Consider the following 72,089-nt stretch of genomic DNA (forward strand, 5'->3'; position numbering starts at 1 on the left):
AAAATAGCATTACCCGCTGTCCAGGACAGATAAAAAAAAGATTTGAGGTATACCGAACGTCAGAGGGTGAATGCTTGACGTCATCGTCGGAGGTGGATTGCCCGACGATGTAAGCGCTTAAGTGATCTAGGAAGATCACAAGTCTAACTTTCTTCTGTGTGTTTAGTTTTTTTTTTCTCTTCTCTCATGTTTAACCTTTCTGTTGACGCTGCAACCTTATTGAATAACAGTACTGCAGAGAAAAGTTAATTATTTTTTGATTCTCCCTATAGTGTGGGGAGTGATGATATTTTTACACTTCTTGTATTCCTATTGTTACCGTGGGTGGAGGGTCACTATACCAGTGTTTTATAGGTAAATGAGACCCGTCTGGCGTTGACAATGGGGAATAGTCTCTGTAAAAGAATGTTTTGTGCCTGCTTATGAGGCTGCTGTGTTCCTAATGTGCCAAGTGGGAGACTGGAACTGCTCTTTAGGGACACAGGGCTTTATAGGGAAGTTTGGATTCAATAGTAAACTAACTGTAAAAGTGTCAGGATTTGATGGATAAATTTAAATTGTTAGGACCCAAAGATAAAAAAAAGATATGGGTTGATAATAGGAGTTTAAATAACCAGCAAAAAATCTCTCTTCACACCTCATGGTCTGTGTTTGTAAAATTTGTGTTGTAGCCTGCTTGCCTATCAGTGACAGATTGGGAGCTGGCAGAGAAGCAGGAAACTTTAGAAAAGCTTAAAGAGATACTTGGTTTAATTGTCTTATGGCTTCACTCTGTAAGGCAGCCAACACCTTGCTAGCCAATGTATTAAGCAGATAAATATGTAAAATACCAGGTGACATTGCACTATATGGCCCATGGGGATTGGACCGGAGCTGGCGTCTTGGATTACAGCACTGTCTCAGGTACCACTGGACAACATTGTCTGGGAGACTGTGCTACATCTGGGTCGTCTGCTCGGGGACAACCCTCAGTCGGACTCATAGGAGCCAAACAGTTGGAGCTGCAACTTCAGGTAAAGGTAATCCAACAGCCATATCACTGATGGGTCTAGCAAAAGAGAATTAGACCAGACACAAGTGTGATCTAAATGTTTAACAAATATTTGAGAAGCAGAAAAATAGCTAAGTATGACTGAGTAAAAAAATAAATAAATAAGTGCGAGAAATCATCACAGGGAGATTAAAGCCTGTAGTTTTTCCTCACCCCTCCCCTCGTGTGAATCTCCTGTATTACAGGAGGGAGTGAATTGCTCCTCCATTTCAAATTCCTGTGTGAGAGATTGTGTCTGTAAAAAAAAGTTAACTCTTGACCAGCTATGACAATACAGAAGGGTTATGAAAGTAAATATTTCTTGGATATGTTACTTTTAGAACTCCCAGATTTTCAACTGCAAAGTGTTAATGATGCAATGCTGTTTATATTTAGGTACATTTATAAAATTAAAAGGCTAAGTTCTGAATTAGAATATGTGTTTGGGTTAAATAAAAAAAAAAATGTTTTGGGACCAGAGAATAAGGGGAATAATACAAAAGGGGATTCATGTTTTATTCAATTCTGCTAAAATATCGGGGTCTGAGAAAAATATATATATATATTAAATATATATGTCAAATAATGTAAATTCCACTAGGAAACATTTTATGTCTGCATACTTGGTGGACTTATGGACTGATATTTGAATAAATGAAAGAATATTGTTTTTAACAACTCCAAAGTAAGGAAGGCTTTCTTTGGTAGTTTGATCTGTGATCCTGCACTCATTTATGTTAGATAAAGAGTATCTATTTTCCCCAGCCCCAATTCAAGTGCAGATATGACACCCCCCCCCCCTCCTCCTTCTACACAACTGAATAATGAGGCGAGTTCCTTTTTATGGGGTGGGTGTCTAGTGATTGCATGAATGGGTACAAAATTTAACCTTTAGAGGTATTTTAGAGTTTAGAACATTAAATTAAGGTATGAAATAATATAGACTACACAGTGTCCATTGCTTAGACAAAGAAACAATATTGGAAAACAAAAGGTTGCACAAATATAGATAACATTTACATGTCACCTGATTGAAAACCGGTATTGCCAAAATCCTTATTTAGGTATGCAGCAGTATTGACACATGGAGTAACACATGTGTCAAACGGGGGGGTGACTGAGATGTTTAATAAGGTATTTACAGCCCATGGCTTCACTAACTACTAAAAAAAACTTTTTGCTCTCAATGGATTATATGTGCAAGATACAATGCTTAGGGAGGCATAAGACCACGGAAAGGGAAGTTCCCCACACCGCAATATCCATTCCAACACATTTGCATGGATTTTATTGAATTGGACAAATGTGAAAGGAAGAAATATTGTTTGCTAATCACAGACACCCTGACCAAATGGGTGGAGAATTCCCGACAGGAAGTGCAGATGCACAGACAGTGATAATGGACCCTATTTTGTAAATAAAACTATACAACATTTGACAGAAGTGATGGGAATTCAAGTGAAATACCATTGTGCCTATCATTCCCAATCAGCTGGATTGGTGGAAAGACATAATGGCATTCTAAAAAGCAAACTGAGGAAAGCTATGGAAGAAACAGGTAAAAATTGGATGTACTGCCTACTAGTAGCTGTGACCAGTATGCATATCACACCCACAAAAGAAGGTTTAAGCCCATTTGAGATAATAAATGGAAGGCCATATAAGATACCCTTACAACTAAATGAAACACCTACTGAGGAGTCTGAGCACACACTAGCAGAACACATGTCTAGGCTGTTAAGGCAAAGACGTACTAATGATTTTTGTTCTGTCCTAGAAGGTCCAATTCGAGAAGATGAAAAGGTGCATGTGGGAGATTGGGTCTTACCAAAAAGTAATAAGAAAAAGCAGTGGTACTCCCCAAGGTAGGATGGCCCTTTCAAAGTCCTCCTAACTACCCCTACTGCGATAAGGATTGCAGAGTGGTCTACCTGGATTCACCAGTCCCATTGCAAAGAGGTTTTACAGGTAGAGTAGGGCCAGTTGGCTACAAGAGGTTCAGAAAGTCCGGCTACAAAGGGAGGTCCTGCACAAGGTGGGACTTGTCTCAAACCGGTGAAGTCTCCCCTACCCTATCCGCTGGAACTCTGTAGCTGGTTAGGATGAAAGGGACAGTAATTATCCTTGGGTTACTGGTGACTCTAAGAGAGGCGTCCATAAGAGGGCGGAGACGTTATGGAAGAGTAGAGGAACCTTTGGATTGGGAAAGAACAGGAAAGGCATTGAATCTAACCTTTATAGAGGGATTAACTAGCACCATACTGGTAGACTTCTGTCAGATTGCAGATTGTGGGGATACAACTGGGGCTAGAGGACTTCTATGGGCAGATAAATACATTTGCTGGCTCTGGGATGGGGCAGGATGTCAAGCATGGGATCAAGCCCTGTGGACCTCAGCACATCAAGATTGGGGGTATAATCTACCAGGGCCTAAAAAGAGTGGAATAAAGGAAAGATTCAATTACAGAAGCGGCCAACTCCCCCTACACACATAGTAAGAACTGTAAACAATTATTGATAACATTAAAGGAGTCGAGGAAGGAAGATCAGTGGTTGTACTCTATGGGAGCATGGGTGTCAGAAACTGACCCCTCAGGCAAATTTTTCCTCAAGGTATTACCACCTAATAAAACCTGACAACAGGAAAATGTAGATTATGGGAGTGTAGATGTGGTGCTATTTCCCTTCAAATTAAAAAATATATATATGTAAAATATTAGGGGAGGTATGCCTCAAATAAAATGAACTGTGATACATCCTCTGTCTGTTGGTCTCAAAATGTGTTTGAAAAAAATAAAAATATATATAAGTGCCAAACATCTAAACAAATGCAACTACTTTATGTATTAAACCTCTGATGCAGTAAACCACTTTTGTGTTGCACCCCCTGGGGGCAAGAATTAAAAGACCTTTGTGGACATTGAAGCTCAACTTAATGACATACAGACCGAAAGTGTATAACACTGGGACTATCCTCGAAATGTGTTGAGATAAAATAGTCACACAAGAAGAGGGAATGTTAGAAAAGTTTTAAATGTTTATTGTGTGACTATTGGAAAAACTATTAGAAAAACAATAACCCTGAGACTTTTCTTAAGATGACTTCTGAGCACATTGTTGTATTAACTTGCTGTATCGTTTGCTTTAACTAACTCCATAGTAGTTGTAGGATGATTAGGCTTAACCATATATGGTAGAACAAGAATGTACAGGAAACACTAATTGGCAAATAAAGTACCATTTTGTACCAGGCACGCTATGCGTGTTTCCTCAGCCAATAGAAACGTTCTCTCTATATTATTGTAGGTATTAGCAGGGGGGATGTTCATCTCTTTGTATGATTCTTACTGCATCTTTTGACTTGTAAGCATCATCCATTTGTGTGACACATCTGAAATAAATTGTCTGCTTTTCAATACACCTGGAGTTCGACTGATCACAAGAGGAGAGTAATCCTAACACCAGGCCTAGTGGATGGAAAGGAGGTGGTGTTGGAATCCTCCTATCCCCACAAAGCACTTTTCAGGTTCTTCATCCACCCCCTCTCTGTCCCTCTCCTCATTTGAAGCTCACTGTATTCATCTATTTTCTCCAGTTTCATTGAAACATGCTGTGTTCTATCGCCTCCCTGGACCGGTATCAAACTTCCTTGATGACTTCCCTGCCTGGCTACCCTACTTTCTCTCTTTTGAAATTCCAACAATCATTCTTGGTGACTTCAACATCCCTGTTAATCTTAACACTCCTACTAATTCTAAGCTGCCTAGCCTAAACTCCTCTTTTCACCTAAAACAATGGACAAGCGCTTCTACTCACTCTGTGGGCAACTGCCTTGACCTCATATTCTCCTATCTATGCACTCCACACAACCTCTCCAATATTAATTTTCCTCTCTCTGATCACCACCTTATTAGTTTCCCCCTCTTCTTGTCTGCCTCATCCTTGCCTTCCAACTACCAAACTATTACCCGTAGAAACCTTCGCCATCTTAACCCGTCTCTTCTTTTTTTCTGCTACAGAATGTCTCTACGACAAATTCTCATCCTGCCCCAACTTGGCCACTTCTGTTTACAACAGTTCACTCTCATCCACCCTGGATACCTTCGCCCCCCTCACTATGCACAGAATCAGGCCCCGACTGCTACAACCCTGGCAGACAGACAATACCAGAAGCCTCAAAAAATGTAGCCCTGCTCTTGAGCGTCTGTGGCGTAAAACTAAGTCACAGCAAGATTTTAGCCAATATAAATCTACCCTCCAAAAATACCATTCCGGCCTGCACACTGCCAAACAGACCTACTTTATTACGCTCATTAACACCCTCTCACGCAGTCCCCGTCAACTCTTTTCTACCTTTACCACTCTACGTTGTCCTCCATTACCCCCCACCCACTAACTTACTCACTGCCCAGAAGATTGCTAATCACTTCAAAAATAAGATTGAGACAATTCATCTCGAGAGCTCCGCTCTACAGATATCTCCCACACTTTACACTCCTTGTCCTCCTGCACAATCAATACTTCCCTCTTTTAACCCAGCTACTATAGAGGAAGTCACTAAACTTTTTTCTAATGCCCACCTAACCTCTAGCCCCCTGGACCCTGTTTCTTCTCAAATACTACGGTCACCATCTGACTCAATCCTACACTCCTTAACTCATATCTTCAACCTCTCACTCTCTACTGGCATCTTCCCCAACCCTCTAAAATATACACTAGTCACTCCCATACCAAAAAAGGCCTCAGACCCCACCAATCTTAACAACCTAAGACCAATCTCTTTACTCCCTTTTGCCTCCAAACTCCTTGAATGTTTAGACTACAACAGACTGCACGACCTCCTCATTGAGAATAACCTTCTTGATCCCCTTCAGTCTGGATTTCGCCCACAGCACTCCACAGAAACTGCCCTCCTAAAACTCACAAACAACTTACTAACAGCCAAAACCAATGGTCATTATTCTGTACTCTTACTCTTGGACCTTTCCGCTGCCTTTGATACAGTTGACCACCCACTCCTCCTCAAAAAACTCAATTTGCTTGGTCTCCATGGCTGCACTCTCCATTGGTTCGAATCTTGCCTATCTAATCCCACCTTCAGTGTCACTTACAGCTCCACTTCCTCTTCTCCAACTCCTCTTACCGTTGGGGTCCCCCAAGGTTCTGTCCTGCCCGTTTTATCCCCACACACCAAGGTGGTCATTGCAGTCAACTTGTTTAGTTTAGGTTTGACCCAAAAATACATATGTTGTCCTATTTACTATACCTGCGTTGTGTGTTTTTTCTATTCAGAAAAGCTCCACACATTCTTTTGTCCCTCTCTGCATACTTTGTTGTGGATTCAAGGGTAGGAGGCATTTTGTTCATGCAAAATTTGAGGCTTATAACTCAAACCTCAGCAACACAGGTAAGGTTCTTTGATTGAGTTTTTATTTTTTGATTGATTTTTGTTTATGCAATTTTTCTATGTAGATTTTTGTTGTTTTTGCTTTATTATTTTTGAATATCTGTGCTTTCACACCTATGTCCTTAAATTGTATAATTTCAATACTCTATGATAGTAATTGCACAATTAGATGCTGTATGCCAAACGAACATGACATAAATGCAATATATATCTTGAACATGAGTATTTATTGTGATTCTTTATTTGCAGTTGATCAGAAGCCACATTTTATCTCCTGAGGAAGCTCCAGTGAGCGAAACATATCGAGAAAGTGGTATTAACCCCTGTATCACATCTCTATTGGAACTACTGTATATGTTAATATGAAATTGTCTCATGTCTTTTTTAAGGATTTATAAATAAAATATATTTTTTTATCAATATTATAAAAATATTTATTTCTTATTGAACACCTAAGAAATCCCAAAGCCTATGACCTCTAGTCCCTTATTCTGTTTGTTGTCACCTAACATGTACTTATGGATGTAGAGTTAGATGGTGCCTGGGGAACAAAGAAACTGCCTGCATGAAATGAGTGCTGGTTAGCGCTTGTAGCAGGACTGGTAGCAGAGCTGTACTGCAACAGATTACACTGTATTAGACTTGGTCATAGCATATTGGACTGCAATGGACAGGTCTGTAGCTGATTGGACAGTTGTGGACTGAACAGTAGCAAACTGGACTGTGGAAGACTGGACTATGCCAGACTGGAGTGCAGCAGACTGGACTGTAGTAGACTGGACTGTAGCACAGTGGACAGTAATTGACTGTACAGTGTCCGACTGGACTGTAGCAGGGTGGACAGTACTAGTAGGTAGTAAATAATATCTGGGCTGACTGTAGCAGGACTGATTGTGTCAAACTGACTGGCAACAGACTGGTAAGGAATTGAGTGATAGAGGACTGAATGTTATCAACAGAGTAGCAAGGAGATGTATATTCCTCCCTCCTGAGACGTCATGTGTTTTTGTCACATAACCCCAGCCAGAACAACCCAGGCAATACCAGGAAGTGTCCATGACCTCCAGAGAAAGAAGAGGTGGTGTGCCAGAACTGAGAAGGCAACTGACTGTGGCAATCAATCAATAAGTGATTTGCTGGACAGGTTCAGGCATTGCATGTAAGATATATATACTTTGAGTACTGTAAACAACGGGTTGCTTTTAGATCAGTTTAAAAGTAGTCACATTAAATACAATGACAGATAATTAAGAAATATCCCCACTATTAGGCAACACCTGTGTCAGTAATTATAACTATCCAGGATAAAAAAAATGGCCACTGTGCTATCATTAAAGACTTTTTACATGGCAGATAATTTTCTATGCATATGCAAGTATGCTTACAAAGCCAACCATTTACAAGTGGATTGTCAGCCAAGAAGAATTGTTTTAAGCCTAATCTGCTGGTAACTAACTTATTGACAGTGTGTATGGCCAAATAAAGACAAAGACTGCTAAGAAAAAGTTTTGGTTGGGTCAAGCTACAGAATCTGGCTGTATATTTACGGCCTAAACAACAATCAGAAAGAAAGCATTGATAAAAAAAATATATGCAGTGGTGAATGTGTTGTAATACCTAGTTTTATTACATTCTTACAATAAGAAATTATTTTTCATTTAGCAATACATTGTACAAATACACCTAATACACCTAATACACAAATACAGCTTGAAGAAATCAGCTGATAGTATTGCATGCTCACTTTATTTGAGATACTTCACCACTAATATAGCTTTTATAAGAAGAAGTAAATGTAATTGCTTCTCACAAGTTCAGCCTGGTCTCAGAAGTGTGATATGTTCAAAAATCAGGCACCTTTCAATAGACTAAATAATTACCTGATTACTAGGCTTGCTATATGACAAGACCCTGCAAAATCACTTATACACTTAAACAACATGAAAACAGTGTGAAAATAGGAACAGACAGGCTGACTTTCAAACTTCATGCTTACTGTATGGCTTATGGCTTTAAAAACTAACCAGGTAAGCTGTCAAAAGAAACACCTAGTAATGAAACTCTCTTATGTTAGAGTGCTGCTGCTGTAAAATGCTATTCGGTTCAGTAATGAAATACAGGCTTTGAATGTTTTTTTTTTTTTCACAAGTGTACTTCTTGGTACACTTATATCACATACGGCATATATGAGCATATCATCACTACTGGTGCTTACACATGGTTACACATCTATGATCCAGGAATAGAAATGAAGCCTATTATAATTTCAATAACAGTAGGTGTTTACAATGCTGTGTTCCTAAACCTTAGTGAGACTAGGTATCTGTCCCTAGAATACATATAATAAACCAACAAGCTGGGGAAAATTTGTAGGATTATGTGATACCAGACAAAAAAGAGAGCAAAAAAAAAGAATATAACGATATATCTGACCATAAAGTACAACCTGAAAATTTCAATATATTGTTGGATATGGGATTAAAAAGAAACCCTTAAGTGGGGGCATTATGACAAATATTGTAAAGAGCTTTGACTAAAAACAATATGAAGTGCCACAAAATGCTAGCTTTAAGACACAATGTATGATATAGACAGACAACACAGACTCAAAGAACCCCAACGTGTTTCAACTATATACATCTTCTTCAGAGTAATCATCAATTACAGACTTATGAGGATCTCTGCAAAATATACATTAATCAATATTTATAGTATACACATACAACTATAATGTTAGAAAAACATGTTTAGTGATACAAATATATAAACTCACGTTGAAGTCATATGCAAACACATGAAAATATTCAAAGTAAGAGTATACTGGATGTCTCTGAGTCACTCAGAGACATCCAGCATACTCTTACTCTGTATATTTAGTTTTTCTAACATTATGGTTGTATGTGTATACTATATATATAGGCCTGGCTCGCAGTCTCCATTTTAATTAATCCCAAAGGTGTTCTATCAGGTTCAGATCAGGACTTTGCAGGCCAATCAAGTTCCTCCACCCCAAACTCACTCATCAATGTCTTTATGAACCTTGCTCTGTGCACTGGTGCGCAGTCATGTTGGAACATAAAGGGGCCATCCCTAAACTGTTCCCACAAAGTTGGGAGCATGAAATGTCTTTGTATGGGGGGGCAGGAGGCGGAGCCTAGCAGAGCAGACATGCATTGTTAGAGCTCCACACCGCTGAGGAGAGAAGAGAAGGACAAAGCGGAGCCTGCAGGCTCAAAAGGTATCCATTTGAACCTTTTTGCCCCAGGGAACAAACTGTGAAAGTTTGGGCAGGAAATATGGTACTGGAAGGAAACCGTGGCAGAAATAAAAATCACCTCACAAAGAGCTCACAGGCACTCACTGCAGCTGAAGCAGCTCCAGTCACCTCACAAGATACAGCATCAGGGCGCTCTCACAGACAGAAAATGTCACAGCAAGACTCTCCACTTGAGTCAGATACAGAACAAATCCTCTCACAAACTTCTCCACAAGCCTCCTCGGTATCCCCAGTAATATTATTACAATTTGAAAAGATGCTTCATAAGGCTTTAAAACAAACTTCAGACCAAATAACAAAAAGCCTAACCAAAGAAATAAGAGAGCTGGGAAACCGCACCGCAGCCTTAGAAATAAAAATGGATGAAATTGAAATTACAACCCAAGAAAATATAACAGAATTGGAACAATTAAAAAAAGAGAATTTAATACTTCAAACTAAGCTCGAAGATTACGAAAATAGAGCCAGACGTTCAAACTTGCGCATAAGGGGAATACCTGAAACTGTGACAGACCTGCAATCTACTATTACTGCTCTATTACAAGAACTAAAGCCAGATATCCCTATTGAACGTTTAGAACTGGACAGAGTACACAGAGCCCTCACAGCCAAAAAGAAAGATGGACCCCCACGTGATATAATCACAAAATTTCATTATTACAGAATGAAAGAACAAATACTAATTGCTGCAAGAGAAAAAAAGAAACTTAATTTTTAAGGACACAATTATCAAATTTTTGCTGACCTATCCCAACTTACTATTACTAAAAGACGATCCATGAAACCCCAACTAATGGAACTGCAACGCCACAACATTATGTATCAATGGGGCTTCCCCTTTTCAGTCAGATTTAACTACCAAGGTACAATTTACAGAAGCAGATCAGTAGATTAACTACAACAAACCCTTTTAAAATTAAATCTGACAGAACCCACAAGCAGCAACACTCCCACATGCAGAAGAATGGCGTCATCTTCACCTTCAGGCAGCACCCAGAAAATTTCAGAACAAAATGGGAATCATCATTCTCACAAAAGAGGCCGTTATGCCACATCATCCATGGACCAAGAAGATTCAATGGACTGACATCCTAATTCCTGATATCTCTTCATTTATTATACTAAGAGATGGTTCTCTATAAAAAACCTATATTTATAACTGAATGTAACTGCATTCTGATAGTCACACACTGTGTGGGATCATGTTACATTCCAGTTATATTTCTTATTGCTTCTGATTCATATAGCCTTAAAATATATAAGTGAAATAAGGAAATTCTTGTTCAGTTATATATTATCAGGTAATAACAATAGATTTATTACTTTTTAGGACAAATATGTTCAATAATCCAGAAGTAATGGAAGCTTTTTCTTTCTTTTCTTAAAACAAATATATTATTACCTAACTAGTTCCTAGAATTATGTTTTTGTTTATTCTAATCTGAAGCAATACAACCTCAATTTTATGAGTTAACATATCTAAACAGTTGCATATGAATAAAATATGTAATTGTTTACTCTAAAAGGGTTAAAATCCCAAAATAATTCAAACTATCTTCATCAATACCAAAGTTATTAACAGTACCTTTCTAACTGAATTATTTAGCCTAGGGCAAGACTAACCATATACAACCACCCTGGAATAAATAAGTTCAACAAAAACTATGTTCTGCACTCCAATTAATGAAACATCATTTTGATGTCTTTTGACATAGCACTTCTCTCCTGTAAGCGGAAGATCCGTGTACCCCCATTAGCCCTCCTCATTCTCCCAACCAAATTATGTGGGAGTGTGACGAAGGCACTTATTCCCCTGAGAGAGATATTTATTCTCTTTCACGGGTAAATTGTGATTACTTGCAAAAAATAATTTATACAATGTATCATCTAATCTCATATGTTTTTTGTTTACTCTTTACTCCAGAATTCACTGGTTTCTTTTCTATCTATTCATCTCTTCAGTCCACACAGGTTGATCTGCGCAGTCAGCTCTGCATAACAAAAAGTAAGTCAAAACTATTTGATCTATTGCCATGGCACCACTGAATATACTTTCCCTGAATGTTCAGGGAATAAATGTCCCTCAAAAAAGGACCAAAGCCTTCCGTACTTTCCATAACAAGAAGGCTCACATAGTATGCCTCCAAGAAACACACTTCACCAAAGATTCTACTCCAAAATATATTTCTCCTTTTTATCAACAAATTTACACGGCTTCTGCCTGTACCAAGCAAAGGGGAACTCTAATTGCATTTCACCGATCCACACCATTCACCTTATCATCAGAAATTAAAGACCCAGAAGGTAGATACCTGATACTCATGGGTTATATAATGGATACAGCAATCACGGTGATTTCCTACTACGCTCCTAACAAACAACCTACACCATTCCTCTCACATATATTACAAGTGATTAATACACACAAAATAAGAACAGTGATAATGTGTGGGGATTCGAACCAGGTCCTCCTCCCATTTCTAGATAAATCACCTTTTACACCATCCAAAATAACCTCTAGATTACCTTTTTCTCAACTTCTTTCCAAATACAATCTGGTAGATTCATGGAGAGAAAGTAACCCAATGAAAAAGAAATTCACTTATTTCTCGCACCCTCATCAAACCTTCACCAGAATAGATCATATTTTTCTAACAATAGGAATGATACCAGAAATTATTGCATCAGATATAATTCCGATTCCGTGGTCTGACCATAATGCAGTATACACTACTATAGCCTCAGCCATACCAAAAGCGCATGACCCAACGTGGTACTTACCGGACATAATGCTCAAGCACCCACTACATCAGATGGCCATTGAACAAGCTTTAAAGGAATACATATCAATTAATAATACAACAGACATCTCCCCAATAACACTGTGGGAAGCTCATAAGCCTGTCTTGCGTGGTACAATACAAAGACAAATGGCACTATTTAAACGGGAACGCAAAAATCTAGCAAAAAAACTAGAACTCAATTTTAACGCAGCCTACATATCATTTCAAGATAATCCATCTCAGAGTACAAAATCTCATCTGGAAAAATCTAGATTGGAATACGATCTATTTCTCACTGAGTCAGTTGATAAATCCCTCAAACGCTCCAAACACAATTTCTACATGAATACAAACAAACCAGGTACATATTTGGCTCGGGCATTAAATTCAACTAACAAATCTTTCAAACCAATACGTTTAAAATTATCAAAAAATGTTTACACTTGTAATCCAGTTAAAATAGTCCATAAATTTCACTCACATCTCGCAACTTTATACAAGACAAACAATGAATTTAATCCTACAGAAGTTGAATCCTTCTTCTCAAAAATAACCTTACCTGAGTTATCTCAGAATCAAAAAAGCAGTTTGGATGAGCCTATAACTATAGATGAAGTTGCTAACGCCATAAACGACCTAAAACTTAACAAAAGACCAGGCCCAGATGGCTACTCGGCTTTATACTATAAAACATTCTCAGAAATACTCTCTCCCATTCTCACTGAAACTTTTAACAAACTTCTAGATGGACATTCTTTTCGGCAAGAAACACTAATGGCAATTGTTTGTATGATCCCAAAACCCCTTTCTGATGATACTTCCTGTGTGAATTATCGGCCTATCTCTCTGTTAAACCTCGATATTAAATTATTAGCAAAAATAATAGCAAAACGCCTCAATAGCATTATAGGAAAATTAATACATAGAGATCAAGTAGGCTTCATGCCAAATAGACAGGCAGGCGATAATATACGCAGGGCAGTGTTATTGGCACATATTGCTAAAAAACGGAAAATCCCTTTATGTTTTCTATCTCTCGATATTAAGAGGGCATTTGACACAGTATCCTGGCAATATATGCAATATTCATTACAAAAATGGGGTTTTGGACCCCACTTTTTAACAGGGATCAAAGCATTATATAATAAACCCAAAGCCTATATAAAATATGCTGGATACAAATCTGAAGCCTTTAATATCGAAAGAGGTACCCGACAGGGTTGCCCATTATCTCCCTTATTATTTGCCCTTATACTTGAACCCATGGCCCAATACATCAGAACAAACCAAACTATAACTGGCATTGAAGTAGGAGGTATTACACACAAATTATGTATATTTGCAGACGATATATTACTTTTTATATCATCACCACAGGTCTCTGGTCCTAACTTAATACCAGCTCTTGATGGATTTGCAGCCCTATCCGGCCTTATGATTAATCCTAAGAAATGCCTAGTGCTTAATATTTCACTCACAAACATGGAATTGATCCCGGCTAGGGCTGCACTCCCATTCACATGGGCAGAAAAATCAATCCCATATCTTGGAATTCATTTAACAGCATCTCATTCTGACTTATTCTCAACCAATTATCCTCCTGTATTAAGACAGATCACAAATCTAATAAAACAATGGTTGCAACTTCCTTTATCCTGGATAGGGAAGATTAATGCAATCAAAATGACTATTCTACCCAAATTGCTTTATCTATTCAGAGTCCTCCCTATTCCAATTCCTTCCTATTTTTTGAGAATAGTACAAAAAAGAGCAACTTCATTTATATGGGGCTCTTCTAAACCACGTATACCTATACACACACTACATCTTCCCAAAAATAAAGGAGGCCTGGGATACCCTAATTTTACTAACTACTACAGAGCAGCACATTTGGCCAGTCTGTCCAAATACCATGCAAAACAGGAAATCCCATTATGGGTATTTATAGAGGCTTCAGAAAATGACCCTCTATTAATATCAAATTTATTATGGCTTGATCCTAAAGACCGCTTTAAAATTCATAATCCCATAACTAAACACTTCTTATCTCTCTGGGATAAACTAAAAACCAAATATCAGTTACAATCTCCACACAATCCTCTCCTTTCTTTTATCAGAAATCTGGCCTTTTATCCGGCATGGATCTACCCAAATTCTTTTAAAGCTTGGACAACATCAGGCAGTCAGACACTAAATGACTTCATAGCATCTAAATCATTCCTTTCATTCCCATCGCTTAGAGAAAAATATGATCTACCAAACTCTGAGATTTTTAGATATCTCCAAATCAAAAATTTCTATACACCATTCCTAAAGGGGGATACACCATTATCCCAATTATCCATTTTTGAATCAATCTGTACAAAAGATCCATTTGCTAAAGGTACAATTTCATCACTTTATAATCAATTATATGGAGTAGCAAATCTTAATAGACCCTCTTACGTTCAGAGGTGGGAGGAGGACCTGGGACGAACTTTAGAAGACACGGACTGGTCTAATATATGGCTCACATCTAAGTCATCTTCACCCAACATCTTAGCACTGGAGACAAATTATAAAGTCCTAACTCGCTGGTACCTTGTACCCGCTAGAGTGGCAAAATATTCACCTAATACCTCAACTCTTTGTTTTCGAGGATGCCCAGAAATAGGCACATATTTACACATATGGTGGACGTGCCCAGTAATCCAAACCTTCTGGAAGGAAGTCTTCGTGATTGCATCTAAAATATTTAAAAAAATAATACAACCAGATCCATATTTAACTTTACTTAATCTAAAACCGGAATGCTTAACACTCTCTCAATTCAAACTTATGATCCAACTAATAACGGCTGCAAAACAAACAGTGGCCAAGGCATGGAAATCTCCTACATTGGTACTAGCAGAAACAATTCACAGAATGAATAATACAATGTCCCATGCTAAGATGGTAGCCATCGATCAAAATCAAATTCCAAAATTTGAAAAACTTTGGCATCCTTGGATAAAACAACAGTTCCTGTCAAATTTCAATGACTCTGTCCTGTTGCCATGGTAACAGATTAAATGACTTACAGAGACACCCATTCTAAGGCTTCAAAGAGAACTAAAAAGAATAATAAACTGACGAGCGGGACAACCTTGTGGACCATACCTCTACCTTTCAACCCTTTTTCTTCTTTCTCTTTCCTTTTCTCCACCTTACGATTAAAGCTCATTATCCAAATTTATTTGACCTATATACACTCTACTTGTAAACAATATGTATAGTAGGTATAAATCATTTAAATACCTACAAAAGTGACTAAGGAAATGATATATATCTTTAATTTAGGTTTACGTGAACCCAATGTTTAATATTTGAAATTTCATGATATTTACCTATATAAACCCTACTGTAAAACAATGAGCTTACTTTATAGATCCTTGTAAACTTACTTTATGTATCTTTATGTATCTTTATAACATTGTATACTCAATAAACTTCTTTTGACAAGGAAATGTCTTTGTATGCTGACACCTTAAGCATTCCCTTCACTGGAGCTAAGGGGCCAAGCCCAACCCCTGAAAAACAACCCCGCACCATAATCCCCCCTCCACCAAATGATTTGGAGGGGTGGCCCAATACTTTTGGCAATATAGTGTGGATGAGGGAGTTTGGGATGGAGGAACTTGACAGGCCTGCATGATGCAACAGTGTATTTAATAGGATAAAGGATAAAGATGTAGTTATGAAAAGCTCTAAACCAGTGTTCCCAATCTTTTCTAATCCCACACCCTCTAAGAAATGTTTGATTATTATTTGTGGATGAAGTCTAAATTTTAATTTTTGGACCTCAAACTGAACCATATATAATACTACAGAAGAATAAATTGAAGATTTGAGAAAAGAATAAAGTGAACTTTAAAAAAAAAAAAAAGGTTTTAATGCAAATATTAGTTGAGCAATTTGATTCTTATTTGTTCAGAGAAATTCTTAAACATAAAATTCATGTAAACAAAGAATTCAATAACTCCTGCTTCGCGTTTATGAGTTTGTTGAACTTTCTTGCTAACTGTGAAAGAGTCTGCCTCGGGATTCAGGTGATTCCCAGATTTTGTCTTAAAGGGTAACTCCACTTTTGTAACTGAACGCTATTAAAAATGACCTTTCCTTTTCAATCTGCAGCCAATGTAATTTTCTGAGAATACATTGTAAAATGGCTACCTGGAGGTATTTTGTACGCAGAGTGTGTACTGACCACTCCTCAGAAACATAATTTCCTGCTTGTGTGATTGGCTCACAAATTTTCCCAGCAGTCTGCCTAAGATACAAGTCAGAGCTCAGGCATCCCTTGCAACAAAAATGTAATTCTGTGAGAGATACTTTCAATAGGAACACGTCTAAAAGCCTGTACACACGATACGAAAATTGTATGAAAAAATTTGTACGACTAGCTTTCTGACAATTTTCAGATCATTAGTACGGTGCTTTCGAGAGCAGATTTCTCTTTTTCGTCAGACAAAATCTGGATGTGCAGACTATAAAATTTTTCGCGGATGTTAATTCAATGTCCGATTTTCGTTTCATTAGTACGGTTTTCGTATGAAAAAAATCGTAAGAGCAAGACTACGCATGCTCAGAAACGAAAGAATACATACAAACCTATTCAACACTTTACATTATCTCTGACTTGTAGTGTGGAAATTAGTGATGTGTTGCTTTTGGTAGTAATATTAAGAAACACTACAGCTACCTCAAGTCAGGGTCATAAGGGAAGAGGAATGAATTGGCACCGCTGACCTTATTTAATTTATTTAATTTGTTGTATCGAGGGCTCAAATATCATGTATTAAGCTGATGTATACTATGACAAGTTAAGCACTTCTTTGAGGTATATATGTCCAACCATTTATTTTTATCTTTATTTTTATTTTTAGAGAATGACATTTTATATTTGTAATATATAGTGTTTTTAAATAAGATGGATTATCTGCATTTTTTATGAGTGAAAAGCGCAGTATCTAACAAGCCATTGTCTCCATATAGCTGTATATTCAGGCATTTGCAGTGTTAATAGGTTTTATGTGCATGTTGTCTTTCTAATACAATGCAATATGTATGTATGGTGCGAGCGGGGACACAGGGAGCGCACAAGCGCAGTTTTGCCAACAACGCTCGTATTACGAGCGGAGGGTATAAAGGAAAGCCAATCCCATGAGTAAGTCCTTCGTAACGAAACATGTCTGGGTGTGGCTATACGGCAATCGAAAATGCATGACATAGGACGCTGTGACAGGGAGCGCCATACGAGGAAGTGGGGAAGTGGCTCCAGGAGATTCCAGGGAACGGGTGAGAGTGTCACCAGGGATCGATCCGCCGTGACCACCATACGTTTATTTTATCGATTGGAGTGTTTTGTGGTGATGACCATGGTTGCTGCGCCTCTTTGCTTGATTTAATTTGAGAAATGTGAGTTCAATGGTGGAGAAGAGTGTTGTTTTAATAAATTTTTATTGCGTTACTGCACTATTGGATCGCTTTTCTTTTTTCATGTGGAGAGAGCTTTGCTTACATACTCTGGATATTTAACGGGGAATATTGGAGGTTACCATCTTGCCCCCTTCTGTGTGGGAAAAAGCCTTAAAGCCGAGCACAAGAGTGTAAGGCAAGAGGAGCTGGTGAGTTTATCACAAGTGGAATCACAAGTCACAGAGGTGTGGTGGAAGATTGAACTATTGAAGATCTGCACTATATTACATTATGGATTACCACTAACACCACTATGTTTCACTGAATATTGGACTTTATATGTTTGCAGAAAATTTATGTCTTTATAGGTCTTTGTTAAAACATTTTTTTGGTTTACACAGAGATTTTATACTCATTTAGTGAATATTGATTTTGGACACAGGTCACATTGTGTTAATACAGTTTGCTGTAAATTATTAGTCACATATAATTTTTACACGTATTTTTAGTTTAATTGATTTAGCGCTGCTATTTGATTTCACTATTGGTTGGGGCTAGTGTATAGTGAATCATTTATTGTTTTGCACTGTTTTGAATATTTTAAGCGGCTGCTCAAAGTGAGGCTCTGACTCCATGAGCGCAGCGTTTGGCACATAGGAAGGGGCGGATATCCTGTGTACCATATTATTGACATATTCTAGATTACATTCTAACGCTTGCAGCCATGGAGGTTTTCAATTTTCTTACTAACAGACAAATTAATCCAGATAGCATTTTTTCAGCTAATCATGAAATGATTGATCGCAATGAGGATGTATCCGGCATGCTTAAAAGTCTAGAAAGTCTACTTGAAAAACAAATTAAGACTTGGTGGGATGTGTTTACCTTTACACATTATCAAAAGGAAAAATTGATTTTTAGAAGTCTGAGGTGGGATGTTCCTCCCCAGGATGGTCTTGAGGACCAGTGTTTTATGAATGAATGGTTGGAATTTTTTAATAGAGTGGGGAGCGAGTTACAAGATTTGGTTCTTACTAGAAAACAAGTGAAATTAGGGAAACTTAATGAACAGATTAGTGCTATTCGTAGCAAGTTGGAACCGATGAATGAGTCAAACCAGATTAAAGAGTTTAACAATAATATAAAGAGGAAACTTAAAAAGGTTGATCGAGACACACAAAGGAAAAAGGTCAGGAAGTACAATAGGGATGCGGCTGATTTTAAGAACAATAAAATCTATGCATGGCAGACCCCTACTTCAGGTACCAACGAGACCCTTGTACAAACTAAAGGAAAAAGTAAAATAAACAATGACCCTAAAAGTGACCAAAGCAAAAAAGTTGGTATAAACAGAAGTGAAGATAGAAATGAACAGGGTGCGGAGGGACATACGACTAATTATCCGCCATCACAATATAGAGGGAACCAACATAATGAGTATTACTGTTCACCTAAACCGTCTCAATCGGTAAGGGGTGGCCAGCACTATAATTACAATCAGGGAGAATGGGGTGGCCCCCATATGGGTAGAAATAATTATGTAGGAGGACAGCACCCACAACAGAATCATGATACATACCATCAGTACCCGCCATTTAATTATGGTGATGGGAGGAGCCCCATCCCAGTACACAACAGGTATCTCCCTTTAGATGGGGACTATAATGGACCCCAATATCAACAGCAAGCACCCCCACCTTTTTTAGGCCAATGAGGGAGGAGGGGGAGGGAAGGGGGGACACCGAGAGGAAAGAGCCATCCGATAAACAACAGAGGAGGGATGAACGGTCCGCAACAATACGGAAACAAGGGAATGGGGTCATTCCCAAGAGGCGAAGGGGCTGTCAAGCAGGACGATGGCAACAACCCAAAAAAAAGAATGAGGGACATGTAAACACTGGTATTTACAACCTGAGTGAAGTGACATTGAATGCGAAAGAGTTGAACATATTGAATCTGGGCCTTAAATGTGCACCCAAGAAAGTACTGAACAAATTTGAAGTATTCATTGACACACACAAATTTATCAGGACCCTTAATATCAAGAAATATTTTTTAAGTCATCCAGTAGTTTCCGTCAATAATGCCATGATATCTTCAGAAAAGGTTGATAGTGGCTTGAGGAACAAATCGGTATTTAATCCCCAAAACTCCAATAATCATTATGTGGAGGTTTTCAAAAATCTGGTGTTGAAATATTTAGATGCGATAAATGTGAAAGAGGAGGTGAATCCAAAGTATATCAATGAGGGAATCAGATCATTAGAAAAACGCAATAATATCATTGTACGCCCAGCTGACAAAGTAGGAGGGGTGGTTATTTTGGATAAATCATTTTATCATAGGCAACTCTCAAACATGCTGAGCGACCGTTCTACATATGAGAGGCTAACGACTGACCCTACAAAAAAATATAAAGAGCAATTAAATTCACTTGTTGAATGGGGATATGCCACTAATGCCCTGAATCTTAGGGAAAAGAGGTACCTGGTCCCTAGTGCCTGCAGGATTCCAGTGATATACACACTTCCTAAAATCCACAAGGATGCCAAACTACCCCCAGCACGCCCGATTGTTAACAGGATAGGTTCTGTTACGGCAAAGTTGGATGAGTACCTAGATAAGTTTCTCCAGCCGAGTGTGAAAACTACTAGGGCATAATTGAGAGACACTATCGACCTTCTCCAATGATTGGGGGAGGTTTATCTGAATCCCACTGCTGAAATCTATTTGGTCACGGCAGACGTGTCCTCATTGTATACGATCATTCAGCATGAAGATGCATCTTTATCGCTGAATTGGGCCCTGAGTAAGAGGAAGGACATTCCTGACATGCAGGAGAGTTTTTTGGGGGCAGGCCCTAAGCTTCTGCATGTCGCACAATTATTTTTGGTGGAATGGTCACTTCTTCTCCCAGCAGGTTGGCGTGGCTATGGGAGCTAAATATGCCCCTAGCCTTGCCAACCTGTTTATGGCTGAGTGGGAGGATAGATATGTTTTTAGTGAACCCTTCCCTCAACTTAAATTTTACCGCAGGTTCATAGACGACCTCCTGTTTATCTGGGAGGGGTCTAGGGAATCTGTGGATGAGTTTTTACGGTATCTGAATACTAACAATAACAATATTAAATTAGAGGCCCAGATCAGTGATACATGCGTCAATTTTTTGAACGTAAAAATTGAAAGGAGGGATCACTCTCTGACAACGTGTGTGTACTTCAAACCGACTGATCAGAATAGTTTTTTGTCCATTAGGAGTGGACACCACCCTGTTTGGATAAAGAATATTCCGAAGGGACAACTGCTGAGGGTCCGTCGGAATTGCACTGAACAAGAGAAGTATTACACACAGGCAAACTTGTTGAAGGAGAGATTCCTACAGAAGGGATATTCTGAAAAGTCAGTGGATGAAGCCATAGAGCGGGTGGCTAATATTCCAAGGGAGGATTGTTTAAAGAACAAAGAAAGGACCACTTCTAACGATAAACACCAGTGGGGGTTTATATCGAACTACCATTGCCAGTATAGAGAGATTGAGAGGATATTTAAAAAATATTGGTATATTCTCTGCAGGGATCGGCATTTGGGTGAGATGCTACCGTAATATCCCAAGTTCATCTATAGAAGTGCCCCTAGTTTTGGAGACAAAGTGGTGAGAAAAATTCTTGATCCACCAGGTCCCCCTCAATAAAAATAGATTTAAATGGTTTCTACCCATGCAGAAAGTGCGTGTGTTGTAGAACAGTGAGAATTAGGAATAGGAGCATGAAGAGCATCACTAATCAAGAAAATGAAACATTTGAAATAAAGGAGTTCATTACATGTAACTCATCATTTGTGGTGTATTTGATGTGGTGCCCATGCGGCCTATTTTATGTAGGACGCACGAAACGACTACTGAGGGTGCGCATCTCTGAACATCTAACTAATATAAAAAATGGCTTCAAATATCACAGCGTGTCCCTCCACTTTAAAGAAAAACACAATCAGGACCCGTGTCTTCTCCAGTTTTGTGGGATAGACATAGTATATCCATCTTGGAGGGGCTCAAATAGGATAAGAGATCTATCCCAACGAGAAACTCGATGGATTTATCTTATGAAATGTCTTTTTCCCGGGGGTTTAAATATAGAACTGGACCTCAACTGCTTTATTAATAATTATTGATGGAGTGGTTGAGGTCCACTTCACCTTCACCCCATCCCTTAAAGGTCGAGAGTCAATCTTTAACACCAACGCAATTATGAGAGTAGGAGTCTATGACCTATGGGGTTGTGAGTGATAAATTGGGGTGACCGCTGGTGTATGGCAATTTATTATCTTTGAGTATTCAAGGAAGTTTGATTGGAGAAGGTAACGGGAGAAGGATGTGACCACGGGTAAGGGGATTAGCTACATCGTGGGTGAGATGGCATCGACCCCGTGCCTCTAAAGATGAAGTGGAGCCCTATTTTGAGATAAAGGGGTCCATGTATATATGAACAATATAGGCCTGTAGTGTGGAAATCAGTGATGTGTTGCTTTTGGTAGTAATATTAAGAGACACTACAGCTACCTCAAGTCAGGGTCATAAGGGAAGAGGAATGAATTGGCACCGCTGACCTTATTTAATTTATTTAATTTGTTGTATTGAGGGCTCAAATATCATGTATTAAGCTGATGTATACTATGACAAGTTAAGCACTTCTTTGAGGTGTATATGTCCAACCATTTATTTTTATCTTTATTTTTATTTTTAGAGAATGACATTTTATATTTGTAATATATAATGTTTTTAAATAGGATGGATTATCTGCGTTTTTTATGAGTGAAAAGCGCAGTATCTAACAAGCCATTGTCTCCATATAGCTGTATATTCAGGCATTTGCAGTGTTAATAGGTTTTATGTGCATGTTGTCTTTCTAATACAATGCAATATGTATGTATGGTGCGAGCAGGGACACAGGGAGCGCGCAAGCGCAGTTTCACCAGCAAAGCTCGTATTACGAGCGGAGGGTATAAAGGAAAGATTGCCAGACCGTATAGCCAATCCCATGAGTAAGTCCTTCATGACGAAACATGTGGGGGCATGGCTATACGGCAACCAAAAGTGCATGACGTAGGACGCTGTGACAGGGAGCGCCATATGAGGAAGTGGGGAAGCGGCTCCAGGAGATTCCAGGGAACGGGTGAGAGTGTCACCAGGGATCGTGCTGCCTGGGTCCACCGTGACCACCATACGTTTATTTTATCGATTGGAGTGTTTTGTGGTGATGACCATGGTTGCTGCGCCTCTTTGCTTGATTTAATTTGAGAAATGTGAGTTCAATGGTGGAGGAGAGTGCACTATTGGATCGCTTTTCTTTTTTTCACGTGGAGAGAGCTTTGCTTACATACTCTGGATATTTAACGGGGAATATTGGAGGTTACCATCTTGCCCCCTTCTGTGTGGGAAAAAGCCTTAAAGCCGAGCACGAGAGTGTAAGGCAAGAGGAGCTGGTGAGTTTATTCCCCTAAGGGGCGTGGAATCACAAGTCACAGAGGTGTGGTGGAAGATTGAACTATTGAAGATCTGCACTATATTACGTTATGGATTACCACTAACACCACTACGTTTCACTGAATATTGGACTTTATATGTTTGCAGAAAATGTATGTCTTTATAGGTCTTTGTTAAAACATTTTTTTGGTTTACACAGAGATTTCATACTCATTTAATGAATATTGATTTTGGACACAGGTCACATTGTGTTAATACAGTTTGGTGTAATTTATTAGTCACATATAATTTTTACACGCATTTTTAGGTTAATTGATTTAGTGCTGCTATTTGATTTCACTATTGGTTGGGGCTAGTGTATAGTGAATCATTTATTGTTTTGCACGACTTTGTATTCTGTCATACGAAAATTTTCACATTGTGAGTAACTTCTTCACTTTCAACATGAGATTAGTATACCACAAAAAATAGCCATTTGGTCATCCAAAAATCTAAGCATGTATACAAGGCTTAAAGGGATGCAGGCCCAGCAGATTTTCTCATTAGTGTTGTGCAGCTCCACACCTGATAGTTAATTATAAAACCACTCCCATTAGACCTACTCATAAGAGAGGCACAGAGAAACACACATGGATTTCTTGAGAATAAAAAAAGGTAGGAATCTGCATCAACGTTTGTTATAATTCTTGCAATGTACATAGATTACCCAGAGGGGAATGTTTTTTATCCCGATAAAAGTGGAGTTAAGCTTTAACTGACAAAATAGAACTGAGTATCGATTTTTACAAGTACAGTATGTTGTTGCAAATGAAATGAGGACAATGGAGTGCTTTTTCACCAAGTCTTGGGAACATATCCAGTGATGTAAACCAAAACTCATCTGAAGTCTTGCTTTCAAATTACAATTTAAAAGCTCAATTCATCAGCAAATAAATACGATCTTCCTTCAGTCCTTCATCATCTGACATTTTCTCCACAAATTGCAGGAATATGGACTCATGATCCATTTTCTACATTTTTCTAAAATCTTCAGGCCGCTAGCAGCAAATTATCCATCACATTAAACAAGTGAAGCAATATACGTTTATGAATTTATGAGTGAAATACAACGAATATGTCAGATGTTGTGTTATAGTGATATACTGTAAAGGCAATAATCTGACAATCAGTTAATTCATTTACTTATATATTCATTCTGTCATACGCTCCTTTTGATTAAATAAACAATGAGGCTACCATCTACACAACCACCTACTATCACTACTCAAGGCATACTGGAAGCTCTGATGACTTGTGACTCATCACTAAAGCCAGCCATAGATGATTCTTTTCATCTTTTCATGTGGATGGGGGAATCCTCCCTCTGTGCTATTGTATTCTGTCGGCAGGGTGCCTTCCCTGTCGGCAGAATACAATGATCAATGTTGCCAGCTATAGCTGGCAGAACTGATTGTTCAGGAAAAACCCAACAGGCTATTGTACACGAGTGAGCTGGTAGATTGGATTGTTGGATTGTTGTGTACAACCAGCTAGCTCATACATGGATGGAAATAAAACTGGTCCCTGCTGAACTGGTCATTTTAAAATCATAGTAACATACAGTATCTATAGTCGAAAACAACTCAAATGGAGATCTGTGTGAAATATATGTGTTTCAATTGATAAATACAGATTTATCTTAAAAGTTCAACTTCAGGTAAAACAGCTTGTAGAATGGCCTGCAGCACAAGACAAAATAAAACTTTAAGTAACTTCTTTAAAAGGTGTTGGAATGTTGAAAAAGCACAGAAAACTATAAGAAACTTTCAAAGAATGTTAAAGAAATAATAAATACACTATATTGTTAAAAGTATTGGGACACCTGCCTTTACACGCACATGAACTTTAATTGCATCCCGGTCTTATGCCCCGTACACACGATCGGACATTGATCAGACATTCCGACAACAAAATCCTAGGATTTTTTCTGACGGATGTTGGCTCAAACTTGTTTTGCGTACACACGGTCGCACAAAGTTGTCGGAATTTCCGATCGCCAAGAACGCGGTGACATACACCACGTACGACGAGACTAGAAAAGGCCAGTTCAGAACCAAGCGCGGCACCCTTTGGGCTCCTTTTGCTAATCTCATGTTAGTAAAAGCTTGGTGAGAGACAATTTGCGCTTTTTCAGATTCGTGGTTTTCAGATTGTTTTCTGCTGTTCAGTTTGTGCTTGTGGGTTTGTATCTGCTCTTCAGTGCATGCAGCAAGTGACGTGTGACTCTTGTCATTCTGTTCTTGTTCGTTCGTTACTGTTTTTCAGGTCACTCTTCACAGGCCTTGCTGTTCTTCAGTGCGTTCTGTTACTTCGTTCTGAGCAGCCGACCATTTTCTAGCCATGTTGCGTATACGTACTCCTTGTAGAGTTCGTGCTGTGCGGGGGCTTGGTGTTGGGGTCCTGACCTTGACACAAGTCCAGTCAATGAACAGGGTGGGGAGGAGTTCAAGGACCAAGAATTGGTTGCTTCAGCGTGACCAGTTCTGTCATATGCCTTTGCTCCGTGAGATCCGTGAGAATAATCCTGATGATTTCAGGAACTTTCTCCGGATGACGGACCCCGTATTTCACCGTTTGTTGGCTTTGCTGACCCCCTATATCAGCAGGCAGGATACCTGCATAAGACAAGCCATCACTCCGGAACAGAGGCTTGTCGCCACCCTGCGGTACTTGGCGACGGGGAGAAGTCTGCAGGACTTGAAGTTCTCGACAGGCATCTCCCCCCAGGCTCTGGGGATCATTATCCCAGAGACCTGTTCTGCCATCATACAGGTCCTGCAGAAGGAGTATATTAAGGTAAGATTTTTATCCTTTAATATCACATTTTATTGTATTTAATGTTTGATAATATATTGTATTTCTTTCCTCGTTCCCTAATTACCATGATTGTAATATGCTGTGAATGACCCCTTTGTCCTCATGCATGTTTGATATTTTTGTAATTATTTTTGTTGTCCTTCATACATATGTGCCTTCACTTACCTCCCCAGCATGGTCTCCTGGCCCTATATTTACCTCATGTAGTCACTTAACAATGTATTTTATCAGCTCCATAGTAGTGCTTTACCCCAAACACCCCTAAAATGTTTTGAAATATGATTTGTGCTTTAAATTTAGGCAGAGTGCCAGAGGCTTTTTTTGGGGGGTCCCCAAATCATTTGGAACCCTCCCTTCCCCCAACTGCTAAGTCAGCTGATACCAATTCTCTATCTATCCTCAATCATCTATCTGCTGACTTTGCCAAACCCATACACACTATACCCATCTCTTTTGTGGTCAGATGTATGGATGAATTCACCAAAGCATGTAGTGCAAGGGCCTGCCTGTATACTTTCAAATGGTAATGTTTAAAGTTTTTGTATCCTATTATTATCTTGATAGGTAATAACAGAATGTCCAAATGTGCTCAAATGTGTACAGTGTGTATTTATATCTTTGTATTATGACACTTCTTACCTGTCCAATTGTGTAACTAAGGAGGGGCTGTTCAAAGTAATACCCATTATTTAGGCATTCATCTCTCAATGAAGTGAAGAGGGTTACCTGTCCAAGAGTCCCCCCCTATAATGTTAGAAATGGCCCATGGGGGGGGGATCTGATAGGTATACCTTATACTTTGGTGTTTAAAAATTACCTCTAATAAATGGTATCTTGATGTTGGCCAACAATGTTTGTGTCTAATCTGCTTTCCCTGTTTATGTGCACAAAGACTAATTTTTTTTTTCTTTTACTCCACAGTTTCCTTCCACGCCACAGGAATGGCAGATTGTGGCCTCCCACTTTGCCCAGCGGTGGAACTTTCCTAACTGCGGAGGGGCAATTGATGGGAAACACATCCACATCATCCCACCACCCAACTTGGGGTCATAGTATTATAATTATAAGGGGTTCAATAGTATTGTGATGTTGGCAGTGGTGTCGGCTACTTATGAATTTCTGTATGTGGACGCGGGGAAGAATGGTCGGATGTCCGATGGTGAAGTCATCGCCCAGATGGAGTTCTACAGGCGTCTCCAGAATGGCAGCTTGGACTTGCCACCTCCAGAAGACAATGTGTAAACCTTTTTCAAATTAAAAAAAAAAATTAAGCAAATCTTTGGTGACATTTACTGCTTGTGTTTGTTTTAGCTGGCCCTGACAGAAATGTGTTGAGTCCTGAAAATGGCGTGATTGTGTAACCTTACAAAGCACTGTTGGGTGTTATTTACTAAAGGCAAAGACACTTTGCACTACAAGTGCACTTGAAACTGCACTCGTAGTGCAAAGTGGATTTGCCCATAGGAAATAACACCCATTGTCACAGAAAACACCAATTAGAGCACCACAAAAGTGTTGCAGCGTTGAGACAATAATCCACACATTCTTGATTATCAATCTTTTTAATACCTGCACAATCACATGTGCATTTAGAAAAGGTTTTTAAAACAAACCAACATGTTTGTTGTATAACAATTTTTGGGGTCACATTAGAAAAAGTAGAAATGTCCATTTAAGATAAAACAGGCATGTTTAAAACCAACAAGAAAGACACAAATCTTGAACTTCCAAAGTTCACATTTTGTAGAACTTGAAGGCAATATCAGACATGAGTATTTAGGAACTGTGTTTGATATTGCGTTCAGATGGGGTGAAGTCACCCCCGGAAAAGCCAAATTTTGAAGATGCACACAAATAGTCGAATGTCAACATGTGCTACCTGCCATCATGGGGGATCAAGGGACGTGTTTTGGGGGTGCAACCCCTTCCTCTCAGCTACTTTATTATTGAGGAAGGGGTTGCACCCCCAAAACGCGTCCATTGATCTCCCGTGATGGCAGATAGCACATGTTGACACACTGTGTGCCTCTTCAAAATTTGGCTTTTCTACAATTTGACACAAAAAGTTTAAAAATTGTAGCACACCAAAAAACAAAGGGATTTGGAGGGGTTTTAAACTCTCCCCAAAACATCAATGATGTTCTTATTTTTTTGAATAACATCATTGATGTTTTTCTTGATGTTTTCCAAGTCCCTATTACACCCCATGATCTCCCCGATCAGGATCTGTGCACTTTCCGAGGTGAAAAGATCTGGATCCACAAAATCGCGATCACCTAAAAAGATAGAAACCAAAAAAAAAAAAACATGTATTATAAATATGCCTGCATTCATCTCTTACCTGAGCCTGTGGTCGCAGACACTCACCTGTTGTGGTGCCAATTTCCACCACGTCTTCCTGCTCTGCGTTGCTTGGGTGGATTTCCCCTTCTTCCAGAGGTGGGGGGTCTCTGGTCTCCTCGGATGAGGGGTGTCCTCCGAGTCTTTTCTCCCCTATGTTAAAAAAAAATGGTATACTTAGCACACAGATATTTGATGGCAGAACTATAAATATGAAACATTGCTTGGAAGTAGGGATGAGCCGAACACCCCCCTGTTCGGTTCACACCAGAACATGCGAACAGGAAAAAAGTTAGTTCGAACACACGAACACCGTTAAAGTCTATGGGACACGAACATGAATAATCAAAAGTGCTAATTTTAAAGGCTTATATGCAAGTTATTGTCATAAAAAGTGTTTGGGGACCTGGGTCCTGCCCCAGGGGACATGGATCAATGCAAAAAAAAGTTTTAAAAACGGCCGTTTTTTTCAGGAGCAGTGATTTTAATAATGCTTAAAGTCAAACAATAAAAGTGTAATATCCCTTTAAATTTTGTACCTGGGGGGTGTCTATAGTATGCCTGTAAAGGGGCGCATGTTTCCTGTGTTTAGAACAGTCTGACAGCAAAATGACATTTTGAAGAAAAAAACTAATTTAAAACTACCCGCGGCTATTGCATTGCCGACAATACACATAGAAGTTCATTGATAAAAACGGCATGGGAATTCCCCAAAGGGGAACCCAGAACCAAAATTAAAAAAAAAAATGACGTGGGAGTCCCCCTAAATTCCATACCAGACCCTTCAGACTTCCCTGTGGCATTCCCCGTGACGTCACAGGGAAGTCCTGTCAAGTCACCGTGCGTCAGAGGGGGGCGGGGTCACCGGGTGGCCCCGCCCCCCTTTATTTAAGAACTGTCAGACGAGGAGCGCCGTCACACAGCGGGAGCCTCCCTCCATGCCAGCATGGGTGCGGAGCGGCCCGGAGAAGAAAATGAAGAAGAGAAGAAAAGAAGAAGAGAAGAAGAGAAGAAGATGAAGAAGAAGAGAAGAGCGGGAGCCTCCCCCCATGCCATGGGTGCGGAGCGGCCGAGGAGAAGAAGATAGAAGACGCCGCGGAGGAGATGCTGGACGAGAACGCCGGAGGAAGAACCAGAAGAGCCAGAAGAACCAGAAGAACCAGAAGATGAAGGAAGATAGAAGAAAGAAGAAGTATTTAAATAAAGGAATTGTCAAAAACTGTCTCTTGTCATTTTTAACATCTTTGACAGTTTTTTAGTGAAATGGTAGGGGTACTTTTGTACCCCCTTACCATTTCACACAGGGGGGGGCCGGGATCTGGGGGTCCCCTTGTTAAAGGGGGCTTCCAGATTCCGATAAGCCCCCCGCCCGCAGACCCCCACAACCACCGGCCAGGGTTGTGGGGATGAGGCCCTTGTCCTCATCAACATGGGGACAAGGTGTTTTGGGGGGCTACCCCAAAGCACCCTCCCAATGTTGAGGGCATGTGGCCTGGTACGGTTCAGGGGGGGGGGCCGCACTCTCGTCCCCCCCTCTTTTCCTGCGGCCTGCCAGGTTGCGTGCTCGGATAAGGGTCTGGTATGGATTTTTGGGGGACCCCACGCCGTTTTTTTTTTTTTTTTTGGCGCGGGGTTCCCCTTAAAATCCATACCAGACCTGAAGGGTCTGGTATGGAATTTAGGGGGAACCCCACGTCATTTTTTTTTTTTAATTTTGGCCGGGGTTCCCCTTAATATCCATATCAGACCTGAAGGGCCTGGTATGGAATTTAGGGGGACTCCCACGTCATTTTTTTTTTTTAATTTTGGTTCGGGGTTCCCCTTTGGGGAATTCCCATGCCGTTTTTATCAATGAACTTCTATGTGTATTGTCGGCAATGCAATAGCCGCGGGTAGTTTTAAATGAGTTTTTTCCTTCAAAATGTCATTTTGCTGTCAGACTGTTCTAATCACAGGAAACATGCGCCCCTTTACAGGCATACTATAGACACCCCCCAGGTACGAAATTTAAAGGGATATTACACTTTTATTGTTTGACTTTAAGCATTATTAAAATCACTGCTCCTGAAAAAACGGCCGTTTTTAAAACTTTTTTTTGCATTGATCCATGTCCCCTGGGGCAGGACCTGGGTCCCCAAACACTTTTTATGACAATAACTTGCATATTAGCCTTTAAAATTAGCACTTTTGATTTCTCCCATAGACTTTTAAAGGGTCTTCCGCGGCATTCGAATTTGCCGCGAACACCCCAAATTGTTCGCTGTTCGGCGAACTTGCGAACAGCCAATGTTCGAGTCGAACATGAGTTCGACTCGAACTCGAAGCTCATCCCTACTTGGAAGTGGGGTACAATTGTCTGTTTTGACAGAGTTCCAAGATGTTGCATTTTTATTGTCCTTTGTCAAGCTTCAATACTTTACCTGTTTTGTACAAGCTTCACAGATGGAGACACCCCTATAGTATATACTGGAGCACCTGTGTGGGACCCCTAATAAAAAGGGTGTTCTTGTGTCCCACACTAGAGCTCCAGCATCCTGATGTGTAACCAGCTGCTGAGTATCCTCTCCTTACACAGAATCTATTTTGCATTTCATTCTAGTAACAAACTATCTACACAACCAAATTATTTTCAGACAAGTAGGCCCTAAAAAATGTGGGCAAATGCATATGGCCAAAACAATGGTGTTTTCTAGGCCGCACGAAAAATGTTTGATACGAACGAATAATGTGCCCATCAAGATGAATTTAGAAATGGATAACAGTTAAGAAAAGCACATGGAGCAGCACGAACGTAATAAACATAAAAAGAATTGGAACACAGGACAATTACTAACTTTTTTGCAGCACTCTCTTTCTGTACTGCTCATGCTCTCTTAATTTGAGGCCCGACCACTGTTTCCTGAGCTGATCTTTCGATCGTCGTACCCCGAAATTCCGGTGCAGACTCTTGACCTCTTTCGCCATGATCTTGGCCTTTCTGACATTGGGGTTGGGGTAAGGTCCATACTTCCCGTCATAGTCGGCCTTCTTCAGGATGTCGACTATCTCCAACATTTCCCCCAAGGACATATTTGATGCCTTAAATCATCTCCTTCTGGATCCAGATGTTTGAGGCTCCGGGCTTTCCTCCCCCTCCTCCTTGTTGCTGTAATTAGCACGCACCTGCTGTGTCTCCGCCATGTGCTCTTCCCCCACTGCGCCGAACGAAAAGGGGTGGGGAATAGACTAGAAAGAACGTCAGGCGCGGGCGGAGTTACACTCATGCGCAGTGTGTATAAAGCGTAACACGCGTGTGTAGTACATATGATCTGTGAGCGGAGGAAGGAGTTTTGGAGGCGCTGATCGTGAGAACGAAGGTAAGATCTAAACTTGGGCCTATACTGCTTCTAGATTGAGGCCTATATTGTAACAAGATTAGGAGAGTTTTGCCTGACATTAGGGATTGTCTCGTTTTGTGTTTTGCAGATAAAATGGATGGCTTCAATGACCACAACTTCCTCCCCCTGTTCATAGACAAGTACAGGGAGCTGCTCTGTCTGTGGCAGGTCAAACATCCACATTACAATAATAAACAAAAGAGGCAGGCAGCGCTGGAGAAACTGCTGGAGTTGGTGAACCCGGTGGTCCCCACGGCAACCATCCCCTATTTGAAAAACAAAATTGATGGCCTGAGGAGCACTTATCTTAGGGATCGCAAGAAGGTCACGGATTCCCAGAAATCCGGAGCTGCAGCAGATGACATTTATGTTCCCAGGCTGTGGTACTATGAGAGACTGCGATTTCTGTCAGACCACACTGAAGTCAGGGAATCCTTCTCAACCCTTCCTTCCACTCTTCCTTCCACCCCAGCTGAGGCTTCCAATGTCCAACCTGGGACTTCCAGCCAGGAAGAAGTGGAGGAGCCCAGATGGAGTCAGGTATAGCATTCTTCTACAGATTTCTGGTCAATAAATAAATGATGTTTACTAGATGTTATTATTGATCACTAATTGCTGATTTAAGAAAGTGTTTTACATATCAATAGACAGTAGTGGGCAAAAATAATTGGGACAAGAATAAAAAATGCTGGGCTCAGAATGATAGTCTTTTATATTTGTTAACATTCAATTTGCAACAGTCATGAGCTAAAAATTGTGTGTGATTGATGAAGAAAAAACTAAAACTATGTCTCTTTTTCATACACAGGAAGACCTCAGCCTGGACGAGGCTCTGGAATGTGGCACACAGGAGGAGGCTGTGGAATGTGGCAGCCAGGAGGAGGCGGGGGTTAGTGGCAGCCAGGAGGAGACAGGGGTTAGTGGCAGCCAGGAGGAGGCAGGGTTAAGTGGCAGCCAGGAGAAGCCTGGGACCAATCGGAGCCTGACCGAATCACAGGTTCCTCCCCTCCGCCTTCCATACAAAAGACCCAGGAAGGGGAGTCACGTTCAGGATTCAGCACTCAGGCTCACTCAGGTGGCTTCTGCGTCCCTCAGAGCCTTACCCACTCCTGAAGAGTCCTTTGCCTGCATGGCTGCCACCAAACTGAAAGGCATGCAGGAGGGTCAACGCCTCATGTGTGAGAAACTTATTTATAAAGTCCTAACTAAGGGGGTGAGTGGCGAAATCACACCCAATACCGATGTGATTGAGTTGGACCATCCTACTCCTCCTCCTCCTCCTGCTGCCACAACTCCACCACCACAGCCACAGCGTGGAAGGAAGCGTGGTAGGAAGACCAGAGAGTGATGACCCTGGGTTCAGTCTGGTCTGGCCAAAGAGGCAGTCTCTTGTATGACCACAGCCTGGGGACACAGATGTCATCTGCTGCTTTCCGGATCTCTGGGACTTCTGGACCAGACTGCACTCCCTTAGATATGGACTCCTCAGGCCACCAATTTTGCTTGAAAAGAATTGATGTCTGCCCTGGGGATCAAAGGCTTCACCAATTTCTGCTGTTTCTCCAGCGTTGCCTCTTTCTTTGTTTGGTTGCGAGCCCTTAATAAAGGAATTTTTGTTTCAATTATACTCGCCTATGTGTGCTTTCCTTTAAAAAAAAACAGTTTGTTGGTGAGGAGGCAGGTACATTTCAAAATACAATGTGAAATTAACAAGAGACACCAACACTAAACAATCTCATTGAGATTAAATAATATAAGATATCAATGGTGTTGTGGTAACTTGACACACAACACACACACAAAAATATTCTGGAGTAAAAAGCAAAAAAAAGAAAAAAAAAACAGCCTTGAAAAAAATACGAACACAAAAAAAAAAAAAAACAGCCTTGAAAAAAATTTTTTACAAATTAAAAACAACCAAAAAAAAAATTGGTCAGATGTGACAAATCAAAATATATTGAGGGAATCCCGATAAATAATAAAGAAGTAAGTTTGTGAGAAGTCTGTGTGAATATGAGCAGCAAAACTACTTCATTCTTCTCACATTATAAAGATGAACAGAGTGCGCTGTATTAAACTATTTAAAACATTGCAGCATGACGAAAGTGCTGTATCCATTCCGAACGCTCATTTTACCAGACCGAGCTGTTCCGTCTCGAAATTTCTCCTGAGCATGCGTGGCACTTTGTGCGTCGGAACTGGCCACACATGGTCGGAATTGACGCAATTGGATTTTGTTGTCAGAAAATTTTATAGCCTGCTCGCAAACTTTGTGTGTCGGAAAATCCGATGGAAAATGTCCGATGGAGCCCACACACGGTCAGAATTTCCGACAACACGCTCCGATCACACATTTTCCGTCAGAAAATCCGACCGTGTGTACGGGGCATAAGTCCGTAGAACACCTTTGGGATGAATTTGAGTGGAAACTGCAAGCCAGGCCTTCTCGTCCAACATCAGTGCCTGACCTTACAAATGCGCTTCTGGAAGAATGGTCAAACCTTCCCATAGACACGGTCCTAAACTTTGTGGACAGCCTTTCCAGAAGAGTTGAAGCTACAAATGGCGGGCCAACTTTTTATTGAACCCTATTGATTAAGACTGGGATGCCATTAAAGTTCATGTGCATGTAAAGACAGGCGTCCCAATACTATAGTGTATATTGTGCAGCTGTAAATCTGCAAAGAATATGATGCCTGACCATGCAAGCAGAATAATACCGAGTAACAAACTTACATATCTCAGTGGTTGAGATTTGAGCAATAATATATACAGCAACATGTGCCTGTGTGCATCGCCAGCCAAAGATTTATAAAAGAATTAAAAAAGAAAGTCACTGTTAAGACAATGATCCATGCCAAAATGGAAGCAATCTGCCTTGATAATGTAGCTCAGTGCAAGCGATTATGGCATCTTTGGGTGACACATCTGCTTGAGATTTTGATGACTTTTTATTGATGCCTTGGTAAGCCCCTATTTAGGTCAGCTTACATTACCTGTGGGCTTTGGGAGCCGCTGCTCCTTGGGGATTCTCCTTCTACTTCTTTAGCCCTCTTTGCATTAAACCATCCTCTTACTTTTATTTGTTTCCCTCTTCATTTTCTCTTTCCTGTCCGTACCCTCTTTTTTAATTTTTTTAGCCTGCTCTACATCATCTGGCTTCCTTCTAGCCAGACAATAAATTATGTTTCTTTTTGCCTAACATTTATAGACTAGTGATGTCTGGATAAATCCTATCTATATTGAGTTCTCATAAATCTATAGGCCTTGAGTCGCCCTTCATCCTGTTTTGGGGTCAGCCATTGTTCGCAATACAACTCTGTTGTTGATCATGTTTTTTTAATTTACTGTTGGCATTGAGCCCCTGCTCCTGTCAGGGCCACTTTATACACTTTATACACTTAAGCTTTGATTGTATGTTTTGATTTGCCTACCTGATTTGTTATCTTGCCTCTATTGTCTGGCGCCAGTTTACTTTGTTTATCGTTATCTCAGATTTTGTACCTTTGTTTGCTTGTCATACTCTAGGTTTTCAACAAGCAAATGTGACAAGAAATATTACCTATAGTTTGCCAGAAGATACCTGGAAGGCCCTGAAGTCAACTAGGATGAAGGTTCTATAGTCTGAAGAGTCAAAAAGTGGATTTTTTTTACCATAAGACTAAACTTTTATGCTTGGCATAAGCCAAACATTGACTATCATAATCAATTCACTGTCCACAAAATGAAGTGAGAGGGTGTCTTCATGTTCTGGGAACTATTTCTTTGCAGCAGGCCCTGGAAGGCTTTTGAGAGTACATGGTCAAATGAATGCAGTAAAATTGTGAATCTTGTAAGAAAATCTATTGCAGTGTGCAAGATTTTTCTTTCAGTAACAATGACCCCAAACCTAAAGTTATAACTACACAGAATTGGTTTAAAAACAGCAATGTTAATGTTCAGAAATGGTCAAGCCAGAATCCAGATCTTGGTCCAACAGAAAGAAAGAGTGGCTGGACTTAAAGTTCACCCCAAAGCTGCTTGACAACACTGGAGTCGTTTTTCAAAGAATAATGGGGAAAAGTTGCAGTGTCCATATATTCAAAGCAGATCCCAAAAAGGATCATATATATAATTGCATGATACAATTATTTTCAGTACAATTGTTATATACTGTTAGGCTAGGTTTACATACATGCGAATTGGATGCATTTTGAACCGCATCCGATTTTCATAACATGTGAACCAGACCGGCTTTCATTATAGTCTGGAGTTATTGCTTTGACACTATTTTTTTGGTTGAATAATGATTTGATTTGGTATATTTTCTATATTTTTGGATGCATAGAATGCACTTTTTGGTTAAGTTCTACTGGCAGATAGCATGTCTAATTTTATTTGTTTTCTTTTTTTAATGCACAATAAAAAAATTGTGTAGAATAATACTTGTCTATGTATTTTACTTCAAATGACAGTTTGGGAGTGGGCAGTTACCTTTGATCTTAAAAACTACGGGATAATAGTGTTGTGGTAACTTGCCCCAAAAAAATTTAAAAAAGCATAATAATATTATTCTTGAGATCACTAGAAAAAAAAAGCCTTGGAAAATTTGTTTGCAATAACTCCATCAGTATCACTAGCAAAGCAGCTTCAATATTATCCCATTAAAGAAGAAGAGAATGTGAGCTGCATTTCTAGATTCCATAATTTGCCATGTCACAAATGTTAATTCTCCATTACGAATGCTAGTTTACAAGACCGACTGCTTCTGCCTTGTCCTTGCTTCCGAGCATGCATGAAAATCCGACAACAGACATTTGTTCACGGAAAATTTTAAAACATGCTATCCAACATTTGTCCACGGAAAGTTGGCCAACAATTGTCCGATGGAGCATACACACGGTCGGATTTTCTGCCAACAGCCTGTCCTACATTTCCCCTCAGAAAATCTGAATGTGTGTATGAGGCTTTACACTTGACTCAGTGAAATATCAGTGGAAAGAGAAGTGTCCTCAGCTAGTTTAGCATTTTTTTTCTATGAGGTTTCTTGGGGGGGGGGGGGGGGGGGATGCTGTGCTACGCCTTTTAAGTGTGTTGGAATTTTCTTCTAATATGCTATTGTCTTTACAGGAAAAACATTAATAGATATACCAGTACCTTAACTGTAGTATGACATCTTGAGAATGAGCTGGTTATCTTTTGCAACCTAATAAGGTTACTGGTTACAATGCTGAATTCAAGAGGCCGACAGATGGTGCACTGTCCATTCACTGAAGCCGCCATTATTAAATACAGCATATTGATCATAACTAAATCTATCTTTGCAAGACAAGAACAGTGAGTTATCAAAATTAGCTGTTGAAGATATGTCTCTCAAGAGACATTTTTCTCAATTGATACTAATTAAAATACTATATGTTTTAACAGAATTGTATACTGTCTATCTTTATTAATATCTACTCATATCTACAGATATACTTCATTATTTCATATTGCAAGAGCTTATGACTATTGACAATGTCAATTTTTATCTCATTACTCATCATTTCTTGTAGTGAGTGCTAATAGTATGTTTTCATAGAATTTGTGTGTGCTGTAATGTAAATTCTGACATTGCTTGTGTCTGTCACTAAACTGCCTCATTCAGTTTATGTCAAGTTGATATATTGCAATGAAAAACAACTGTCATCTGGATTTTAAATAAATCTTAAATAGTATATTTCAGTCTTATCACATTTTGCCTATGAATTGCAAAATAAATAATATCATTATGCAGAAAACCAAAATATGTCTCCTATTTAAATTATTGACGAATAATTAATTGACATTTTTTCCATCAAATATATTTTAGACAGCAGGTGAGCAGAAGGAACCCTGGTACCATCTTCCCATAAAAGAATCACAAAAATGTTAATATGTAATCTTTTTTTTATGCTTTAAGCTATTTTTTGTTATCCACGAAATGGTTATTTTACTGAAATAAGTCAATTTCTAAACTTGGATGATTATGATCACATTATTATGATTCCTGTGGATCTTACCTGTACCTAGTCTCTCCCATCACTAGACTTTTTTTTCTGCATCGTTTTTGGTCAACAGTGACTGGTTACTGGATATACATAGGGGGAGATTTACTAAAACTGAAGCACTCAGAATCTGATGCAGCTGTGCATGGTAGCCAATCAACTTCTAACTTCAGCTTGCTCAGTTAAGCTTTGGCAATAAAACCTGGAAGCTGATTGGTTTCTATGCAGAGCTGCACCAGATTTTGCACTCTACAGCTTTAATAAATAACCCCGATAGTGTAGTTGTAGTTTAGTCACCAGAAACTGAAGAAAAAAGATGTTATAAGTTCTATTAGTATATATTTTGTAGGTTCATTAAAAACTATGCACTCCCTCCGAAAGAATCCAGTCCATTTCTAAGGACCAACCAAAATACAGATAACCCAGAACTGGTGTGCCATAACAACGTCTGGTTAATCTTTTATTAATACAGTGCATTCGGAAAATATTCACAGCTCTTCACTTTTTGCTGTTACAGCCTTATTCCAAAATGGATTAAATTCATTATTTTCCTCAAAATTCTTAAAACAACAACCCATAATGGCAACATGAAAGAAGTTTGTTTGAAATATTTTCAAATTTATTAAAAATAAAAAACAAAAAAATCACCTGTACCTAAGTATTCACAGCCTTAGCCATGACACTCAAAATTGAGCTCAGGTGCATCCTGTTTCCATTGATCATCCTTGAGATGTTTCTTGAACTTGATTGGAGTCCACCTGTGGTAAATTCAGATGATTTGACATGATTTGGAAAGGCATACACCTGTCTATATGAGGTCCCATATTTAACAGTGCATGTCAGAGCACAAGCCAAGCCATGAAGTCCAAGGAATTGTCTGTAGACCTCTGAGATAGAATTGTATAGAGGCACAGATTTGGGGAAGGTTACAGAAAAATTTCTGCAGCATTGAAGGTCCCAAAGAGCACAGTGGCCTCCACTTGTGGTTTAATATGGTTCAGGGGGGCACACACTCCTCTGCATGCTCAAATAAGAGTCTAGTTTAAGTTTTTGGGACACTCTATGCTTTTATTGTTTCTTCTTAAAATCCATATCAGACCCAAAGGTTTTATTTTAGAAATGTCCAGGCCACTTCATTCACATGGCTGGGGATTCCTGACCCGTAAAGGAATGGGGTAGAATTACAACACTGATTGCTAAGGACAAGGTAGAAGCCAGCACCCACCACTTCTTTAACAACCTTGACAGTGGAAAAAGGAAGCTATCATATAAAATAACAAGAACTACCCATTGCTATATGATTTTTGGATTTTGCTCAACTGGCTGAAACTTCTGCCTATGCATTTTGTTTATGGAAGTCTTCACTAGGCAATGGAGACTGAGGCTTGAGGCTTGCTAAGGTGTGGGAGGAAGAAGAGCTGGAGCCATCTTTCTATCCATGCAGGATTTGCCATCTTTTAAATGCTGATTTAGGCTACTTTCACACTGCATCACCCGCCCATTTGACGCTAAAGCGCCGTTCATTTTTGTGGCGCTTTAGCGACACTTTTACAGCATATTTCAGCCGCTAGCGGGGTGCTTTTTACCTAAAAAAAAGGTAAAAAGTCCAGTTTTGCGGCGCTTTCAAACCGCTTTTCAGGTGTTCCTTTCAATGGGCAAGGCGTTTTGGGAGCTCTAACTACAGCGCTTCCAAACCACCCCAAAGATGCAGCTTGCAGGACTGTGAAAGGGATTATAGACCGATTGAGGTACATTGAGGCAATGTTGGTAAGACCCTTAGCGCTCCATTGTTCAAAGGCTTTGTGTAGAGTGGATGGGAGAAACATAGGGTTGCCTTGGATTGGCAGGTAGCAAGAAATACTGGAGGGTAACAGTAGCAGTCTCTGCACCTCTCTCCAGGCTACAATTGTGTCCTTGATGAGTACACTCAATTTGAGGTATGTTGGTAGTTTGTTAGGATTTGAGTGGAGAATGGCTGGTAGAGCATGTGGAAATGTCGAGGCCCCCTTGAGTACGGTATTGGAGTATCTAGATCTGCCAGATAACCAGTCAAGGCCTTGTCTGAGTAGGCAGGCAAGATTGTAAAAACGTATATTGGGCAGGCCCGTACCCCCTTCAGAGTTCGGGAGACACAGTTTTTGTGAGGCAATGCGTAATTTTTTGCTAGACCATAGAAAGGCGGTCAGTGCCCTATGAATTTTTTTTACATCCGAGTGTTTCAATAGAAGAGGTATGGTCTGCATAGGGTTAGAGTAGGCGTGCAAACGACACCATTTTAAAAAGGTCTTGATATTAACGGTGGGAAGTTAAGTGTATATAAAGTAGACGGCTCTCGACCGATGTGAATGCCCAGATAAGTTATGTGTGCTATGGCAAAAGGAGACTGGTGTCGCCATTTGGCAGACATCCTGGGATGGAGTGATAGAACTTCACTTTTGTCAAAGTTAATTCGAAAGCCTGAGCACAGTCAGAAAGTATGAAAGAGTTTTTGGAGTCTATCAAAGTCTGCGAGGGGTTGTGTAGAGAATAACAATATGTCATCTGCAAATAGTGCAGAACGGAGAGTTTGGTTACCTATTGTGATGCCACTGACCCCGTCAGGTGAGTTGAGTAGTCTGGATAAAGGCTCGATAGCAATGTTAAAAAGTAGAGGGGAGAAGGGGCATCCCTGTCTAGTCCCTTTTGTTAGGGGGATCAGATCAGAGATAAAGTCGGGAGTGACCAAACGCGCAGTTGGGGATTTGTACATTCGCTGTAAAAAATGCACAATTGGGCCCGAAAAACCGAAGTCCGCTATCTCTCTGAATAACCAGGACCAACCGATATTGTCGAAAGCCTTTTTGGCATCTAGTGACATTATGGCGATGTCTTGTTCAGGGTTCGATCTTGCATATTTTAACGCCATCAGAACCTTGCGTATGTTTGGGGTGGCCGATCATCCCTGAACAAACCCTGATTAAGGCAGGTGTAATAAAGAGGGGAGTAAGTGGTCTAAGTACGACACAATTATCTTGGATAGTATTTTGACATCTACATTGATTAATGAGATTGGGCGATACGATCCTGGAAGTGAGGGGTCTTTATCTTTTTTAGGGATTAGTCGAATATGTGCCTGCGTCCCTGTAGGGAGATAGGGCCCCCATCCCACATGGCTGCATATACATGTTTCAGGGTATCTGTAATAAAGTCTTTAGTTATCTTGTAGAATTCAGCTGTGGGGGCCTGGGGCTTTAGCAGACGCCAAAGATTTGATTGTCAGTCGGATATCCTCAACGGTGATGGGTGCGTTAAGAGCAACTAAATGGTCCTCCTGAAGCTTGGGCAAGCGGATCTGAGCTAGGAGGGCTTAGACAGTAGGTTGGTCATTCAGGTCCGCCGAGTATAGAGTAATGTAATAGTCTGCTAGTAGTTTACTAATTTCAGTAGGAGAGGTAACTAGTGCGCCTGCTGCATTTTCAGGGCAGAGATATGGGTGGGTCATCTTGGTCCCATGCAGAGTTTCGCCAGCAGTTTGCCCGCTTTGTTACCATACCTATGAAAGTGTAAAGTAGAATAGTAGAATAGGAGGTCTTTGCCATTTCTTGTTGCTCAGCCCATAGGTCAAATTCTCGTTTGGCTTTTCTCCAGGCGTGTATGTTGTTGTGTGTACGGTTAAGTGTAAGTAGTTTGTGTGCTGAGCGTAGAGCTTCACTAGCTCATATGTAGTGTTGTTTAGCATTCCTCTTAAATTGGGTGGTGTAAGAAATAATTTTCCCTTTCATGAAGGCTTTCCCAGCCTCCCAGAAAAGGTTTGGGTCGTAAGGTGCATCGCGTTGGTAGAGGCATATTCAGTCCACGCTCCATAGAGCATGTGGCGGAAGTCCTCATTACTCGCTAGGTAAGAAGGGAAGCGCCATATGTGTGAGGGAGAAGAGGGTTGGGTAATGATCAATTGTATTGTGATGGGGCTGTGGTCTGAGATTCTGGCATTGTTGATTTCTGGGTCGCAGTGCATTGGTAGAAGTGCTGGAGAGACAAAAAAATTGTCGATTCGAGAGAAGGAATTGTGGGGGGGAGTAGAAGTTATAGTCCTGGTCCGTCGGTGTGTTAATCGCCATACATCTAAGTGCATGGAATCTCTGGCTTGTGTTAGGAGCGTCGGGGTTGGAGTTGGTGTGGTATTTCTGGTCATCCTACACGTCGTGTCACCTACTCGGTCAACTGTTGTGGGCATAAGTGAATTCCCCGCCTACTAGATGTAGAGTCTCTGGGGTAGTCAATATCCAAGCCACCGCATCTTAAAAGAATGAGGTATCTGGCGAGTTGGGAGCGTATATATTAGTGGAAAAAGTGTCAGAAACTGCACTAAGATAAATAAAATAAATTAAAAATAAGAGGAGTTATATCCAAAAAGTGTAACCCCTCAGAAGTTGCAATTCTCATGTAAACATTATTAGAAGAAAGAAAATCTGGAAAAATAGAATCGCGCTAGTCTTAAGTTATTAACCAAAAATCAAAACTGATCTCATAAGTGCATCTAATAGTGAAAATCATAAAAATTGAAATAAAAAATTATTCCCAAAAAAATTTGCATATGCACATTAATAATTAAACTAAGCATTAAGGAATCCATGGTTAATAAATTGGAAAAATATTATACATCAATTTAAGGATATATAAATTATGTGTGCATAATACATTCAGATAGTGACTGTGAAAAAAAGCAATCTGGTGAACGAAAAAATAAAATAAATAATGAAAAAAGAACAAAAGACCACCCATGCAAAAATAAAAATAAATTAAAAGTCCATACAATGCAGGCGGACGGAGACGGAGTTCTACAGGCGTCTCCAGAATGGCAGCTTGGACTTGCCACCTCCAGAAGACAATGTGGAAGGACTCCCATTCGTCTTCATTGCGGATGAAGCCTTTGCGCTGGGGGACCATCTTATGTGGCCATTCCCGATGAGGACCCTCACCCCGGACCAGAGGGTTTTTAATTACCGGCTGGCCAGAGCCAGAAGAGTGGTGGAGAACACGTTTGGACTCATGGCCAGCCGGTTCCACCTATTTCTTACACCCATACATATGGCAGAGTATAAACTGAATCATATTATCCTGGCGTGCTGTGTTCTACACAACTTTTTACGGAAACATTCTGCCAACTATGCTGGCTCAGTTGGGCCTGAGGCCAGAATTCAAAATGAACCAACCCTGACGGCGCTTGAAAGTGGCCGTCCTGGCTTGCCCTCCCTGAGTGCCCGTGATGTCCAGCTAAGATACCTTGAATTCTTTGCGGGTAGGGGGGCTATCAATAGGCCAGACAATGTGTGAAACCTTTTTCAAATAAAAAAGACAACGTTTTTTTTCAAATTAAAAAAAAAATTAAGCAAATCTTTGGTGACATTTACTGCTTGTGTTTGTTTTAGCTGACCCTGACAGAAATGTGTTGAGTCCTGAAAATGGCATGATTGTGTAACCTTCCAAAGCACTGCTGGGTGTTATTTACTAAAGGCAAAGACACTTTGCACTACAAGTGCACTTGAAACTGCACTTGTAGTGCGAAGTGGATTTGCCCTTAGGAAATAACCCCCATTGTCACAGAAAGCAGCAATTAGAGCACAACAAAAGTGTTGGAGCATTGAGACAATAATCCACACATTCTTGATTAACAATCTTTTTAATACCTGCACAATCACAAACCAACATGTTTGTTGTATAACAATTTTTGGGGTCGCATTAGAAAAAGTAGAAATGTCCATTTCAGATAAAACAGGCATGTTTAAAACCCACAAGAAAGACACAAATCTTGAACTTACAAAGTTCACATTTGGTAGAACTTGAAGGCAATATCAGACATGAGTATTTACAAACTGTGTTTTGCATTTAGATGGGGTGAAGTCACCCCCAGAAAAGCCAAATTTTGAAGATGCACACAAATAGCCGAATGTCAACATGTGCTAGCTGCCATCACGGGGGATCAAGGGACGTGTTTTGGGGGAGCAACCCCTTCCTCTCACCTACTTTATTATTGAGGAAGGGCTTGCACCCCCAAAATGCTTCCATTGATCTCCCGTGATGGCAGATAGCACATGTTGACACACTGTGTGCCTCTTCAAAATTTGGCTTTTCTACTATTTTTCAAAAAATGTTAAAATTGTAGCACACCATAAAACAAAGGGATTTGGAGGGGTTTTAAACTCTCCCCAAAACATCAATGATGTTCTTATTTTTTTGAATAACATCATTGATGTTTTTCTTGATGTTTTCCAAGTCCCTATTACACCCCATGATCTCCCCAATCAGGATCTGTGCACTTTCCAAGGTGAAATGCCCTGGATCCACAACCTCACAGTCACATAAAAAGATAGAAACCAAAAAAAAACATGTATTATAAGTATGCCGGCATCCATCTCTTACCTGAGCCTGTGGTCGCAGACACTCACATGTTGTGGTGCCAATTTCCACCACGTCTTCCTCCTCCTGCTCTTCTTGTCTTTGGTGGATTTCCCCTTCTTCCAGAGGTGGGGGGTCTCTGGTCTCCTCGGATGAGGGGTGTCCTCCGAGTCTTTTCTCCCCATGTAAAAAAAAATCGTATACTTAGCACACAGATATTTGATGGCAGAACTATAAATATGAAGCATTGCTTGGAAGTGGGGTACAATTGTCTGTTTTGGCAGAGTTCGAAGATGTTGAATTTTTAGTGTCCTTTGTCAAGCTTCAATACTTTACCTGTTTTGTCCAAGCTTCACAGATGGAGACACCCCTATAGTATCCACTGGAGCACCTTTGTGGGCCCCCTAATAGAAAGGGTGTTCTTGTGTCCCACACTAGTGCTCCAGCGTGAAAACTGCTGCTGAGTGTCCTCTCCTTACACAGAATCTATTTTGCATTTCATTCTAGTAACAAACCCATCTACACAACCAAATTATTTTCAGACAAGTAGGCCCTAAAAAATGTGGTCAAATGCATATGGCCAAAACAATGGTGTTTTATAGGCCGAAAGAAAAATGTTTGATATGAACGAATAATGTGCCCATGAACATGAAAGTTGACATTTTAAACTGGATAACAGTTAAGAAAAGCACATGGAGCAGCACGAATGTAATAAACACAAAAAGAATAGGAACACAGCACAACTACTTATTTTTTTGCAGCACTCTCCGGATCTTTCGGTACTGCTCGTGCTCTCTTAATTTTAGGTCCGACCACCGCTTCCTGAGCTGATCTTTCGATCGTCGTACCCCGAAATTCCGGTGCAGACTCTTTACCACTTTCGCCATTATCTTGGCCTTTCTGACATTGGGGTTGGGGTAAGGTCCATACTTCCCAACATAGTCGGCCTTCTTCAGGATGTCGACCATCTCCAACATCTCCCCCAAGGACATATTTGAGGCCTTAAATCGTCTCCTTCTGGATCCAGACATTTCTGGCTCCGGGCTTTCCTCCACCTCCTCCTCGTTGCTATAATTAGCACGCACCTGCTGTGTCTCCGCCATGTGCTCTTCCCCCCACTGCGCCGAACGAAAAGGGGCAGGGAATAGACTAGAAAGAACGTCAGGGGTGAGCGGAGTTACACGCATGTGCAGTGTGTATAAAGCGTAACACATGTGCGTAGTACGTATGATCTGTGAGCGGAGGAAGGAGTATCGGAGGCGCCGATCTGATAACGAAGATAAGATCTAAACTTGGGCCTATACTGCTTCTAGATTGAGGCCTAAATTGTAACAAGATTAGGAGAGTTTTGCCTGACATTAGGGTTTGTCTCGTGTTGTGTTTTGCAGATAAAATGGATGGCTTCAATGAACACAACTTCCTCCCCCTGTTCATAAATAAGTACAGGGAGCTGCCCTGTCTGTGGCAGGTGAAACATCCACATTACAATCATAAACAAAAGAGGCAGACAGCGATGGCGAAACTGCTGGAGTTGGTGAACCCGGTGGTCCCCACGGCAACCATCCCCTATTTAAAAAACAAAATTGATGGCCTGAGGAGCACTTATCTTAGGGATCGCAAGAAGGTCACGGATTCCCAGAGATCCGGAGCTGCAGCAGATGACATTTATGTCCCCAGGCTGTGGTACTATGAGAGACTGCGATTTCTGTCAGACCACACTGAAGTCAGGGAATCCTTCTCAACCCTTCCTTCCACTTTTCCTTCCACCCCAGCTGAGGCTTCCGATGTCCAACCTGGGACTTCCAGCCAGGAAGAAGTGGAGGAGCCCAGGTGGAGTCAGGTATAGCATTCTTCTACAGATTTCTGGTCAATAAATAAATGATGTTTACTAGATGTTATTATTGATCACTAATTGCTGATTTAAGAAAGTGTTTTACATATCAATAGACAGTAGTGGGCTAAAATAATTGGGACAAGAATAAAAAATGCTGGGCTCAGAATGATAGTCTTTTATATTTGTTAACATTCAATTTGCAACAGTCATGAGCTGAAAATTGTGTGTGATTGATGAAGAAAAAACTAAAACTATATCCCTTTTTCATACACAGGAAGACCTCAGCCAGGATGAGGCTCTGGAATGTGGCACACAGGAAGAGGCTGTGGAATGTGGCAGCTAGGAGGAGGCGGGGGTTAGTGGCAGCCAGGAGGAGACGGGGGTTAGTGGCAGCCAGGAGGAGGCGGGGCTAAGTGGCAGCCAGGAGAAGCCTGGGACCAGTCGGAGCTTGACCGAATCGCAGGTTCCTCCCCTCTGCCTTCCATACAAAAGACCCAGGAAGGGGAGTCACGTTCAGGATTCAGTGCTCAGGCTCACTCGGGAGGCTTCTGTGTCCCTCAGAGCCTTACCCATTCCTGAAGAGGCCTTTGCCTGCATGGCTGCCACCAAACTGAAGTGCATGCAGGAGGGTCAACGCCTCATGTGTGAGAAACTTATTTATAAAGTCCTAACTAAGGGGATGAGTGGCGAAATCACACCCAATACCGACATGATTGAGTTGGACCATCCTACTCCTCCTCCTGCTGCCACAACTCCACCACCACCACCACAGCCACAGCGTGGAAGGAAGTGTGGTAGGAAGACCAGAAAGCGATGACCCTGGGTTCAGTCTGGTCTGGCCAAAGATGCAGTCTCTTGTATGACCACAGCCTGGGGACACAGATGTCATCTGCTGCTTTCCGGATCTCTGGGACTTCTGGACCAGACTGCACTCCCTTAGATATGGACTCCTCAGGCCACCAATTTTGCTTGAAAAGTATTGATGTCTGCCCTGGTGGTCAAAGGCTTCACCAATTTCTGCTGTTTCTCCAGCGTTGCCTCCCTCTTTGTTTGGTTGTGAGCCCTTAATAAAGGAATTTTTGTTTCAATTATACTCGCCTATGTGTGTTTTCCTTCAAAAAAAACATTTTGTTGGTGAGGAGGCAGGTACACCTCAAAATACAATGTGAAATTAACAAGAGACACCAACACCAAACAATCTCATTGAGATTAAATAATACAAGAAAATAATGGTGTTGTGGTAACTTTAGACACAAAACACACACAAAAATATTCTGGAGTAAAAAGCAAAAAAAAGTAAAAAAAAAAAACAGCCTTGAAAAAAATTTTTTACAATTAAAAACAAACAAAAAAAATTGGTCAGATGTGACAAATTTAAATATATTGAGGGAATCCCGATAAATAATAAAGAAAGAAGTTTGTGAGAAGTCTGTGTGAATATGAGCAGCAAAACTACTTCATTCTTCTCACATTATAAAGAAGAAGAGAGTGCGCTGTATTAAACCATTTTTTACATTGCAGCATGACGAAAGTGCTGTATCCATTGCGAACGCTAATTTTTACCAGACCGAGCTGTTCCGTCTCTGAATATCTTCTGAGCATGCGTGGCACTTTGTGCATCGGAACTGGCCACACACAATCGGAATTGACGCGATCGGATTTTGTTGTCGGAAAATTTTATAGCCTGCTCTCAAACTTTGTGTGTCGGAAAATCCGATGGAAAATGTCCGATGGAGCCCACACACGGTCGGAATGTCCGACAACACACTCTGATCGGACATTTTCCATCGGAAAATCCGACCGTGTGTACGGGGCATTAGATGCACTTATGAGATCAGTTTTGATTTTTGGTTAATAACTTAAGACTAGCGTGATTCTATTTTTCCAGATTTTCTTTTTTGCGTATATATTTGTGATTGCCATTTCTTTGTTAGCTAAGGTCATGTGTAACGTTATTTTGCAGCCAGGTCAGTCCTCACATCCTTGATAGTATGTTTCAGGTTTTTGTGTAGTAGGATGGCTACTCCAGCTTTGCGCCCTACGGCTGGTGAGCCATATACAGTTCCCACCCACAGTTTGCAGTAAACGGGTCAAAATGTCTGCGGACAGATGTGTCTCCTGAAGCAGGGCCACATCTGTTCGGAGACGCCTCAAGTGTCTAAGAATGGACATGCGCTTACTTGGAGAGAGAAGCCCCTTAACGTTCCATGATACAATCTTTAGGTGATTCCCATTGGCTAAGGAGGCCATGTCCGGTCTGGAGGTATGTACTGAGCTTGAAGTGTGGAATGAAGTCTCACTTCAGGCATCACGTCATCAATCCTAGGGTCACCCAAGTATTGTAGGTTCCCTGAGGTTATAGGCACAGAACAGGTAATTAGAAATATTACAAGCATTAAACTAAAACAATAAAAAAACAACAAAACAGTGGTCTGGTGCAAAAAGCACCTATCAAACAGCAAGGACTTCACTTTTTTCCACATGGGGTTAAATCACATGGCAGAGCCCTCGCCAAGTGCCTGCTCCTCTCCTAAGGATGATGTGCGAGCTCCAGAGGAGGAAAGGCGAGGGGAGGGGAGAGGGGAGAAAGGGTGGAGGGGGAAAAGGGAGAGTAAAGGGGTGATTGCTAGTTGAGTGGGGATTAGTTAGGTAACAATGCAGAGATGACTGGGGGGTTTAGTCTCTGGGGGGTCGCAGCACATTTCAAGGGTCATCTCAAGGAGGGAGCAGGATATTTGGTTAACAGTAGGTAACATGAGGGTGACCGCACATATAAGCAGAGTATCCTAGGTAGTTAAAGAGGGAAAATAAAAACAAAGGGAAAGAAAACCTAGCGCCCACCTTTAGGTGGTGTAGGGTATTAGTCAAGTATGTGGAACATAGAGTTCAATCAGTGTAATAGTAATAACAATGGTGCGGGAGATGTAAATACTGAGAAAAAGGGGTGATGATACTACCCGTCTCTCATGGGCCTCCGCCGATAGGTAGTCTCTGAGATTCTTTTTCAACAATTGCCGGAACATTCCGCCTGATGGGTAAAGCGACTTTGTTTGTATTGGCGGCTTGGTCGGACTGCTGTGTTGTTTGCAGAATGCAGAGGGAGAGGTAGCTGGAGATGAGGAGGAGCCTTCCGCAGACTTGGTGTGTTCCATTTCTGTGCCAGCTGCTGCAAGGTATCGATCCGCTTCATCAGGAGAAGTAAAAGTGAGGTGTTCCCCTGACTGTGTTTGGATACGTAGGGTGGCCGGATATGCCAGGGAGAATTTCACTTGATTGTGGTATAAAGTTGAGCAGATTGTGGAGAATGCTTTGCGTTGCTTCATTACCTCGATCGAGTAGTCTGCAGTGGGACACACATCGGTGTCCCATTGGTGACATCAGATGCCGCCGGGACGGGGAGAGGCTTAAATCACATATTACATTTTTGAAGGCCCTGGAGCACCAGGACAATGGAAACGCCCACAAAGTGACCCCATTTTGGAAAGCAAACACCCCAACATATAATCTATGAGGCATAATGAGTCTTTTGAATGGTTCATTTTTTTCCAGAAGTTTTTGGAAAATGTGGGAAAAAAATGAAAACGCATTTTTTTTTACACAAAGTTGTCCATTTCTAAGATATTTCCAACACATAGCATGTGCATAGCAAAAATGACACCCCAAAATAATATTCTGCTACTGCTCCTGAGTATGGCGTTACCACATGTGTGAGACATTTACACAGCCTGGCCACATACAGATGCCCAACATTGAAGTAGCACATTCAGGCATTCTAGGAGCATAAATTACACATTTAATTTCCTTACAATCTATCACATTTTTGAAGGCCCTTCATATTTCTAACACATAGCATGAACCAAGAATTACACCCTAAAATACATTCTGCTGAGCAAAGGGTAAACAAAAGATTACCTTTGGTTTTAGTAGTGCAGTTGTCCACAGGAGGAGAGCCCTGATCCAGGCAGGGACGTGGTCAGCGACAGTGAATGGAATTATCCAGGCAGCAGGCAGGAATATTGTCCATAGTCAGTACAGACAGGGATACTGTCCATATACAGTCCAGGGTCAGTGCAAGTAGAGACATTGCCAGCAGTGCCAAAATATTGGTTCTGGTAGTAAGCAGGAACATGGTCCAAGTAGCAGTCCAGGAAAGAATGGAGACAGGGGTAGAGGCTTCTCCCACCCAAATCTCTTTGAAGCCTCCGAGTCTCCAGACCCTAATCTGGGAATGAGAAAACTAAAAAAGGGTTAGGCAGAAGCGTGGTCGTTTAGCAAGCCAGGGTCAGTTCCGGAGAAAGCAGAGGTAGGTACAGTTTAGCATTAGGCAGAAGCGTGGTCGTTTAGCAGGCCATGGTCAGTTTCGGAGAAGGCAGCGCTATGTACAGTGGCATAAAGGGGTGTGGCGGTAAATGACAATTATGTTTACCATACTTCCCTAATAATGTAGAGAAGTATGGTAACGGCGGAAACATTCATCAATACAAAGGCCTGGTTGGGAAAGACATTCATCAATACAAAGGCCTGGTTGGGAAGGACAATCAGGACAATAATACACGGTGTCTTTTCTAGCTCCTCCTCTGGAGCACACCCGGCATCTCTTCTGACGTTTACGGCCTGTTTCATGGTGAGGGAGTTTTTCAGGAAAGTGGCGTTCGTGGAGTCTGCTCACTGAATCCGAGCAAATGCTTTCTGGTGCGCCTTCAGGGTACAAAAGGGTGGAGATAATTTCTTCTTGGTACTGAAGATAAGATACGGGGCTCTCTGTAGATTTACGGTAAATAACAAAACTATTGTAAATGGCCAAACTGAAAAGATATATGAAGACTTTTTTATACCAAAAGCGGCTCCCCCCATGAACAAATTATAATCATGGACACATTTCGGTTTCTGAATTGGGACGTTTCTTCTGGGGATTTCCATGTAGGTGTCGTTGTGGATCATTGTGAGCATGTGGACGTTTCGTCTGTCCCTCCACCTGAGAGCCAATATCTCTTCATTCCGCAAAGGCGCCATCTCCCCTTGTCATAGTCTTTCAGTAATGAGCCTTTGCAGGAAGCCCTTCCTATTAGCTTGCACTGTACCACACACTGGAGTGTCCTTGCAGTAAAGATTGTGCAAGAGGGGCAAGCTTGTATAGTAATTATCCACATAAAGGTGGTAACCCTTTCCAAAGAGTGGATATTCAAGCTCCCAAACAACCTTTCCGCTGGCTCTGATGTACTCCTGAAAGGCGTAGATGTACCCCGTTTCCCCTTTAACTGGGGATAAACTGCTTGAAGCCAAGCCTGCCTGCGAAGTGGACCAATGACTCATCCACGGATATATTTTGGATAAATAACTGGGGGAATTTCTCAGAGAAAAAATTTAGAAGTGGCCGAATTTGAAATAATTTGTCATGTGATTGGTCATTTCGGGGAGGGCACTGGGTGTTGTCATTGTAATGGAGGAAACGCATTATCATGAGGTAACTTGATCTTCGCATAATGGATGAATAGATTGACATATGGTGGATGGGGTTGGTGGACCAATAGGAGTATAATTCTTTTTTTTTGTGAGTCCCATATTGAATGTTAGCCCTAAAAATAATTTAAATTCCTCCACTGTCAATGCTCTCCACTCATAGGGATGGGCATAACTTGAACCAGGGTTGCTTGTTATAAATTGTTGTGCATAGAGGTTGCACTGGGCCACGATGGAGGACAATAGGTCTTAGGTAAAATTTAAATTAAAAAATCAATATGAGCAAAATTCTCTGTGTTCACCTGAACACCTGGCTGGGTTGTGAAAGGGGGGATGTTTGCTACTCCTGAATTAGGGGGAAGCCACAGAGGGTTTTCAAGGGCATAGGGAAGGCCGGTATGGGTCCTAACGCTTTGGGGCCGAGATGACACCCCGCTAGTTCTTGGCCTTTGCTGCAGTGGTACTTCATTTCTTCTGGATGGCACTGTGCTACTGGTGGAGGGCACTGAGCTGCTAGTTGATGCCACTGCATTTCTGGTGGATGGCACTGAGCTGCTGGTTGATGCCACAGCACTACTTGTGGTAGCCTGCTGCTCCATGTAAGAGCGCCTTCGTTTCACAGGCACACTTTGCTTTTCCTCCGATTCTGTATCAGACCCACTGCTTACAATGGGTTCATATTCTGAACCAGAATCAGACGCAGACTCAGAGAGCTCCCCACTGCTCTCATCAGTCAAGCTAAGCTGTTGGTATGCCTCCTCAGTGAAAAATTTTTTTTTCGCCATACTGGTAACTGTGGGCTGTGGTGACAAACTGCTGTGGTAGGGACATTTGGACAGATATGGCTCCACTGATGGGTGCTGATGAGGCTGGTCAAATGAGGCTGCACTGCTGGGTGCTGAAAAGGCTGCACTGCTGGGTTCTGATGAGGGTGCACTGCTGGGTTCTGATGAGGGTGCACTGCTGGGTTCTGATGAGGGTGCACTGCTGGGTACAGATGAGGGTGCACTGCTGGGTACTGATGAGGGTGCACTGATAGGTACTGATTAGGTTGCACTGATGTACACTAATGCACCACACTGAGGATGCACTGATTATCTGGCACTGATGTGCACTAAGGTAGCACTGATGGGCGCTGATGAGGATCCACTGATATGGTGGCACTGATGAGCACTCACTTATGGGCACTGATGTGCACTATTGGGTACTGTAGTGGCACCGATGAGCGCTGTAGTGGCACAGATGAGCACTGTAGTGGTGCAGATGAGCACTCTAGTGACACTGATGTGGTACTGATGGCACAAATGAGCACTGTATTGGCACTAATGTGGCACTGATGAGCACTGTAGTGGCACTGGTGTGGCACTGATGGAGCAATGATGTGGCACTGATGGAGCACTGACATGGCACTGGTGGCACTGATGGGCACTGTAGTGGCACAGGTGGCACTGATGGCACCAATGTGGTACTGGTGGAACAGATGAGCACTGTAGTGGCACTGGTGTGGCCCTGACGGAGCACTGACGTGGCACTGGTGGCACAGATGGGCACTGTAGTGGCAGAGGTGGCACTGATGGGCACTGGTGGCACTGATGTGGCACTGATGAGCACTGATGTGGCACTGATGGCACAGATGAGCACTGTAGTGGCACTGATGGACACTTTAGTGGCACTGATGGATACTGTAGTGGCACTGATGGGTACTGTAGTGGCACTAGTGGCACAGATGGGTACTGTAGTGGCACTGATGGGTAGTGTAGTGGCACTGGTGGCACAGATGGGTACTGTAGTGGCACTGATGGGAAGTGTAGTGGCACTGGTGGCACTTGTAGGGCACAATTTAGCACTGTAGTGGCACTTGTGTTGCACTGTATGGCACTGCTGGGCACTGTAGTACTTTCACTCATTATTTCTGTTGTTTTGTCACTCGATCTCTCTTCTCTCCTCTCACTCTGTATCAGCGTGAGGAGAGAAGAGAGCTGGGACCTTTGCATGACCCCAGTTTGTTGACATTATAATCGCTCCCTCATTGGAGGGAGCGATCATGTGGTAAAGGGTGGCTGTCATTGGCCCTTTACTATGATCTGTGTTGCGTCGTGTCCCGTGAACCCGGCAAGCATGGACACTATCGTGCACGCACCCCATGGAGCGCGCGGGGAGCGAGAGTTTAGGATGATGTCCGACGGACATCCACCCAGAACAAGTCGACCGCGCTGCAGCCATCTTTTGGCTATGGCCCGGTCGGCATGTGGTTAATGTCATGTCTGGTCCCGGCAATATGGATGAAAATCATTGAGAACCCCCCAGCCCATTACCAGCCCCTTTGGGTCTTGTATGGATATTAAGGGGAACCCGCACCCAAATAAAAAAAGGAAAGGCATTGGGGCCCCCAGACCCTATATACTCTGAACAGCAGTATACAGGCGGTGCAAACAAGGCAGGGACTGTAGGTTTGTTCTTAAGTAGAATCTGTTTGTTATTTTGAACTGGTACATTTTTTACGTGCAGCTCCAGACAAAAAATCTATTTTTAAGCTTTTTGGAAAACATAGGGAAGGATTATCATCCCTGTAACATTTGTGTTGCTGTCTGTGCACTTGTTCAGAAGATTTCACCTCACTTTCTGTCTCAATGACAATTGGATTTTGAAAATTTGGGGTTTTTAGTGAAACAAGGAACTCTTACAGGAGAGAATATCAATCTGGAGATTATTAATGCATATAGGGTATACTGAAAATACCGCATAAGCGGCTTATCCAGCCACAGCAAGGCACAAAAGATATATATAAAAACCAAGTGTTTTTAAAGTGCAATGTGTAAATAATATACTAGATGTATACCATTAGAATGAGAGTAGCGATTACTGAACTACTGCCTGTATATATAATGGATGAAAAAAATAATTTATATAGCCTAAAAAATACCATGTAAAGAAATATATCAAAGTGATAAGTGCAAAATACAATAAAGTGCCAAGTGCCACACAATGAGTGTAAATATCAAATCCAGGCTGTAATATGTGATTATTAAAGTCCAATATATGAAAGAAATGCACATAAAGTCCATAAAAATAGTTCATAAGAAATCCAACGTGCGTGCATTAATCTTAGTGCTTAGTGCTCAGAATTCCATGCTCAAGTGCCATCCAGTGACCCCCCGGGGCAGCCGCTCACCTCAGAGCGTGCGACTCAGCTGTGAAATTGAGTTTAAACACGCTTATCAGCCATCCCATGGCTCAGTGATGGAATCCAGATACACAATATTCAGCAGCAACTCAGAGAGTGCGACTCAGCTGTGAGACTGAGTCTAAACACGCTTATGAGCCATCCCACGGCTCAGTGATGGAATCCAGATACACAGTTTTCAGCAACAAATTTGCAAGGTGCGTGAGTCCATCTGATAAGAATCTTCAAAGTTTGCCTCAAAGTTTGCCTGTCAGGAGGGATAAGCTGTGCTTAGCAGCTCAGTGGAGTGAAAGGCTCCGTGCTCCGTCCTGGCCCCTCCCCTACTCGTGTTCGACACAGGGTCACGTGTCTTCATCGGGGGGGATTTGATTGGACAGACGCTCTGCAGCCTAAATATAGTCATCGCGGCCATTTTGCCGTAGATTTGCAGACACTCTAGTGCCAGGCTCCATGTGTTATTGCTCAGTGTATTGAGCGGCGCCGCAGAAAGCAACAAGCATCTGTGAAACTAAGATTTATAGCTATACAGTAAATATCCACAATCAAATCTCATGTGTAATAGATGACTTCTATGCATATCCCTAATACCATGTTGATTATATGTAGTGTCAATTAATAATAGTGTATTCTATGGATATATTAAAAAATCAACATTATAATGTGGTAGCAACAATCTGTTACAAAATGGGGACATCCCCAAGTTCAAAGACCTATATGTCCAATCAAATCCCCCTGATGAAGACACCTGACCCTGTGTTGAACACGCGTAGGGGAGGGGCCAGGATGGAGCACGGAGCCTTTCACTCCACTGAGATGCGATGCACAGCTTATCCCTCCTGACAGGCAAACTTTGAGGCAAACTTTGGAGACTGTTATCAGATTGGTGCACTCACGCACCTTGCAAATTTGCTGCTGAAAACTGTGTATCTGGATTCCATCACTGAGCCGTGGGATGGCTCATACGCGTGTTTAGACTCAGTCTCACAGCTGAGTCGCACTCTCTGAGTTGCTGCTGAATATTGTGTATCTGGATTCCATCACTGAGCCGTAGGATGGCTCATAAGTGTTGCACGCTCTGAGGTGAGAGGCTGTCCCTGGGGGGTCACTGGATGGCACTTGAGCATGGAATTCTGAGCCCTAAGCACTAAGATTAATGCATGCATGTTGGATTTCTTATGAACTGCTTTTATGGACTTTATGTGCATTTCTTTCATATATTAGACTTTAATAATCACATACTACATCCTGGATTTGATATTTACACTCATTGTGTGGCACTTGGCACTTTATTGTATTTTGCACTTATCACTGTGATATATTTCTTTACACGGTATTTTTTAGGCTATATAAATTATTTTTTTCATCCATTATATATACAGGCAGTAGTTCAGTAATCGCTACTCTCATTCTAATGGTATACATCTAGTATATTATTTACACATTGCATTTTAAAAACACTTGGTTTTTATATATATCTTTTGTGCCTTGCTGTGGCTGGATAAGCCGCTTATGCGGTATTTTCAGTATACCTTATATGCATTAATAATCTCCAGATTGGTATTTTCACCTTAGCGCAGCGTATCTTTTGTATACATTGTATTGCATGGCATATGAAACGTGTTCTGCGCGAGCAGCTAGGTGGTTTCCACATTTGAGGCAATATTCCATCGTGGCTCGCAAAATCCCCTTTTATTTATCTTACAGGAGAGAATTTCCCTTCCTAGGGGTAGATTTCCTCTCACTTCCTGTTGTCTCCTTCCGTTTGCAAGTAGGAGTCGTTTGTAAGTTGGATGTTTGAAGGTAGGGGCCTGCCCTATATACTCTGAAGAAATTTGGGCCTTAGTTGTTGGTGTTGCCACAACACTGTAAGGCCTCACAGTTACTCTTGGTGGGCGCAGGAATGGGCCCTGCTGTGAAATATTAGATCAAGAATTGGAATTACATGCCCCTGTTAAACAGGGGCTGAAAAATTGGGCCTAATGCCCTGGTGCTGGTGCCACAACACTGCAACCCCTCACAAATACTCTAGTTGGAGCGCAGGAATGAGCCCTGCTGCAAAGTATTGCATCAAAAATTGTAATTACACACCCCTGTTAAACAGGGGCTGAAAAATTGGGCCTTAGACACTGGTGCTAGTGCCACAACACTGCAACCCCTCACAGATACTCTAGTTGGAGTGCAGGAATGAGCCCTGCTGCAAAGTATTGCATTAAAAATTGTAATTACATGCCCCTGTTAAACAGGGGCAGAAAAATTGGGCCTTAGCCACTGGTAGCAGTGCCCAGAATTAAAAATATTCTTACAAGCTAGCAGCATGAACATTGAGGAGGAAGAGGATAGTCACTCAGCATAACAGGATAGTCACTCAGCATCAGCATAGGCAGTCTTGAAGGGATCTCACATTAAAAAAACAATATTCGGTTACATCAGCATCAGGTGCTTGGCAACTTGTGATCCAAGACTGATTCATTTTTATGAAGGTCAGCCGATCGACCGATTCGGTGGACAGGCTCACCCTGTGATCGGTTACAAAGCCTCCAGCAGCACTGAATGTGCATTCCGAAAGAACGCTGGATGCAGGACAGGCCAGTAGCTCAATTTCATACTGTGAAAGCTCTGGCCAGTGATCCATCCTCAAGACCCAGTAACCCAGAGGATTTTCGGTGGGAAAGGTGTCCAAGTCTGATCTTGCCCCAAGGTATTCCTGCACCATGTGAATCAGACGCTGGTGATGGTTGCTGGAACCGATCATACCTGGTGGCTGCGGACTAAAAAATTGTCTGAAGGCATGGGTCAGATGGCCACCTTCTCCACTGCTCCTTCTGTGACTGACCGAAGCCTCAGCAACACGTTGTCCAGGACGACCAGGAAATTGTAACCTCCCAAGCTCTGGAAACGCGTTGCACAGACCTTTCTGCAAAGTCTCCCGAAGATGTTCCATCCTCTGCTCCCTCTGTGATCGCAAGATAAGGTCCGCAACCTTACCCTTGTAACGTGGATCAAGGAGGGTTGCCAGCCGGTAATAATCCCTCTCCTTGCACACAGACATTCCTGGCCTGCCTCAGGACATCCTGTAAGCCTGGGTACCTGCCCAAGAACCGCTGCACCACCAAGTTAAGGATGTGAGCCAAACAGGGCACATGGGTCAGTTGTCCCTGTCGGAGGGCGGAGAGGAGGTTGGTGCCATTGCTGCAAACCACCATTCCTGGCTTAATCTGGCATGGCGTCAACCACCTCTGAGCCTGCCCCTGCAGAGCTGACAGAATCTCTGCCCCAGTATGGCTCCTGTCCCCCAAGCACACCAGCTCAAGCACCGCATAGCATCTTTTTGCCTGCGTGCTTGCGTAGCCCCTTGAACGCCTATGGAGCACCGCTGGTTCCGAGGACAAATCAGCACAGGAAGAGGCCATGGAAGAAGAAGAAGAGGAGGGGGTGGAGGAAAGAGGTGTGGCAGAATCACCACTAGTAGAATTTTGGGGGCGTGGTGGTGGAACAACCTCCAACACTACTGAACCCTGTCCTGTATCCTTCCCAGCTGATAGCAGAGTCATCCAGTGTGCGGTGAAAGATAGGTAATGTCCCTGTGTATGCCTGCTGGACCATGATTCAGCGGTATTATGCACCTTACCACTGACTGCCCTGTCCAGTGAGGCATGGACATTGCCTTCTACATGCCGGTAGAGAGCTGGAATCGCCTTCCATGAAAAAAAGTGGCGTTTGGGAATCTGCCACTGAGGTACCGCACATTCCACAAACTCACGGAAGGGGGCAGAGTCTACCAACTGAAAAGGCAGCAATTGAAGTGCTAGCAATTTAGCTAAGCTAGCATTCAACCACTGGGCATGTGGATGGCTGGGAGCAAACTTCTTTCGCCGGTGGAGCAACTGGGGTAGGGAAATCTGCCTGCTAGAATCGGACGTTGGTGTAGCAGATTGCCCGCAAGTACTTGGCAGTGGCACACCTAATTCTACACCTTCATTCCTCTCAGTGCAGGTTTTTGAGAGGACTGAAGGTATAGTGGGGTTGGAGAACCCAGCTGATGAGGAGCAAGGAGAGGTCTGCCTTGTTCTTTGGTGTGGGTCTTTTAGGTAGTGTTGCCAAAGGGCTGCATGGGAGCTCGACATATGTCTGATTAAGCATGTGGTGCCCAAGCGCTTGCTGTCTAGTCCACACTTGATACGCTTCAGACATATGTTGTAAATAGCAACAGTGCAATCTGCCGCACACGTCTCAAATAAGGCCCACACCAAAGAACTTTTGGAATAATGCGCAGAGTCACCAGTGCCCTGCACTTGTGGAGATCTGCGGTGTGATGCAGTCGGTTGGCTGCCCTTAAGCTGGCCCCTGGAGGGCATCCTGCCTCATTGGAGATGTGCCTCCTTCTCCTCCGCCTCCTCCTCCTCTCTCCTATCAGGCACCCACGTAGAGTCAGTGAGCTTATCATCCCCTCCCTCCCAGTCACTGGAGCAAATCTAGCAGTATGCTGCAGCTGGGGGAACATGACTGCTAGTTTGTTGTCCTTCTTGGGCAACCCCTCTCCCTAGGCTCACGTTACTGCCTTCCTCAAGTTACCATCATCGGAGCCTTCAAAACGCTGTGCATCCTCCTGCAGCATGTACCCGACACTGTGGTCGAACAGTTTGGGGGACTCCTTCGGTGGGGCTAGGGAAGGTGTAACTGATGATGACCTTGAGTCCAAGGAATAGGCCACTTTGGCACCTGCATCGGCAGCCAAGTTAGCCTGGGTGATAGAGTATGAGGAGGATGAGGACAGCTTGGTCATCCACTCTACCAATTCTTCGGCATGTTGTGGCTCAACACGGCCAGCTGCCGAGAAAAAGGACAAGCGTGCCCCATGGCCACGTGCTGATGAGGATGCATCGTGTCCACAACCAGTGAGATGTAGCTGCACAAAGCTGGGATGTATATATATACTGATTATACTGCAGTTAGCTGAATCACCTGCCTGCCTGTAGTATTATTAGGAAGAAAACAACAGGAATTGTCTGCAGTGAGCTTTAGCTGCACACTGTGCCCAGTATACAGTACACTAATATACTGCAGCTAGCTGTATCAACTGCCTGCCTGTGGTATTATTAGGAAGAGAACACCAGCAATTGCCTGCAGTTAGCTTTAGTTGCACACTGTGCACAGTATACAGTACACTGACTGAAAATACTGCAGCTGCCTGCCTGTGGTATTATTAGGAAGAGAACACCAGCAGTTGTCTGCAGTTAGCTTTAGTTGCACACTGTGCACAGGATAGGCCTATTAGCCAATTATGGCTCTTCGTTCTTACTGCGCTGTGATTGGCCAAAGCATGCGGTTCATAGTGCATGCTTGGCCAATCATCAGCCAGCAATGCACTGCGATGCCGCAGTGAATTATGGGCCGTGACCCGCCACTCGAATTTGGCCCATAATGTTCGTAATTCGACGAACGGTTGAACGGCTGATGTTCGAGTCAAACTTACGTTCGACTCAAACGCGAAGCTCATCCCTAATGGCAAACATAAATATTGTTAACTTCAACAATTATCTATACAATAGGCGGTACTAAATTCATAAAGTAATATATGGACTTTGATTGACAAATTGACAAGCCCACATGTAACACTCTATCCTTGTACTGATATGCGATTCTCGTTATGTTATGTCTTATAACCAAAAGTCTACTTATTTAACGCATATTACCAACTTATACAACATAAATTAAATAAATACACACAAATACTATTAATTATGACTGATAATACCCTAATCCTAACTAACAGTATTTAAACAAATATATATTATGCCTCTTATTACACATGTCCTGTCTAGGGATGAGCCGAACACCCCCCTGTGTTCGAACACAGGAACACCGTTAAAGTCTATGGGACACGAACATGAATAATCAAAAGTGCTAATTTTAAAGGGTTATATGCAAGTTATTGTCATAAAAAGTGTTTGGGGACCTGGGTCCTGCCCCAGGGGACATGGATCAATGCAAAAAAAAGTTTTAAAAACGGCCGCTTTTTCGGGAGCAGTGATTTTAATAAAGCTTAAAGTGAGACAATAAAAGTGTAATATTCCTTTAAATTTCGTACCTGGGGGGTGTCTATAGTATGCCTGTAAAGAGGCGCATGTTTCCCGTGTTTAGAACAGTCTGACAGCAAAATGACATTTCAAAGGAAAAAAAGTCATTTAAAACTACTCACGGCTTTTAATGAATTGCCGGTCTGACAATACACATAAAAGTTCATTGATAAAAACGGCATGGGACTTCCCCACAGGGGAACCCCGAACCAAAAGTAAAAAAAAAATGACGTGGGGGTCCCCCTAAATTCCATACCAGGCCCTTCAGGTCTGGTATGGATATTAAGGGGAACCCCGGCCAAAATTTTTTAAAAAAATGGCGTGGGGTCCCCCTCAAAATCCATACCAGACCCTTATCTGAGCACGCAACCTGGCAGGCTGCAGGAAAAGAGGGGGGACGAGAGAGCACCCCCTCCTCCTGAACTGTACCAGGCCACATGCCCTCAACATTGGGAGGGTGCTTTGGGGTAGCCCCCCAAAACACCTTGTCCCCATGTTGATGGGGACAAGGGCCTCATCCCCACAACCCCTGCCCGGTGGTTGTGGGGGTCTGCGGGTGGGGGGCTTATCGGAATCTGGAAGCCCCCTTTAACAAGGGGACCCCCAGATCCAGGCCCTCCCCCCTGTGTGAAATGGTAAGGGGGTACAAAAGTACCCCTACCATTTCACAAAAAAACTGTCAAAAATGTTAAAAATGACAAGAGACGGTTTTTGACAATTCCTTTATTTAAATGCTTCTTCTTTCTTCTATCTTCTATCTTCCTTCCGTTTCTTCCTCCATCTTCTTCTTCTGGTTCTTCCTCTGGTATTCTCCTCCAGCATCTTCCTCTGCAGCGTCTTCTTCCCTTCTTCTCCTCGGGCCACTCCGCATCCATGATGGCATGGAGGGAGGCTCCCGCTATGTGACGCTTCTCCTCTTCTGACGGTTCTTAAATATAATGAGTTCCCTGTGGCATTCCCCATGACGTCAGAGGGGGCGGGGTCACTTGTTACGTAACCCCCCGCCCCTTCTGACGTCACGAGAATGCCACGGGGAAGTCCCCGTCAGGTCCCTGTGCGTCAGAGGGGGCGGGGTCACCGGGTGGCTCCGCCCCCCATTATTTAAGAACCGACAGAAGAGGAGAAGCATCACACAGCGGGAGCCTACCTCCATGCCATCATGGATGTGGAGTGGCCCAAGGAGAAGAAGGGAAGAAGACGCGGAGGAAGATGCCAGACGAGAACACTGGAGGAAGAACCAGAAGAAGAAGAAGATGGAGGAAGAAACCGAAGGAAGATAGAAGATAGAAGATAGAAGAAAGAAGAAGCATTTAAATAAAGGAATTGTCAAAAACCGTCTCTTGTCATTTTTAACATTTTTAACAGTTTTTTTGTGAAATGGTAGGGGTACAAAACACAGGGGGGAGGGCTGGGATCTGGGGGTCCCCTTGTTAAAGGGGGCTTCCAGATTCCGATAAGCCCCCAGCCCGCAGACCCCCACAACCACCGGGCAAGGGTTGTGGGGACGAGGTCCTTGTCCCCATCAACATGGGGACAAGGTGTTTTGGGGGCTACCCCAAAGCACCCTCCCAATGTTGAGGGCATGTGGCCTGGTACGCTTCAGGAGGGGGGGCGCTCTCTTGTCCCCCCTCTTTTCCTGTGACCTGCCAGGTTGCATGCTCAGATAAGGGTCTGGTATTGATTTTTGGGGGGACCCCACGCCAATTTTTTTTTTAATTTGGGTCGGGGTTCCCCTTAATATCCATACCAGACCTGAAGGGCCTGGTATGGAATTTAGGGGGATCCCCCATGTCATTTTTTTTTTTTTTAATTGTGGTTTGGGGTTCCCCTGTGGGGAATTCCCATGCCGTTTTTGTGAATGAACTTTTATGTGTATTGTCAGACCGGCAATTCATTAATAGCCACGAGTAGTTTTAAATGACTTTTTTTCCTTTGAAATGCCATTTTGCTGTCAGACTGTTCTAAACACGGGAAACATGCGCCCCTTTACAGGCATACTATAGACATCCCCCAGGTATGAAATTTAAAGGAATATTACACTTTTATTGTTTCACTTTAAGCATTATTAAAATCACTGCTCCTGAATAAACGGCCATTTTTAAAACTTTTTTTTGCATTGATCCATGTCCCCTGGGGCAGGACCCAGGTCCCCAAACACTTTTTATGACAATACCATGCATATAAGCCTTTAAAATTAACACTTTTGATTTCTCCCATAGACTTTTAAAGGGTGTTCCGCAGCTTTCAAATTTGCCGCCAACACCCCAAATTGTTCGCTGTTCGGCGAACTGGCGAACAGCCGATGTTCAAGTTGAACATGAGTTCGACTCGAACTTGAAGCTCATCCCTAATCCTGTCTATTCTTGTCTTCATGACATTCTATATACCAAGATACCATATATGTCATCCTCCAACTAGCTACACCAGAAATATCTGACATCATGGTCAGCTGAAGAACGTTATCACTAATCATCTGATCAAGGTCGTTCACATATTAATATTATGATTAATCATAAAACCAAATATATTTTTGCAAGCTTGCCATGAATATAATATAACTCCCATGAGTGCCGAATTATGAATTTGGAATAATAATCTGATAGTAACAATAATGAAAATCTAAACCAACATATGCAGGATGAACCTGAGGTAATATATTCACCAATGTCTGACTATATTTTACTAGTAAAATAAGAATCATTGCCTTGTTTGTCATTAGATAAATATAACAATTTAATTAAGGTTGATACTTTCTATAACTCAGATAGTATTTAAAGCTTTATGGTCACTATATATATATATATATATATATATATATTTACAGTATCTCACAAAAGTGAGTACACCCCTCACATTTTTGTAAATATTTTATTATAGCTTTTCATGTGACAACACACAAGAAATTACTCTTTGCTACAATGTAAATTAGTGAGTGTACAGCTTGTATAACAGTGTAAATTTACTGTCCCCTCAAAATAACAATAGAGATACCAAAAACATCCAAAAAATAAAAACATTGGCCCACTGACTGGCTCAGTGACATCATTGACCACCCTCTTCTATATAACAGCTGTTACATTAAAATAGGGGGTTTTGTTGCACACATTTACATATATATGTGGAATCTGCAGTGCCCATATCAAGGCTCCTCTGTATACAGTCTTAAATCTATAGTTTTGAAATTGGATTAATATAGCATAGCATAAATAGCAGTTGATAAATCAAGGGCAGGTTTGCCTGGAGGGATCCCATTCCTCAAATGCACAGGGACACATTGAATGCTCAGGAAGAGCACAATGGATGACCCAGCTGAAAAGGACATTGAGGAGGAGGAGTAGGGGATGGAGGGTACAGCTCTGACACCATAACCACCTGCTGTAAGTATGCAGGGTGTCTGAACAAGCTCTAGTTGTGTGCCCTGTACTGAACCCTTCCTCGCTGCCAGCAGTCACCCAGTGGCCTGTGAAAAATATATACTGCCCCTTCCTATACTCAATGGACCACGTGTCTGTGGTCATGTGGACCTTTCTGCTGATTGCGTGGTGAAGTGACATGAAAACTTTTCCTTCCATATGATGGTGAAGGGCAGGCAAAGAAATGGTGGCCAGGAACCTGCCAGTGTGGTTCAGCACAGGCTGCAAACTCCTGAAAGGGGACAGAATCCAGCATTTAGAAAGGCAAAGCAAATTAGCGAAGCTGTCATTTAAGTTTTGGGCATGGTGGCTGGGGGTACATTTTATCACTCTAGCAGCTAGGGAATCAAAATCTGTCTGCTCAATGCTGTAGCAAGTCTAATGGGGTTGGTAGAGCAAAGTTGCAGCCTTCACTGGGAGAGCCATAGGTTATACTTCTGACACTCTTTGATGTACCAACAGATTGGCACTGCTCCAAGGCTGCAGTATTAATCTCTCAGGTTTACACTCTGTATTCAGGTGCTGGCAAACACATAGCACATCACACTCTAAGATATAAAATAGCATACAATTATCACCACACACTGTATTCAATTCCAGTGTGAAATAAATGAACGATTCTGCCTCCTATGATTAAACCCAATGTGGGTGAAACATCTCAGAGGGGCGTGGCCAATGGGCAGGGATCCTAGCTGAAGCCTGACTTTCATTTATTGCACGCTGGAGTTGAATACATTGTGCAGTGATACTTATATGCAGAATTACCACTTGAAATACCAGAATTTCTCTCGCTGGAGGCTGCAGAGAAAGAAAGGTGTATACTGAAGGAGGAGGAATGTGGTCCTATTCCTGATGAAGAGCATCCTGGCTCTGTTCCCACTGAGCTGCATGGTGAGAGGCCAGATGTTTGTTCATACAGGTGATACCCAAATAGCCAATAGTATTGCCACACCTGATATGCTAGAAGCAGAGACTGCAATTAACAAAGGTCTGTTGCACACACGTTGAAAAAGCCCACACAGATGAGCTCTGGAGAGCAGACTGGGAACAACAGTGCCCTGCAATCATGGAGCTTTGTCATCCAATGAAACGGGGCTACATCTCCCACCCCTGTGTGACATTCTGCCTCACTGAGGTTGTGCCTCTCCCTCTGATCTAGCAGGTACCCAAGTACAGTCAAAGACCTCATTATCACCCTCACCCTCCTTATCACTGGAGACAACTTGGCAGTATGCTGCAGAAACATACAGTGGCTGGTTTCTCTTGCAACAAGAGGCTCCTTCTGTGTTCAACTAATGTAGACTCCTTTGTGTCAGTTGGCAGGGCAATGGCAGGAGTAGCTGTGGATGAGGAGGCAGAATAGGGCACTTTGCCAGCTGTGGTGGACTGTGGGGTAGTCTGAACCTGAGTGACAGAGGAGGATGATGATGAATTCTTGGCTAGCCACTCCATCAACTCTTTAATGTGCTCTGGCTGTATAACAGGTCCAATGGGCAGAAGCACAAGTGTGCCCTTCCTGCAGATGATGCACTACATCCATGACCATTGCTTTGGACTGTAGATATGGAGGTTGCTCACCCCCTTATAGCTGCATGGCAACTTCTGTCTCTCCCTGTAGGCCTGCCAGATATTATGATGATAACATGGGGCTTATTTTCTACTTTTATTTGCAGCTATCAGAAGAGCTTTATGACAGCGGAAGTGGTATTGGGTGCACTGTAAACTGGTGTGCCTGGATGCACTGTAAATTGTGATGACTAGGTGCACTATAAAGTGTGGTGCCTGGGTGCACTGTAAAATGTGGTGCTTTCACAAACTAAACTGAACCTCAATATACTTCAGTGCCCTGCTGCAAATAAAGGGCCCTTCTGACAACAGATTCAAGCTGCTACTGCTGACACCAAAAAATAAATAAATGAAAGACTGTACCAATATAAAACCCAAATAAAATAATATGTGCACATAAAACAACATAAAAAAATAACCCCAAACACCCACCCAAAACACTGCAAGCAAAACCCTATTTTCTTTTACTGAGATTTTATTAAAGTTTTTCATTATAACAAGAAAAGTAAAGTGAAGTGGTACAGAAACAAAATGTACACTTGAAATATCAGTACGCATTGTACAAATATTGCTCCCCAAATGCATGTTGTGAGTGTCAATAGTCTAAAACTGTAACAGAATATGGGTAAGACAGGACTTACAGATCAACATGTGTAAGAATAGGTTGGGACATTAGCGTCATATGTTTGCAAAAAGTGGCAAAAAAAGGAAACAGCATCCAAGCAATCGAGGCAATATCATGCAGTCTAAACCATCAATATCTTCATTATTCTGTGGCACAAATGAAAGATATAGGTGGGGGGGCCTGGCCAAAAAAATAAAATAAATTAATTTAATCAGCGATGGCCTACCCTGTTCATCTGGTACCTACAGGAGCTCAACAATAAGGGAGGGAAGTATGTAAGGGCAGGCAGCAAAGAAAACGGGGAAGGAAAGGGAGAGGGAGAGGGGAGAGAAAAAGAGAAGGGTATCCTAGGAGTTTTTTAGGCTGTACCACATGGAACCTTACAATTCAAAAAATTGGGAGGTCATTTGAGAGGGCGGAAAGTGGTCTATCCAGGGCTGCCAAATCCATTGGAATTTGTCATACTTGTTCTCAAGGATCATTGTCAATCTTTTGTTGATGAGCGTACCGAGCGTAATGTTAACCCTGTTCTTAACCCCTTCAAAGACCATGCTATAGTTTGCTTTGTTGCCATAAAAATATGAGTGATTAGACTACGTTCCCAACAGGTAGCATCTATTATAGGTTTATGTAAAAGTGCCTCCCATGGGTCTCTCTCTAAATTCACGTGGAGAACCGTATTGATCAATGTGTATACAATAATCCTTAACCTCCAGACTTTAGGACAGGTCCACCATATATGTTTCATATTGCCCAAATCTGGGCAACCTTGGAAGCAGTTGGACAGGTACGATGGTAGACATTTCACGATCCTAGCTGAGGTAAAATACCAACAAGACATACCTTTGAAAGAATTCTCAAGATCCAGGACATTACAAGAGGATTTAAACAGGGCCTCCCACATTCTCCGCCAGTTGCCTGGCTGTGGATCAGAACCAAAGTCTTTTATCCATTTGTCACAGTACATTTGCAGTCCAGTATTGTTCAATATAGAGGAATATAAGAAAGAAATCAGGCCCTGAGTGGTAGGATTGGTTCGACATCTGGTCTCAAGAGCAGTAGACAATAATGGGTGTGTGTGATGCTTAGTAAGAGACCCAATAAAGTGATGAATTTGTATGTATAGAAAACGTTCCGATTCGGGGATCTCGTGAGAGTCCCATAAGTATTAATATGAACAGACTCCTCTGGCCATGAGCAGAGAATGAACTGTATGTACAGAAGAGACCTGTTAACCGTGGTCAAATTGTACCACAGATATATTTCAGGATTTTGGGGAGAAAGGACATTTTGATGCCATGGATATGACCCATCCAGGAGATTTGAGGAATCAAGGAAGAGAAGATATAACAGGGTGATAGTTAGCGGTGTATAGAGAATGAAAAGAAGCGGTGAGGTGAACCCCCAAGTACGGTAGTGAGGACCTTCACTGGAATTATAAAGGCGCTTGCATGGAATCGTTAAGGAAAGCAGGTAGGGAAATGTTTAAAGCCTGTGATTTGGACATCCACTGGAATGGGAATTGCGCTTGCAAAGAATCATTAAGGGAATCAGATAGGGAAATGTTTAAAGCCTGTGATTTGGGCTGATATGGAGACCCAAGATGGTCGTAAATCGCCCATGAGGGAGAGATGGTTTGGTAAGGTAGTGCGTGGCGAATAGATGTACATAAATATGACATCTGCAAACATTGCCAACTTGTGAGTGACTCCAGCCAACTCCAACCATCTTATGTTCCTATTAGCACTTGAGGTTGAGAGGTTCTAGTGCAGTTATGAACAAGAGCGGAGACAAGGGCAACCTTGTCTTGTGCCTCTCGTGATGGGGAAGGTGGGAGACTCATAGCCCATGTATCTCACAAAAGCTGAATGGGAACAATAAAGGGAAACAAACCAAGATAAGAACCTATCGCCTAGCCCTCTATGGTGTAACACTGTTCGCAGTTAGGTCCAGGAAAGAGTGTCAAAGCATTTGCAAAGGTCCAGAGAGAGCAGGAGAAGTTGCTGTGGTCTCTGAGCATAATGAGTAAGAATAATTGTACGTCGGATGTCAACTGCTGCCTGATATAAGGGAGCGAAACCATCTGATCCTTATGGATTAGAGCTAGAATTACTTTATTCAGTTGAGATGTGAGTATTTCAGTCAATAATTTGAGATCATCCTTCAGAAGAGAAATTGAGTGAAAGTTGGCCCCCTGATCTGGTTTTGGTATCATTACTATATTGGCTTTGAGGATGTTAGGAGTAAGGCTAACACCATCTCTAAGGCTATTGAACATGGAAGTGAGGGGTGATACAACTATGTCAGGTATTTTTTTTTTTTAAAAGGGCTCTGAAGCCATCTGGGCCTGGGCGTTTATGAGCCTTCAGCTCCTTAATAGCCTGACGTACCTCTAACTCCGTGAACACATAAGTGTAGTGCTGTGTGTCTGATAAAGTCGGGAGAGAGGATTCAGCTAGGAAGATGTTAATGTCTACGTTGGGACGGGAACATCGCCTGTTTACCCATTTGGAAAAAAATAGAGTTTGCGGGTAGCTCAGCGGGATGTTCACCCACTCAGCGACCAAAAATACACTGTGTGCTTCACAGTGCTTTCTAGGGACCTAATTGGATGAGGCCTTGCACCTGACCGCTGGTCAGGTGCAAGTCTTTACCAATTAGGGCACCAGAGCACTCTCAGAGCCCTGATTGGACAAAATGACGATGACTTTCTCCATTCAGTGTTCATAGCTCCAGCCCACACTATCAAAGGTAAGTTCCCATAGGAAGTTTTTGCATGTTGGAGTGGAGATAGATAGAGCAGGGCTCGGTTTCTACTAACAAGTTACTGTGTTCATTTATTGTGACTTATTGTGAGTGTAGAGTGTTAGTGCAGTGTTAATATAGTGTGTGAGAATAGTGTGTCAGTGTAGTGTCAGTGTAGTGTGTTAGTGTAGTGCAATGTTTAACACAGCTTTACAAAACATTTGACTCTGAGTGTAAAGTTTTAGTGTAGTGTTAGTATAGTGTGTGAGTATAGTGTCAGCATAGTGTAGTGTCAGTGTAGTATGTTAGCGTAGTGCACTGTTTAACACAGCATTACATAACATTTAGTGCTGTATACAGTGCTGTATACCCCCTTTTTTTCTGTGTGATTTTTTTTTTTGTTTTTTTTTTTTGTTTATTTTTTGTCTTTCTCTTTGTCCCCTGCCTACCCCATTTTTTTCAAATTGTCAGCCCAGGTTTTTCTGACTGTGATGCTGGTGTTACCCCTTTTTTATTTTTTTTTAAATATTTTTTATATTTCTGTCAGTCCTCAATTTAAAGCGCACCAAATACCACTTTTCATTCCAAAAAGTGCATCCAGTCACACATTTCCCAGTTTCTAATACATTTGGGTAGTAAGCTCCCCCCATCATGTCTGGGAGGCCAAAAAGGAGAGGCAGACGCTCCCATGCCACCATGAGGGGGCCGGCAGCGTCTGTGGCCACAGGCAATGGTGGACACGGTCCGTCCTCAGTCAGGGCACCTTTGTCTCTGTTTAGTGATGTTGCCCTTGCTATCCAGCCACAGCATGCAAAGGAGGTGGTGGACTGGCTTATTAAACTATCCTCACCTTCTATGACCCAAGCTGGCACTAGTGCACAGCCGATTGCAGCTGCCGGGGTGCCTTATTCTGCCTCTTTGTCCACAGTTACTCCTGCCATAGCCCCAGCATCATGCATGAAGGAGTCAGCTGAATTATTTGAACACAGCATCAGCCACTTGCTTCTTGAGGATGCACAGACATTACTTGATTCTGATGTTGGTTCTGAGGTAGAGCAAAGGAGTAACGTGAGCCTACAGAGAGTGATGAACACTGATAAACAACAAGTTGCCAGTAATATTCCCTCAGCCACAGCGTATTGTCAAGTTGGCTCCAGTGATAAAGAGGATCGAGGGGATGTTGATGATGAGGTCACTGATGCAACTTGGGTGCTGGATAGAGCAGAGGAGGAAGGTGAGGAGGATAAACAACCCCAATGAGGCAGAATGTCCTCCAGAGGCAGCCATTATGGAAAAGTAGAGAGCAGCCACCCTATTTCATCAGATTGTGGAGCTGTTATCTCCCAGCTCAGTTGTGTGGGCTTTTTTATGCACATGTGCAGCTGATTGCACTGTTGCAATTAACAATCTCTGCCACAAGCAGATCAAGCGTGGTAAAAACACCAGCCATTTGGGCACCACATGCTTGACAAGGCATTTAACCTCCCATCACTCAGCCTGTTGGCAAAAGCACCTGAAAGCCACACACAGGAGACACAATTCTTCTCTTCCTCACTCCTCACCTTTCATGTCTACCCCTGCCATATCTCAGGACCTCTCAGCAGCCTCCACTGACAGGGATAATGGTATAGCAAAGGGTGTCACAGGTCCTTGCAACACCTCTGCCATCAGCACACCACCAGCTGTAGAGTATAGCAGGCAAATGTCTCTGCCCCAGCTGTTGCATAAAAAAATACACTCTCTGCCACCCACATGCCCAGTGTCTAAATTCCAGCTTTTCCAAATAAAGAAAGCTTGCAGGGAAAATCTATTTAAATGTATTTTTTTTTCTTTATAGATGTCAGTTGTGCTGCAACAGGTTCTATACACAGTACAGACGCACCACTTTACAGGCAGACTAAGGGAACCCCCATGCACTATGTTTAAAGGAATTTTTATTGTTTCACTTTAAAAATAATTAAAATCACTGGTCCTTTAGAAACAACATTTTTTAACCACTTCCCACCCGGCCTATAAGCAGATTGATGGCCAGGCGGTGGTTCTGTTATCCTGACTGACTGGGCTTCATATGACGTTCAGCAGGATAACAAGCTGGCATGCGCCCGCGTCTGACACACTGCATCTCTGATCTCCTGACAGAGGCTTCTTACCATGTGATCAGCAGTGACCAATCACAGCTGATCATCGTGTGAACCAGGAAGTGCCGGTAAACGGCATTCCTTGGTTCGCGCTGACAGGTAGAGCCCATCAGCATCTCTCCCTGTCAGAGGGGGGTCTACACTGATAATCAGCACATTGATTATCAGCACAGCCCCCATCAGATGCGCCCATCAGCTGCCACTCAGTGCCCAACAGCTGCCAGCAGTGCCCCAATAATAAAGTTAGTCAGTGCCCACCACAGTGCCAATCAGTGCCCACCACATTGCCAATCAGAGCCCATCACAGTGCCAATCAGTGCCCATCACAGTTCCAATCAGTGCCCAGCAGTAACTCCTGTCAGTACCTCATCAGTACTTCATCAGTACCTCATCAGTGCTGCCCATCAGTGCCACCTGTCAGTGCCACCTTTTAGTGCCAATCAGTACCACTTATCAGTGCTAATCAGTGCCGCTTGTCAGTGCCCATCACAGCCACCTGTCAGTGTCCATCAGTGCCACCTATCAGTGCCCATCAGTGCCGCCTATCAGTGCCCATCAGTGCTGCATATCAGTGCCCATCAATTCTACATATCAGTGCCTCCTCATTAGTGCCCATCAGTGCCACCTTATCAGTGCTGCCTCATCAGTGCTGCCTCATCAGTGCCCATCAATGAAGGAAAAA

This window comes from Aquarana catesbeiana, linkage group LG03, assembly GCF_042186555.1.
Source record: "Aquarana catesbeiana isolate 2022-GZ linkage group LG03, ASM4218655v1, whole genome shotgun sequence".
Classification (NCBI taxonomy): domain Eukaryota; kingdom Metazoa; phylum Chordata; class Amphibia; order Anura; family Ranidae; genus Aquarana; species Aquarana catesbeiana.